Source organism: Miscanthus floridulus, chromosome 5 (genome assembly GCF_019320115.1).
Source record: "Miscanthus floridulus cultivar M001 chromosome 5, ASM1932011v1, whole genome shotgun sequence".
NCBI classification, from domain to species: domain Eukaryota; kingdom Viridiplantae; phylum Streptophyta; class Magnoliopsida; order Poales; family Poaceae; genus Miscanthus; species Miscanthus floridulus.
The window spans coordinates 118,115,319-118,187,407 of NC_089584.1; the positions used below are offsets into that span (position 1 = coordinate 118,115,319).

At 46.7% G+C, this 72,089-nt stretch overlaps 1 protein-coding gene, 1 long non-coding RNA gene, 1 other non-coding gene and 2 pseudogenes across 12 annotated transcripts; 2 read left to right on the forward strand and 3 right to left on the reverse strand.

The window, feature by feature from the left end:
• Positions 1 to 26,126: 26,126 nt before the first annotated feature.
• LOC136453251 (uncharacterized) lies at positions 26,127 to 29,169 on the reverse strand. 2 transcript variants are annotated; one of them, XR_010758982.1, is made up of 4 exons: positions 27,440 to 29,169; positions 26,702 to 27,340; positions 26,592 to 26,623; positions 26,127 to 26,446 (listed from the first exon to the last, which is right to left on the reverse strand). It is a non-coding gene; the product is annotated as an uncharacterized lncRNA (long non-coding RNA). The 2 variants fall into 2 exon arrangements; XR_010758983.1 differs by having other exon boundaries at positions 26,127 to 26,449.
• On the forward strand, positions 29,168 to 31,286 carry LOC136455213 (aspartic proteinase nepenthesin-1-like; annotated as a pseudogene).
• Positions 31,287 to 38,502: 7,216 nt separating this feature from the next.
• On the forward strand, positions 38,503 to 40,930 carry LOC136453252 (protein NUCLEAR FUSION DEFECTIVE 6, mitochondrial-like). 9 transcript variants are annotated; one of them, XR_010758986.1, is made up of 5 exons: positions 38,503 to 38,731; positions 38,850 to 38,977; positions 39,832 to 39,863; positions 40,380 to 40,452; positions 40,650 to 40,930. XR_010758986.1 is itself a non-coding variant. In XM_066453836.1 (4 exons), exons 1-3 carry the CDS (start codon positions 38,583 to 38,585, stop codon positions 39,843 to 39,845), a joined length of 291 nt encoding a protein of 96 aa, XP_066309933.1. In that variant the 5' UTR covers positions 38,503 to 38,582; the 3' UTR covers positions 39,846 to 39,863; positions 40,650 to 40,930. The 9 variants fall into 9 exon arrangements, 5 of the variants coding, with proteins under 5 accessions (XP_066309933.1, XP_066309935.1, XP_066309937.1 ...); XR_010758987.1 differs by having other exon boundaries at positions 40,837 to 40,930; XR_010758984.1 differs by lacking the exon at positions 39,832 to 39,863.
• A 2,813-nt stretch (positions 40,931 to 43,743) lies between these two features.
• LOC136450583 (callose synthase 11-like) lies at positions 43,744 to 50,037 on the reverse strand (annotated as a pseudogene).
• Positions 47,048 to 47,120, reverse strand: LOC136455729 (small nucleolar RNA J33). Its single transcript, XR_010759203.1, has one exon. It is a non-coding gene; the product is annotated as a small nucleolar RNA J33 (small nucleolar RNA).
• Positions 50,038 to 72,089: the final 22,052 nt, after the last annotated feature.

Here is a 72,089-nt window from a genome sequence, read left to right on the forward strand (position 1 = left end):
GTGAGACAGATGGCGATGGTGAAGCTCGGTGATCTACTCGAAGGGTATCATCTGTAACATCTGGATGGGGTAGTTAGAATGTGCGAAAGCGCAAAAAACACTTATGTATATGATAAATGTTATAAGGTGCATGTGTATGCAGTTAGCTTGTATTTTGGCGAAAAAATCTTCGTAGTTTTAACCATAACGTAATTATACGTAGTACAAGTAGCGTCCAAGCAGTTGGTTCACTACTGACCCCCATGGCCTTGGCTAGCCCATAGTCCATAACATCGAGCGCGGAGCCCGTGCACGTGTAGGAGGAATAGGTGTGACCAAGGAACCGTAGCCAACCACCTATAACGCAGAGCGTGGAGCCCATGGCACATGTAGGGAGAGATCGAAGACTGGGTCTTCTCCATAGAGAACAGAGCGGAACGTGTGCTGCTTGGCGGTTATCGAAATAACTTAGAGATATAGATAGTATAAGCGGCGTCCGAGCAATTAGTTTTGTGCTGAGCTCTCAGCCTTGGCTAGCCCATAGTCCATAACATCGAGCGCGGAGCCCATGGATGTGTAGGAGGAACAGGCATGACCAAGGAACCACAGCCGACCACCTATAACGCAGAGCGTGGAGCCCATGGCACATGTAGGGAGAGATCGGAGACTGGGTCTTCTCCGAAGAGAACAGAAAAGAAAGTATGTTACTCGCTGATCGGCGAAAAATCTTGAAGATTTGGAGCAAAGTGTTCGGTGATTTGGAGAAAACGTGTGATGAAATACATTGGTGATTTGGAGAAGACGTGTTCGGTGATTTGGAGAAAACCTATTTGGCGATTATTGGCAAAAATGTGCCGGCGATTTGGAGAAATCGTTCGGCAATTTGGAGAAAACCGTTCGACGATAACGTTGGAGATTTGAAGAAACATGGTCGCCGCAGTTATGGCGATTTCATATTGGAGTTCGCTATGGAGTAGCATGGAGCTCGGTGACCATAAGTGGAGATTAAACCATAATGGAGAAAAAGTGGAGACAATTTATGGAGACCAAAATTTTGTTCATCATAAAGTGGAGAGTATATATCTAGGGCATTTTAAGGATAGAAACGTATGAGGTGCTCGATATGCCACAAGTTGGGAACATCAATTCCTTCTAAGTCATATAGGTGATAAGACCCTAGTTGGGTGACCTCTTTGACGATGTAAGGCCCTTCCCAAGGGGAGGAGAGCTTGTGCATCCCTTCGGTTTTTTGTTTTCTGCGTAGAACGAGGTCACCGACAGCAAATGAACAACCTTTGACGTTGCGGTTGTAGTACCTCCACAAGCCTTCTAGATATTTGGCTATGCGGACGCAGGTGATTAGGCGTTCTTCCTTGGCCCTATCGATGTCCTCTATCCGAATAGCTATGGCCTGCTCTTCATCATAGTTTTCCACCCTAGGTGCTCGAAAAGCAATGTCCGCTGGTAGTATGGCTTCTGAACCATAGACCAAGAAGTATGGAGACACACCGGTGCTACGACTAGCTTGAGTACATAGTCCCTAGACTACAGCTGGTAGCTCCTTGATCCATCTGCCCGGGTGCTTTTCTTCTTTCTGATATAGTCTCTTTTTTAGGGCATCAAGGATCATGCCGTTCGTCTGTTCGACCTGGCCGTTGGCTCTAGGATGAGCAACGGAGACATATTTGATGGAGATGCAACGGTCTTTGCAGAAGTCTCAAAAGTGATGGCCAGTAAATGTAGTTCTGAGGTCGGTGATGATGCTGTTCAGGAGACCGAATCTATGGATGATATCTTCAAAGAGCTCGACTGCTTTCTTTGCAGTAGCTGGGACGAGCGGTTTATACTCAATCCACTTGGAGAACTTATCAATGGTGATGTATATGTACCAGAAGTCACCTGACGTTGGCTTAAAAAGGCCAATCATGTCTAGTCCCTTGCATGCAAAGGGCTAGAAAGTTGGAATGGTCTGTAGCTCTTGTGCCGGCATGTGTATTTGCTCGGCGAAAAATTGGCATCCTTCACAACGTCGGACAAGGTATTCTACATCAGATATGGCCATGGGCCAGTAAAAACTACCTTGGAAAGCTTTGCCGATCAGTGTTCTTGAGGCCGTGTGGTTGTCGCAGGAACCAGAGTGAATTTTGAGAAGTAACTTCACTCCGTCTTCATGGGTGATGTATTTTTGCAGAATCCCTTCCTTGGCACTTTTCCTCATCAAGTTGTCGTCCACCAGCATGTAATGTTTGCTTCGATGGATTAGGCATTCGGTTTTAGTCTTATCGGTGGGTACGTCGGCGCTGGTGAGGTACTTGATGAATTGTTCCCTCCAATCAGCGGTCGATGAAGGTACCGCTAGTACTAGCTGCTCGGGGGGGGGACTTCCTGAACTTCCTTTTCTTCTTTAATGGATGGCGCTAGGAGATCTTGAACGAAGACCCTGGTGGGATCACGGCACGAGAAGAGCCCAACTTGGATAAATGGTCGGCGAGCTGATTTTGGTCGCGTACCACGTGGTGGTACTCGATGCTATAGAATTTTCCTTCAAGCTTCCTGATTTCAGCGCAATATGTATCCATCTTCTCGCTGGAGCAAGACCAGTCTTTGTTAAGCTGGTTGATGACCAGCGCGGAGTCCCCGTATACCATGAGGCATTTGACGCCGAGCTCAATAGCTATAAGGAGTCCATGGAGACATGCTTCGTATTCGGCAGTATTGTTGGAGGCTAAAAAGTGTATCCGGAGAACATATCAGAGCTTATGGTCGGCGTAATAAACAGAATGCCCGCACCAGCACCGTTGATGTTAAGGGTGCCATCGAAGTACATCACCTAGTGCTCGGGGTAGGTGGTGGCGATGGGCTCTTGGATCTTGGTCCACTCAGCGATGAAATCAGCAAGCGCCTGAGACTTGATCGTAGGCCTGCTTCTAAATTCAAGGGAGTAAGTGCCGAGCTCGATAGCCCACTTGATGATATGGCCATTGGCCTCTTTGTTACAGAGGATGTCCCCCAGAGGGAACTCGGTGACCACGGCGATCTTGTAATACTCAAAGTAGTGGCAGAGCTTACGTGCTATAATCAGGATGGCGTATAGCAGCTTTTGGACCCGAGGAAGTTTTTGGCTCATTAAAGACCTCGCTGATGAAGTATACCAGACGTTGCACCTTATAGGCGTGCCTGGCCTCCTCGCGTTCGACCACAATGGCTGTGCTTAGGGTAGTGTTTGTTAAGATCAATTGTCAGGGACCTAATACCAGGGTACCCAATGAGGTGGAACTAATAACCATTGAACGTTGACGCTTTCGGTCAGATAAGAACGCTACCACGCTTCTTGCCCGAATGATGGAAGATTGGCTCTGCCTCGCCCGACCCCCAAGGGCTGGCTCCGCCTCGCCCGACTCACGAGGGCTGGCTCTGCCTCACCCAACCCCTGAGGGTAGGCTCCACCTCACCTGGCACCCAAGGGCAGGCTCTGCCTTGCCCGGCCCCTAAGGGCTAGCTTCGCCTCGCCCGACGTCCGAGGGCGGTCTCCGCCTCGCCTGACGTCTAAGGATAGGCTCTGTCCCACCCGATGGCTGAGGGCTGGCTCCGCCTCGCCCGATGACTGCACCCTGCACCTTCATGCTGACAAGCACAGGGTACGACAGGACATTCGAGTCAACCGCTATACCAAAGACCATGCCCTGCACGCCTGTAGGAAGGTACCGTTAGGATACGATGGGACAGGCGCTTTAAGCCCTTTCTGACCTAATAGTGCTCAAATAGTGTTGTAGGCGCCGACTTTTGTCCCATAGTGTTGTAGGCGCCACCATCAGCCCTTGGACGCGGATACTAACACAGGCATACGACAACCACTATGGTCCAGGAAGAGACTCATGCCATCTACAATGACAGACGTAGTGTCACCGTGCCGTCCGCTCCCCACAGGGCCATAGGTCAACACCCTTGTCCAATATGCCGCCTGGAGGGGCGGGACAGGACATGGCCACTTGCTGATTCAGTAAGGGCATGGCGTCGCCAGGTCACGGGCACCCTGCGAACGTGCCAATCCTTGACACCATCTGGCCGTGTCAGCAAGGCTAGCTCAGCGGAAAAGGAGGGCTCAACACCTTCAGAGGGGCTTCTTGGCCCCTAGTTTTTCTCCTTTCTCCCATCTATAACCCCTGCTCCCCCCTTGGTCTATAAAAGGGAGGGTAGGGCCCCCCACTAAGGGGATCAACTCTTGACACACACGACACTTCACACACAGCTGAGCAGCGACCTAAGCTCTTGGCAACCTTTTCGACCATTCCATCAGAGACTTGGGACCTATCCCTCTCTCGACCTTTTGTACCCCCTACTATAAACCTTTTTTCGATGCTAATAACATGAGCAGTAATAGACTAGACATAGGGACATTCAGCCCAAACCAGTATAAACCTTGTGTCCTTTAGTGCACCATCCGGGCCTAACGCGCATCAATTATAAATTTACTAGCCGGCGTTTGTTTGAAACACCGATAGTTGATGCGCCAGGTAGGGGCCTTTGCGCATTCCAAGTCAGGCCTCAGATGGCTAACCATGTAATCAGCTAGGTCCCAGGCGCACACATGCGTTTCGATGACCTAGACTTCATTGTCACACTAGGAGGAGAGTTGGCACTGGCCCACGCGGCCGTCCAGTCTCTCCCCTCCATCAACTTCAGCTACCGGAGGCTTGAGGGCCAGCCCGGTGTCTCCCTTGGACCCCAGGCGTCCAAGGAGGCCCCGTACCACATCACCCTCTCTCCGAAACACTCCACATGGTGCTCCTCGATGGCGTTTCCGTTCGGCCTCCGCAACACCGTGGCGACCGTAAGCCACCTTGTGGCCTAGTGTGCGATCTCATTTCCCGTGAACAATGAGTTCGTGGGAATGATCAAAAGCGTCACAGAATCCCTCCACGGCCTCCTCGTGGAAGGCTCGGGGTCAGACTCTGGTTCTGACTCTGGTAGGGGGAGCCATCATCCCTCCCGGGAATGCTTCAAGGCAGAAACCTCCGAGGGATACGTCAAAAGCACCTCCACGGAGGAGGTCACCCCGGTAGGCAACCTCAGCGACAGAGCCAAAGGGGGAGCAGTGGCCCCATGTCATGTAGGGGTGGAGCAGCTAAAAGCCCAAAAGCGGGAAATAGACGAAGCCGGACAGCAGCTTGTTCGGGAGTACAAAAAGATCGACGAGGAGATCAGGCGCCGTGGAGATGGTGGGCATGCACGCGCCATGGCCCGCGATGTGAATCGAAGGATCATCGCCGACGATGAAACCCTTCCCCGCTTTGCTCACACAACCCAGAACATCACCGCCATGACTAAGGATGAAAACGGACGGAATTGAACGGAGAACTCCTCAACCGTTTTCTACTTTTACATTTGAATACGAAAACGAAAACGAATGCGGACAAACCAAACACGAAAACGAACACGAACTTACGGAATATCGAGAATTTCGAAAACGAAACAATTCGAGCGGAATTATATCGAACACGGTTGGTATACGAAAACTCAATACGGAATACCGACCCGTAGACCAAGTGCATGACTAAGTGCATACATGATCAAGTTCAAGTGCATATAATAATTAACAAGTGCATATTATAGAAACATGAACTCGAACTGAGTCAGAATAATTTTATTAATCTTTTTAGAATAGATGTAGTATTTTATTTTAAAGATTTATTCAGATTTTTCTTTTGAGTAACAAAGATTTATTTGGCTGATGCAAAAAGTATCAAATGATTGACTTTGCAGGTGGGGGTTAAACCGATGAGCTTGATGGGCTATGGCCCAGGTGGGCTTTCGTGTAGATGCTACCGGTTTTCTGACATTTAGCACCATCTCATGAGGTGAAGAGAGACGAGGCTGAGCGCCGTCTATAAGAGAGGGCAGCTGGCCACCAGTAGAAAGAACACAGCTGCGTGGTGAACAACCTGTAATTGGCCTGTATGACCTGTGCAGTTGGCCAAATTCGGTTTAAACCGAATTTTCAATTCGGAATATTTCAAATTAAAAGTAGAAAAGTAGAAAACGGTCGGAAAAATGTCTAAATCGTTTTCTACTTTTACATTTGAAATACGAAACATCTGAAATGCGAAAGCGAAAACGGTAAAGTCGGACAAGAAAATGCGGATTCGATCGGATTAAATATAAAAAAACGATGCGGTTCGGTTCGGGATATTTCCGTTCCGTTTTCATCCTTAGCCATGACGGCCCTACTTCATGGCCTTCTAGAGGCCGCGACGCCCGAGGATCGTCGGGTCCACCACAAGATTCGCATGCTACTTAAGCGTGCGGCAGCATAGTAGGCGGAGAGCTCGATGTCTCGGTGACACGAGCCTGATGCTAGCCAGCGTACCCCCTCAGTGCGTCCCGCCAGGGATGCGTCGGTCCACCAAGCGCCATAAGGCGACGAGCAGCGCGCTGCAATCCTAGTACATCAATGTCTCGGCCACAACCATGACACGCGCAACACCATCGACGCCCGTAGGCACACCTATGGCGACCCGAGGGAAGGGGCCCACCATGGCTATCATCCTCGATGCGGTGGACGCTACGACAGTGGCGAGGACTGGAGCCTGAGCCTCGGCCTACCAGGCCCTCAGGCCTTCAGACAGCACATCCTCAATGCTGCGTTCCCACCAAGGTATCGACCGCCTACCAACATCCCTAAGTACTTTGAGGAGATAAACCCTGGACTTTGGCTTGAAGACTATTGGCTTGCCTATCAAGCCAATGGTGCAGATAATGATAGCTTCATTATCCGCAACCTTCCACTGTTCCTCGTCGATTCAGCACGAGCGTGGTTGGAGCACCTTCTGTCCGACGCCATCAAGGGTTGGGTGGACCTAAGGGAGATCTTTGTGGAGAACTTCCAGGGCACGTACAAACATCCTAGGAACCCCTAGGACCTCAAGAACTATCGCTAGAAGGCCGGCGAAACCCTTCGCGGGTACATTCGGTGCTTCTCCCGACAGTGCAACGAGCTCCCTAATGTCACCGACGCCGACGTGATAGGAGCCTTCCTGTCCGGGACAACCTATGAATCTTTGGTTCACAAGCTGGGATGCAAGGTCCCACGGACCACCAAGGAGCTCCTGGACATCGCCACTAGCCATGCCTTAGGAGAAGAGGCGGTCAAAGCAATCTTCGCCTATTCCGACGGCAAGGCAAGGCGGGACAAGGGCGCCGACGAAGGCACCTCCAACCGTTCCGCCAAGAGAAAGAATAAGAAGCAATGGCGCGACGACTCGCTCATGGTCGCTGTCGACCACAAGGGTGGTCGGAAGCCCATGGAGGGCACTCCGAACCAGTTCGAAAAAATGCTCAAGGGGCCATGCCCAAACCATGCTTTCCTGGCTAAGCATCTGTACAAGGATTATGGCCTCATGCGCAAATTCTTGTGCGGAAGCTCCAACAAAAGGGAGCAGGGGAAGGATCCGCCCCCCACTACAGACGACACCAAGGAGAAAGATGACACCTTTCCGACACTGAATGGTGCCCTTATGATCTTTGGAGGATCAATGGCCTATGACTCTAAATGCTGCTAGAAGGTTGCACGCCGTGAGGTCTATATGATTGGACCGGCCACGCATGCCTTCCTCCGGTGGTCAGAATCTGCCATCCGGATACCGTCCAGCACCCAGGAAGGTATCTGCTTGTAGTCGACCTGATCGTTGGCCCAAAGTGACTCACAAAAGTGCTGATGGATGGAGGCAGTGGCCTCAACATCATCTATGCCAAGACGCTCGATGAGATGGGCATCGACTGGACGAACCTCCACCCGATCTGAGCGCCTTTCCATGGCGTCGTGCCTGGTAAGCAGGCCGTGCCACTGGGGCAGATCGATCTGCCCATCACCTTCGGGGATCAGTTCAATTACAGGACTGAGACCCTCACCTTTGACATGGTGGGGTTCCCAGAAACCTTTCATGCCATCCTGGGACGTCCATGTTACATGAAGTTCATGGCCATCCCCAACTACACATACCTCAAGCTAAAGATGCTAGGCCCACATGGGGTCATCACCATCGACACCTCCTTCCAGCGGGCCTACGAATGCGAGGTCGAGTGCTACGGCCACACCACCGCAATCGCTGCCTCCGAGGAACTTGCCACCCTCAAGGAGGATGTCACCGAAGAAGCGCCCGACGCAAAGAAATCGACCGGGTCGTTCGAATCGGTAGAGGGCTCCAAGGAGGTCCTCGTAGACCCCAACAGCTTCAAGGGTAAAAAGGTATGCATTGGTACCATGCCCTCCTCCAAATAGGAAAGCACGCTCGTTGACTTCCTCCGCGACAACAAAGACATCTTTGTGTGGAAACCATCAGATATGCTAGGCATCCTGAGGGAGGTCACCGAGCATACCTTGAAAATACACCTAGGCTCCAAGCCGGTGAAGCAACGCATGTGCCGCCTCGACGAGGAAAAGTGTAGGGCCATTGGTGAAGAGATAGCAAAACTGTTGGCCACCAGATTCATTAGAGAAGTACACCACCCAGAGTGGTTAGCAAATCTCATTCTTGTATGAAAGAAGAGCGGGAAATGGAGGATGTGTGTCGACTACATGGGTCTCAACAAGGTGTGCCCAAAGGACCCATTTCCTTTGCCACGCATAGACCAAATAGTCGATACTATCTTAGGGTGCGAAACCCTCTGCTTCCTTGACGCATACTCTGGCTACCACCAAATCACGATGAGAGAGTCCAACTAGCTCACGACATCTTTTATCACCCCTTCGGATCGTTCTGCTACATTTCAATGTCGTTCGGTCTGAAGAATGCTAGGGCAACTTACCAGCGCTGCATGCTCAACTGCTTTGGGGACCTCATCGAGTGGATCGTTGAGGCCTACGTCGACGACATCGTAGTTAAGTCCAAATGGGTTGACCACCTTGTTGCTAATCTCGAACAAACCTTTGTGAAACTCTAGACAAATGGAATCAAACTCATTCCCGAGAAGTGTGTTTTTGGGGTCCCGAGGGGCATGCTGCTCGGCTTCATCATCTCCGAGCATGGCATCGAAGCCAACCTAAAGAAAATCTCAGCCATCATAAGGATGGGCCTGATCCAGAACATAAAGGGGGGTTCAACAGATCGCAAGGTGCCTCACCGCCCTCAGCCGATTCATCTCGCGCCTCGACGAACGAGGACTCCCCCTTTATCGACTCCTAAAGAAAGCCAACCGCTTTGAGTGGACAGTCGAGGCCCAGGAGGCGCTTGACATGGTCAAGCTACTTCTAACAAAACCCCCGGTCCTGGTTCCTCCAAGCGATGGAGAATCCCTCCTACTTTACATTGCGGCCACCACACAAGTGGTCAGCACCACCTTGGTAGTAGAACGAGAAGAAGAGGGGCACACCTTCAAGGTGCAGTGCCCTATGTATTTCATCAGCGAAGTACTGTTCGACTCCAAAACCTGCTACTCCCAAATCGAGAAACTCCTATACACCATCCTCATCACCAGGAGGAAGCTACGCCACTACTTCGAGTCACACCCTATGACAGTCGTGACATCGTTCCCCCTCAGCGAGGTCGTCCATAGCTAGGATGCCATGGAAAGAACCGCAAAATGGGCACTCGAGCTGATGGATCAAGGCATCACATATGCCCCCCGAATGGTGATCAAGTCCCAAGTGCTGGCTGACGTCATCGTGGAGTGGACCGAGGTCCAGATGCCACCAGCGGTCGTCGATCAAGAGTACTAGACAATGTACTTCGATGGGTCGCTGATGAAAAAGGGGGCCGGCGTAGGGCTGGTCTTCGTATCACCCCTTGGGTTCTGGATGAGCTACATGGTTCGGCTCCACTTCCCCTCATCAAATAATATCACCGAATACGAAGCGCTCATCAACGGCCTACGAATCGCCATCGAGTTGGGCATCCGACGCCTCGACATTAGGGGCGACTCCTAGCTGGTCGTCAATCAAGTCATGAAGGAGTCGAGCTGCCACGATGCCAAGATGGCAGCATACTGCCAAGAAGTCTGATAGTTGGAGGATAGATTCGATGGCCTCGAGCTCAATCACATCCCAAGGCGCCTCAACGAAGCGGCCGACGCGCTCGTGAAAGCAGCGTCCGGCCGAGAGCCAATGCCGACGGGTGTCTTCGCCAATGACCAACACAAGCCCTCGGTGTGCTATGAGGGGTCAGAACGGGCCAACGATGGCCATCTGATCCGGCCCCGAGGGCCGACCCGCCGACTGCTCTGTCCAACCCCGAGGTCATGGAGCTTGAAGAGGATCCAGCAGCAGAGCCTGACCCTCTAAACGACTAGAGAACGCTTTACCTCAACTACCTCCTCTGTGACACACTACCAACAAACAAGACGGAAGCTCGACGTCTCGCGCGTCGCGCCAAGTCCTTCGTTCTTGTAGAGGGCGAACTCTACAAACGGAGCCACACCGGGATCCTACAGCTTTGCATCCCTAGTGAATAGGGAAGACTTCTGCTGAGCGACATCCACGGTGGGGTCTGCGGTCACCATGCCATGCCGAGGACCTTGGTTGGAAACATATTCCGATAAGGCTTCTACTGGCCCACTGCAGTAGCCGACGCTGAGCAAATTATACGCGCCTACGAAGGGTGTCAGTACTACGCTTGGCAGACTCACCTCCTGGCCCAAGTGCTCCAGATGATCCCCATCACATGGCCCTTCACGGTTTGGGGGCTCGACCTGGTTGGACCACTTAAAAAGGCGCCTGGGGGCTTCACCCACCTGCTTGTCACCATAGACAAGTTTACGAAATGGATCGAAGCTCGACCGATCTCCACGATAAAATCCGAGCAAGCTGTGCTGTTCTTCCTCAACATCATCCACCACTTTAGAGTACCAAACTCCATCATCATAGACAATGGCACGTAGTTCACCGATAGGAAATTCATTTGATTCTGCCATGAACAATACATCCGGATCGATTGGGTGGCTGTGGCGCACCCCCAGATGAACGGGCAGGTCGAGCACGTAAACGGCATGCTCATGTAGGGCCTCAAGCCTAGGATCTTCAACCGGTTGAACAAGTTCGGTGCACGCTGGGTCGCTGAGCCCCCAGCGGTGCTCTGGAGCCTAAGGACAACTCCCAGCCGGGCCATCGGCTACACACCTTTCTTCATGGTCTACGGTTTCGAGGTTGTTCTCCCAACGAACCTTGACTATGGAGCGCCAAGAATCAGAGCATACGATGAACAGGGGACGAGGCATCCCACCAAGATGCCTTGGACTAGCTAGACGAAGCCCGCAACATCGCCCTCCTCCGTTCGACCAAGTATGAGCAGGCGTTGCAATGGTACCACAGCCGATGGGTGCGGGACCGAGCCTTCAACGTCGGGGACCTTGTCCTCCACCTCGTATAGAGCAACAAGGACTGCCACAAGCTCTCCCCACCCTGGGAGGGGCCGTACGTCATCGCAGAAGTACTCCGCCGAGGCGCCTACAAGTTGAAAACCATCAACGGCGAGGTCTTCACCAACACCTGGAACATTGAGCAGCTACGTCATTTTTACCCTTAAATAAACGCATGTTTTTTCTTATCAGTTTTTGTCTTTACAAATCCCCGATATTTAGTGACATCCGACCCCTGCAAATTTGCGAGGGGCCGGACCTCACTTGGGGGGTGATACAAATGATACAAGTACATTTATCTTGCAAATACTTCCTGTGTTATCTTTGCAAACATTCTCTAAGTTTTCCGTTCTTCTCATAACAAATCCTAAGGACTAAGATTTCAGGAACAAATTCTGAGTACAACTGGTAGGACTGCGGGAGACCCACGCCCTAGCGGCTACGACCTCTTTGCTCACCAGCGTAATCAGAACTAATTCACTCGCACTCCTAGTTTTTTACAACTTGAGCCATGGGAAGGGTTGGAGGGCATCGAAACCTCTTCTACAAAAAGAGGAAGCTAAAAAGCTGTTTGCCATAACAAAAGATGAAAATGTGTTTATTTTTGCACAAATTCACCACTTACAAAGTGATTTCATCACGAAAAGGACTAATGTACTCTTAAAATTCAAAGGACTATTTACTCGGGGGCTCCCCCACAAACTTATTCAATTACAGTCTCTACCTACCTTTGCTATGAGTACTACTGTGACTACCACGCCATGCTCTCCATCGGCAATGTTCGGGCATGTACACGGGCCAACTCGTCTACTGTGGCCGCTGCACCACGCTCTCCATTGGTGATGTCCCACCGCTCCATGGGATCCTCGAAGGCACTGTCATCTGCAACATCGAGCACCGCGCCGGTGACTGCGGTGCCCCTCCGCTAGGGCATCTAGGGACTACGCCATCATCATTAGCCACGACCCCGACAACAGCATCTGGGTAGGGGGCGCCTCCCACCGAAGGAAGGCCACAACGCATGATGGTAAAACCGATGATGTTCGGCACCATCCAGCGCTCCTCCTCCTTCAGCAATAGCAACCCCTCCTTAGCACAGGCAACCCACGCCATCTCATCTACGTATGACCTCCAGCTCGACATCACGCTCCAAATTCATGAATAGATCTATGAGTTCTTCTCTCCCTAGCATTATCCTCTCTTACTTAGGAACCACTGCATCCGGTGGAAAGGAAGGAGAAGAGGTGGCGGCTCAGAGGCTAGCGAGGAGGTGGGATGAGAACTCCTCTCCCCCCCTATTTAAAGAAGGGGCTCAGCAGCTAAGGAAAGGTGAAAGGTTGGGACAAAAAACTCTCTGCCTTCCCCTATTCAATGCAAATGCAAAATCAATGCTGATAGAAATCTAAGGGGACGCGCCGGAGCCGGAGGGACGCGCTCTGGTCGACAAGATGTCGCCTGGTCAGACAGAACGTCGCCTAGGCATGGCCCACCACTAATGCACCCTGGGCACGAGAATTGAGACACGCTCGCATGTAGGCAACTCTCTGCTTCCCCAGGCAGGACCGTTGAATGACCCAACAACGGAACCCCCCTCCAGGGGGAGCCCAACGGGCCTCCTGGGTCAATCGGGTGGCCTAGGCAAAACAACGAATGAACGACCGTTGAAAGATAAGCACCTCTGTTTACTTACTTTGAGTGTTAATTTCTTTACCGAGCCTCCGACCCCAGCAACAGCAAAGGCACGGACATTGCTCGGGGCTGCTGAGGGTGTCTATCGCCCTCTTCGCCTGACCCCTCCTTACGTTTAAAAATCGGAAGCACGGTGTGTGGGTATAAAACTTTGAATACAACTGGACGAACCGCCGGACCCTACGCCTCGACGGCTACGGTATTTTTTGTTCACCAGCGTAAATCAAACTCACAGTTCCCCACACCGTAAGCCTCGTCTCCCGCCTTCCCGCAAAGGGTATGGAGGGGTCCCCCTGCAGAATCTCCTTCAAGGAGAGACTGTTAGGCCGCCTAAAATCAATCGAGCGGCTCGGATCGCTACCAAGAGATGAAAACAAAAAATAGCGATACTTATGCAGGTTACGCCGACCTCATCGCAAACATCAGGCCCAAACCTCGCACGGACACATCTGGTTGGAGCTTCCCATCACCCATATCACCAAGGTAACATTACCAAAACTCACTTTCATTTCAATTTAGTGATACATTGAAACCATACATCCAAGCATTGCATATGCAAATCTCTGCATCTCAACGCTTCGTGTCGCGTCACGAAGTGGCAGCCGCCTCATTCAATATGAGCGGCGACCGACCGAGGTTCGAAGGCTGGCCCGCGAAGGGCTCGAGGCTGCCTTGCGTCAAACAGAGCCAGGGGAGAAAAACAAAAATGAGCCCCAGCAGCCTTGCCTGACCCCGCTCAGAAGCGGACAGGGACGTCTCGACCTTTCTCGTTCGATTCTAACCCTGAGCTAGACCCATAGAATCTCCGTCGAGGAGAGGCCAACGGGCCACCTGAGCCCAGCGAATGGCTTGGGCATCTACCGGGAGGCGGGTTAAGAAGTAGTGGAATGCCACATGAGGGCTCTACCGACCCCGTCAGCGAATGATGGATCCAAATTCAACACGAACATACCCGTTAGCGAGCTCATTGAGCGCGACACTCGAGCCATTGAGGCAAGTGTCGTCAACTCAGCCCCTCTAGTCATAGAAACCAAGGACGGGGTAACACGTGAAAACACGGCTGACTCCTAGAAGACCCTAAAGGGCTTGGGGGCTCGAGCCACTTGATCCAAGATCGAGAGACCGAGGTTCGAAGGCTGACCAGCGAAAGGTCTGGGGCCGCCTCGCGTCGAACAAGAGCCGGGGGAGAAAACATAGATGAGCCTCAACGGCCTTTGTCCAACCCACATTAAGGTAAATAGGGTCATCTTAACCTTCTTGTTCAATCCAGCCTCTAGCTGAGCCCATAGAAACCCCATTGAGGGGGAATCTATTGGAAGGCGGGCCAAGGAGCAACGGAACGCCACTCGACGGCTTTGCTGACCCTGTCGCGAAGCAAACGGGATCAGATTCTGTCCGAATATCCTTGTTAGCGAGCTCATAAAGTATGTCACTCGAGCCATCGAGGCAAGTGACGTCGCCTTAGCCCCTTCGGTTGTGAAAAACCACTGATGGGGCAACACCATGAATGAGCCAGCCCTTGACCGAATCCCCACCACGCGTGGGGGCTCGGGGAAGGCCAGACCAGCGATAAGACCAAATGCACGGTCATGCAGCGATCACCAAAGTCCTAGGTAAGGGATACGTACGAATACAAACGCAAGTTCACTACACTCGCTCTGGTCTCCAGTAACATCCGACCCCAGCGACCACAGGGGGTCGGATCTCACTCGGGGGCTGATAAAGGTACGAGTACCCCTTATTCTTTTTTTTCAAAACATTCATTACATCAGACCTTCTCCTCGCGTCGAGACTGGCCGCAAGGTTCAGGGGAACAGATAGGTAAGGCTGCAAAAAGCCCACGCCCAGACGGCTACAGTAATTTTTGCTCATAGCACAATCAAAATCTCCCCTAAACACCTCGGGCCCTACAGTCGTAAACAAACGGAAGGGTCGGATCGCGTAAATCTTTTTTCATTGCAAAAAAGGAAGAAGGTAAGATCAAACAAACAAAACAAAAGTGCAAAACAAAGTCATGAATCTGCTTTTAGACACAAAAGTACTAACACTTGTTCACATATTACAGATAAGTGTCTATCAAACTTATTCAACTAACTACTTCGTCGAAGGGAGAACCTCTTCTTTCAGCTTGTTCACCAGGTTCTGTGCAAGGGGAGCCACTGCCTTCTCAATCTCATCTAGCTCAGGGTCTTCACAGATAGGTGCGAAGCCATGGCTCATTACCTCCAAGTTGATCTCCCGATCATAATGAGAACGGGCAATAGCGAAGGCTTGGGTGATCCCGGCATGAAAGGCGGCCTCCTCAAGTTGGCCCACGCACGCCGAGATACCCGCGGCATGACCCGTGAGCGAGCTGGTTCCCTCTGGCTGTGCCACCCTTAGGGGGTCAATGACCACCCCAACAGCGGCCTACAGAAGGTCGTGCTCGTCACTCTCGGTCTGAAGGATCCCTCGCACTTCGGCGAGCTCCTTGTCTAGCCTGGCCGAGACGCTCTTGGCGTCCAACCTTCAGTTCACCGTGGCTCCAAGATCCGCCCGAAGGGAGTTGACCACCTAACGCACCTTGTCACGCTCTCGAATGGCCCGGTCGCGCTCCTCGTGGGCCGCGCCATGCTCTGAGCGAAGTCTCTCTTCGGTTTGGCGTAGCTCGTCCCGCTCCCCGCGCAACCGGGTGATCACCTCGGCGTCGTGGTCCGCCCTCTACTGCAACGCCACGGACCTCTCCTCAACCATCAGCTTGAGGTCCCGCTCCGTCTCTAGCTCTGCCAGGAGCTTGACAGCCTGCTCACTGGCCATGGCACCCTTCTATAGTAGCTCATCTCGCTCCTTTCGAAGCCTGGCGTCCGCCTCCACGTCCAGCTTCACCCTTGCCGATAAGTCCTCAAACATCCCATGGATCTCCTCCACGTCTCGACGCGCCTCGGCCTCCCGCTGCTGGGCGGTAGCCAGCTGCACGCCCACATCTCCTCGCAGTCGGGCCTCCTTGGTAAGGCGGTCCCATTCCACCTTTTGCTCATGGAGGAACCGGGACTTGTTCTGGCTATCAGCAACAATACACTAAAAAGAAGACCGGTATCAAAAATACAAAAACACAAAAATACATGGAGAAAGAAAACAAGGGACAAGATTAAGCGGATACCCCTCTAGTAGGAACGAGGATCTCGCGCATGGCACCACTGCCCTGGCTCAAGGCATCCATCATAGCCAAGAACCCGATGTCGAGATTCTCCTGCTCCAGGCTCTTGGCAACATCGTCGAGCAAAAAAAAGAACTGACGTTGGGTCCTGAGCGGCCACCCACTGGAGCGGCGGCTCACCCCATGCGGGGGAGCGGCTGCCTCCCGACAACAGGGCTAGGGGCGACTCCCTTCTGGTCCTCCCCACCACCATCACAATGCCCAAAGACCCTATGGCCATGTCCTCCTCCATCGGGCCCACCTCGGGCGCCGTAGCCTGGGCCGCCGGTGGTGCGGATTGCGCCGCTCCCTTGGGCGCCGCCAAGGCGACGTCTGGCCCCACCAAGCTTACCGTAGTCGCGGGCACCACTGCCTGGGTCTCCGGTGGCCCAGACTACGCTGCTCCCATGGACGCCATTGCGATGACATCCTGATGCGCCTGGCTCATCGGGGTTGGGGACCATCCGGCTACGTCCCTCTCTGTCCAACCCGCATCGAACACCGTCATTTGAGCCACCGGAGGCATCCTGATGCTTCTGTATATCCTTGACTCATATTGGCTATTTCATGTAGCAGTATGCACCGAAGGGCGTGATGAACAATGTCTTGATCTGGTCTTCTTCCTTGAGGGATATCTGGTGATAGCCGGAGTAACAGTCAAGGAAGGAGAGCAGTTCGCAGCCGATAGTGGAGTCTACAACCTCATCTATCTAAGGCAAACCGAAGGGGTCTTTAGGGTAGTGTTTGTTAAGATCAATTGTCAGGGACCTAATACCAGGGTACCCAATGAGGTGGAACTAATAACCATCGAACGTTGACGCTTTCGGTCAGATAAGAACGCTACCACGCTTCTTGCCCGAATGATGGAAGATTGGCTCTGCCTCGCCCGACCCCCAAGGGCTGGCTCCGCCTCGCCCGACTCCCGAGGGCTGGCTCTGCCTCACCCAACCCCTGAGGGTAGGCTCCACCTCACCTGGCACCCAAGGGCAGGCTCTGCCTTGCCCGGCCCCTAAGGGCTAGCTTTGCCTCGCCCGACGTCCGAGGGCGGTCTCCGCCTCGCCTGACGTCTGAGGATAGGCTCTATCCCACCCGATGGCTGAGGGCTGGCTCCGCCTCGCCCGATGACTGCACCCTGCACCTTCATGCTGACAAGCACAGGGTACGACAGGACATTCGAGTCAACCGCCATACCAAAGACCATGCCCTGCACGCCTGTAGGAAGGTACCGTTAGGATACGATGGGACAGGCACTTTAAGCCCTTTCCGACCTAATAGTGCTCAAATAGTGTTGTAGGCGCCGACTTTTGTCCCATAGTGTTGTAGGCGCCGCCATCAGCCCTTGGACACGGATACTAACACAGGCATACGACAACCACTATGGTCCAGGAAAAGACTCGTGCCATCTACAATGATAGACATAGTGTCATAGCACCGTCCGCTCCCCACAGGGCCACAGGTCAACACCCTTGTTTGACATGCCGCCTGGAGGGGTGGGACGGGACGTGGCCACTTGCTGATCTGGTAAGGGCATGGCATCGCCAGGACACGGGCACCCAGCGAACGTGCCAATCCCTGACACCATCTGGCCATGTCAGCAAGGCTGGCTTAGCAGAAAAGGAGGCCTCAACACCTTCGGAGGGGCTTCTTGGCCCCTAGTTTTTCTCCTTTCTCCCATCTATAACCCCTGCTCCCCCCTTGGTCTATAAAAGGGAGGGTAGGGCCCCCCACTAAGGGGATCGACTCTTGACACACACAACACTTCACACATAGCTGAGCAGCGACTTAAGCTCTCGGCAACCTTTTCGACCATTCCATCAAAGACTTGGGACCTGTCCCTCTCTCGACCATTTGTACCCCCTACTACAAACCTTTTTTCAGTGCTAATAACATGAGCAGCAACAGGCTAGACATAGGGACATTCAGCCCAAACTAGTAAAACCTTGTGTCCTTTAGCGCACCATCTGGGCCTAACGCGCATCAATTATAAATTTACTAGCCAGTGTTTGTTCGAAACATCAACATTAGTGTAATCAACATACATTCTCCATTCTTTATTCTTTTTTCAAACAAGAACAGGGTTTGCCAACCACTCAGGATGATACACTTCTTTTATAAATCTGGTAGTTAGGAGCCATTTTATTTCTACCCTAATAGCCTCCTTCTTGTCTGGCATGAATCGGCGGAGTTTCTGCTTGATCGGTTTGGTGGTCGGCGAGACATTTAAGGAGTGCTCGATCTTCTCCTATGGTACCCCCGGCATGTCTGTAGGTTTCCAAGCAAACATGTCAGTGTTGGCACGTAGGAAGAAGACGAGCGTGCTTTCCTATTTGGGGTCAAGGTGAGCCCCAATCTTCATGGTCTTAGAGGGGTCATCGAGGCTGAGGCCAACCTCCTTTATTTCCTTGGACTTGGCGGAGGCACGGGGAGGCTCCAGCTCTGGGATCTCCATGTCATCGGCGGGCAACATCTTGGCTTCGGTGACCACACTAGCCATCTGGATGGAGAGGTCGGTAGCTTCGATGAGAGCGAGACTCTCTATCTCGTAGGCGTAGGCGATGGAGAGGTTGGCCCATAGGGCCAGAACTCTTGCAGGCAAAGGCATCTTCAGCACCAGATATGCGTAGTGTGGTACAACCATTAACTTGGCTAGAGCTGGCCGACCAAGTATGGCGTGATAGGTGGTGTTGAAGTCGATGACGTAGAAGTTGATGTGTTCAACGCGGTAGTTGCTTGACATGCTGAACTGTACTGGTAGGGTGATCTCTCCAAGCGGTTTGGAGGCCCTGCCAGGTACCACACCCCAAAAGGAGGAGTTGGAGGGTGTGAGATCTGATAACTTGAGGCCCAGCTCCTTTAGGGCTCTGACAAAGAGGAGATTTAGAGTGCTCCCACCATCAATGAGCACCTTTCTAAAAAGCACCTTCTGGACGGTTGCATCAAGGACGAGGGGAAAACACCCTATGTAGGGGATGTCCGCCCACTGGTCAGCCCTACTGAAGGTGATGGATACCTCGGACCATGGACGATAACTGGGGTTGGTGGTGGCGTCTTCCATAGTGACGGAGAGCACCCGCCGTGCGGCGAGCTTCCATTCTCTTCTACTTTTGGTGGAGGTGAGGCCCCCGAAGATGGTGGCAACCACCTTGTCATGGTCCTAGAAGGCATTGTTGTTGCCCCCAGGCGGTCGGTGACCTCTGGCTCCATTGTTGGCGTCATCTTCTAGCTTTTTATCCTGAAACTCCTTAGCCAAGCCAAGGCAGTTCTTCATCTTGTGTTTGATGTTCTTGCATAGAGGACATAGGCCATCGAGGATCTTTTGGTACTGCTCATCGTAGTTGCACTTGGCGTGAGGTTGACTGACGGCGGCGATGATGTGGTCTGGCCAGCGACGGTGATTTTGGCCAGACTTGGGTCCTTCTGCTCGATCACGGCTGTTGTCATGATGGTAACTGTGGTCGTCCAAGCGGCGGTCGTTGTGGTGTCGATCGTCGGGGCGGTCATCGTAGCGGCGAGGTGGGCGATGAGTGCCCGCATCCTCGTTGAAGCGCAACTCGGCTTCCTCGGTGTTGGCGTATTGGTTGGCAGTAGTGATCATCTCGCCAATGCCTGTGGGCGGCTTGCGGTTGAACTTGGAGCAAAGCTCTCGATGGTGGAGTCCTTGGGTGAAGGCGGTGATGACCTTAGCTTCTGTGATGTTGGGGATAGAATTCCTCACCTCAGAAAAGCGTTGGATGTAGCTACAGAGGAGCTTGGACGGCTTTTGGTTGATGCGATTGAGATCATGCTTGGTGCCCAGCCGAGTACACGTAGCCATATAATTGTCGGTGAAGACTTTTTTAGCTCTTCCCAGGATCTGATAGAGTCTGGGACAAGGCTAGTAAACCAGCTCATGGCAGGTGGCGTGAGCATGACAGGGAGATAGTTCGCCATGACACTGGTGTCTCCTCCGGCGGCGTGGACAGCGGTGGCATAAGACTATAGCTACTATGTTGGATTCATCCTTCCCTCATAGGGCTCGACCCCAATGATTTTGAAACCACGGGGCCACTGAAGTTTTCGAAGCGCCCTCGTAAATGCTGGAGCCCTTTGGGGTTGTGGTCGGTGTCGGCCGTAGCGTTGCCGGTGTCGATCGGCTCGAGAGCTGAGTCTGGGTTTCCATACTCCTGCTCATACTCCTGGCGGTGGCGTACTTCATCTTCATGGCGACCGAAGCGATGTTGCTCGATACGTCGTTGTGCATCCTGGAGGTTGCTGAGGTGCACTCGAGCGTCCTATTCGACCTCCTGGTCGTGTTGGCGATGGTGTTCGGCGCAGTGGCCCTCGGCTCCCCCTAGAGAGGCAGTGACTAGTCGGCAAAACGGCTTTGACTGGGGCAGCGATTGGATCTTGGCGTAGCTAATCGACGAATCATGCTCGTACAGCACGAAGGCCTCTGATCCTCGCGGATCTCATTAACCTGATAGTGTGCCGCTTTAAGCATGGCGGTGACCCTGGCGAGCTCGGGCGTCTGTGAGAGGCGGGCGAGCTCATTGGTGGCCACTGCTAGATTGGCGCTTGGAGTCTTGAAGATGTTGTGGCCGTCAATGTGGAGAAATTCTTTGTTGAGGTCACAGTGGAGCGGGAGTGGCCTTCCTTGTGAGTCGAGCCGATTATTTCGAGCAGCCTCGGCCCTCGCAATGGCTGCCTCATTTTCTCGGCGCTGCGCACAGTTGATGTTCTGGTTCTCACGAGCGACACGTTCCTCCTCGGTTTTGTCATTCTGAGGAGGGTTGTCGATGCTGACGTTGAAGATCACGCCACCCCAGAAGGGTGGGAGAAGGAGTTGCTCGGTGAAGGTTTCAGCGAGGGTCTCCGTAGAGCCCTAAGACTTGGAGCTTGGGTTTTCCTCTGGGATGGTCTGGAGGGACGCCCTGGGGCACCAGCCTATGTGTAGCATGTTTATGGCTAGCGGAGGCTGGACGGCGAGCTGGCCGACAAGTGGATGGGCGTCTTCCACCTGGTTGGTGAATTTTCCCCTTAGGGCGTCTTGGTAAGTAGCAGCGACGTTGGTCAGCCTGAATGGCATAGCCACAGCTCCTGGAGTTTTTCGAGCAGCCTCCAATAGATTTGGATCAGAGGGTGATCAGCGCTGAACCAAAGTATCCAGGGTTGATTCGGTAATGGAGAGACAATTGACATGCTTTAGACTGACCCGATTGATGGACTCGACCAGATCATCGTTGTTGATCTGCCTCCTCTGGTAGCGAGGAAGCGGGCGGCGAGTTGCTGATGAAGGCGACCTCGGAGGTGGTTCTGAGATCAGATCTACAATCGCAGGTGCAGGGATGATCGGCACATAATCGATCAGCACCGGCTCGAGGAGCTCTCCGACTCCGTCAGCGTTGATGATCCAGGAGATCGATCCGACCATGAAGATCTGGCCGGGCTATGGGAGGGACGAAGAGCCTACGGAAAAAACCATCTTGTTCGATAGGAAAACAACACGCAATCCCCTACCTGGCGCGCCAACTGTCGATAGAATATCATCAGCAGTCCTTCGAGAGGTATCCCACGAAGGTAGATTGATCGGCAGGAGAGCGTGGGATCAAGAATAAGAAGGCAATAGAGACATAAGAGTTAGACAGGTTCAGGCCGTTAGTATAACGTAATACTCTACTCCTGTGGTCTGTTGTTTTGTATTAGCTATCGTATGATATTGCCTGTGTTTGGAGGGGGTCCCTGCTCGCCTTATATAGTCCAGGGAGCAGGGTTACAGGTCGGTTAGATCTGAGAGATAATCGGAAAGTAATAACTGATTACATAAATCTTGGGATCATACATATCCTAACAGATCTTGTAGTATCTTCAGGATATCTTCCAGATGTCTTGCGGAAGGCGCCAACCAGAGTCATGCCCCGCAAGGCTTCGTCTTGTGGGCTGGGCTGCCCCTGAGGGTGCAGCCCATGTGGTCTGTCGTGGGTATCCGGGGGTCATACCCCCCACAGAGTTGTTTCGATGTAGCCAGTCACTATCTTCATAGACATCAGTGCTTTCCATGGTCGAATCAACTCCAACTGGTACCACATGGCATGCACTATATATTAAATAAACTAAAAATGGCAACACTGAATTTAGAAAAGCAAAATCATATTTACCTGCTTTTTTCTGATGATATCGTTCACGACGCTTTCTATTTTTTCATTTCTTTCTTCCTGAGTCATTGCTGCCAATCGTGCCTTTTCCCTTTCCCTTTTTAGCTTGGTGGCATCCATGTTTTTCTTTGTCTGATGATACTTTTCCCTAAGTTTTTATTTTTTGCATCCCTTTCTTCTTGAGTCATTGATGCATGGCATGCTTTTTCTCTTTCTCTTTTACGCTGCGCACGTTCATCTATTTGCGCTTATGAATTTGATGTTGTATGGTTACCTGTTTGAAAATAAGTTGATAAATATTTGCTTAATTACCATAAATAATACAAGTGAATGCGTCTATGGATATGAGTATAAACAATTACCTCCATTGATGATGTTTGTCAAGTCTTTAAATGGTGCACGACCTTCATTATTTTGCATATGTTCTATTGTGATTTCACTGAACACAAAATTAACCAATAAATTCGTATTATCAAACTTGTCCATGAGAGAGTTGATAAAAAGTTCCATTGACGCTCGAAAGAGTGAAATACTCCCTCCGTCTAAAAATATACTTTGACTAAGTTTGTATTAGAAAATACTGATATTCATGATACAAAATAAGTACCATTAGAGACACACATGCTAAAACTATTTACTACCTGAATAGGCGCCGCCTCCTATCGTGCCCATTCAGGATCCTATTGACTACCTGAATGGTCAATTGTTTTTATGTCCTAATATCAATTGCTAATTATGTAACACCTTAATTGGTATATGCCCCTGCGCGCAATGAATCAATTCTTTAAAAAAATGTTCAGTACAAAAAAGCAGGTAGGTCGTCTGAACATATGGTAAGGGAATGTCTTTTTCGATGAATACCCATGATGGCATATACCAAGTAATAAAAGCAGGAGTAAACTCACGTTTTGTCATTCAGATTCCTGATGGAGAAGGGTTAGAGGGTGGGTTTACACAATAATAAACTTCAAGTAGGACGTTCCACAGGAGATTTACATATTTTTTGTTTTTTAATATTAGGTGACCATAAATTTTCCAGCAAAACTGACAATTAAAAAGGCTGGTTTGACAAAACAACAAAGCATGCCCACAGGCTTAGCGTTCTTGTAACCCGTAGCTAGGCATGGAAAATTGATTGTCAGGAAACTATAAATATCTTCATGACAGTCAACTTGAACAAATGCTAACCTTAGCAGATTTAACCAAGGAGCCAGTAATGAAATAAATTTTGACAATAATGAAATGGTATTATAATGTCTAGATTATTTATCAGACTCTTTCAGCAATTGTCCAATCTACATACAACTCAAAGAGCATCCCATGAGTGATGTACAAAAACACTCCATATTATGGAGAAACAATTAGCATTTTTACAGTGTAAAAATGGCAGAGAAAGAGCAGCATGAATATATTATATAAAAGCATAGTAGGTTTGATTTTGAATCCCACACCGACTTTCAGTTTCCTCATTCCCCCTTGAGTATATATTCCATGCTAAAATTCAGAGAGTAATTGTGCAATCAGATGGAACATGCAGCATGAGACTGATTAATCTCCGAAGACCCTTTATGGTACCACTTGCTAAAAATCACATGTGCTAAAAATTCTCGACGCATGTCCTTCTCCTTCTCGACGTAGGTCCATCTACGAGGACACAACCACCAAGGTTTGCTAGCATTGAGACACATTTTGTCGAACATGTTGCCCGCGTTATATTTTCCACTTAGGTGTCCGCTTTTTCGCACAGAAGGGAGAGCAGGGAAGGGGTGGGCATACCCTGGTTGACCACCTGTGCCGTCGGGATGCCGCGCACGGACGCGTGCGCCGCCTCCAGCACTGGGACGCCGTGCCACCTCATGGTGGTCGGCTTTGGTGGCGCTGACGAGCTGGAAGACGAGCCCAGTGTCCTGGCCGAGGATATAGTGGATGTTGTCGAGGAACGGCATCTAGAAGTGGCACAAGCTGAGCGCGTCCTTCTTCACCAGCACCACGGTGCCCCTGATCCGGCCCTCCAGCACCGTGGACGCCGCGCCGCCTCACAGTGGCCGAAGGCGTGCAGCACGGCCAAGCGGGGAGTCACGAAGGGGAGGGGAGCGATGCTGCGATCGCAAGGGGAGCGACGAGCAGGGAGGAGACCGAGGCAGATGGAACACGTGAGCGTGAAACCAAATGAAAGGAGGAAAAAGCTATCCCTTTTTGCAAATGCAAAGAGGGGAAGTAATTAAATATAGACAGATTTGGCAAGATTCTCAGAAATGCAAAGATGTTCCTTTTGTCTTAATTCTCTTTCCTTCTGTGTTAATTCTCTTTTCTTTTGCTCGTTGCCATGTATGCTGGTGCATGCAAACATACAATGTGTATATGGATAGCACAATAATTTTCTACTTTTTATTTTACCGTGATTTCTCTATCACATGACAGGCAATATTCAATCAAGGAGATATCGTGGGATCGTAGACGTGGACAGACAGACGAATTAAAACAAATGCCGCATAAAAAAATATACACACTTTGTTCTTTTTAGTTGTAGGAGAAGCAGTAATAACTTTAAATCGCTACAGTTGACATTTTCACAAGTCGATCGGCCTTTTGTCCTACGCTCAATAATTTCATCCCATCTAGTCTAGCCGACAAACAGTACGACATGCAGGCCATAATTTTGACGGGCTAATGTGCATGACAAAACTGTTGACTGCTGGATACTACATCCATCCATCTCGTTAGGCTTACGCACCAACCGATGCAGTGCAACAGATCGTTCGGTCCATTAAACTCGGCAGCCCCCGTCTTCAGGTTCAGCTGAAAAGTGCTTTTCAGCATGAACATATCCAGCTGGTTTTTGAGCAGCAGCAGCAGTATCGCCACCACTGCTTACTACTGGTAGTATTTTGGATGTTTTTTCATACTAATTTGGTAGCGCAGGGTTTGGATTTGGCCGCCACAGCCAACGCAAAAGGTGCTCTCATCCCCAGGCTTAACTTTGCTGTCCGGTTGTAGATGTGCATGGACCACGCGAGGTAGGTTCCGTTCCTATGCTATCTCCCCTATTCTCCCTCCGCGCCGGCCCGTCTCGGCAAGACGGCAAGATTGCCGTGCAGCTCACGTACGAAACCCGCCCGGAAATAATTAGTCTGTCGGTTTATACTAAAATTTAGCTTATGTTGATTTATTGTGAGAGAAAAGTATTGTTCGTTGACTGAAAAATAGTTGAAGCAAACAGGGCGAACTTCGCGGGATCAAATCAAATCATCGGCTCGCTGGATCAATTTGGTGGGCTCGGGCTCTTTTTTTTTAGCAATAGAGCTTCATTAATCGTACGATAAAATAACAATACTGTGAAATTAAATACCGGCGTTAAAGTGACATTATCCAAAGAGTAAAATTTATGAAATTAACACAGTCACGGAGAGCACGGCGTCGCAGGCTCATAAACTCCATTGTATAGACCTTTCCGTAATGCGGCTAAGATAATGCTTTATATTAGCAGGAAGAAATCTCCGATATTCATTTCTTTCGTGCGCAAAAAAATCCACGAATAAGTTCTGTTGTATCTCCGTACCATCCTATACACAGGTTCGAATACTCACAAAACTTTAAAACAAAGTATGTTATAATCTCCATAAAAATATGTGTGGCTTTAGGATTATTCCACGCAGATATATACTGTAGAATAAGGTATCCACTTGAGTATCTGTGGCAAGATTCACCATTAGCAATATATAGAAATAGTTAAATCATAAGTATTATTATTGCAAGTGACGGTACAACCATGGAAGCCCAAATTTTTTTAAGACAGGAAAATATAATTGTGACCCTTGTCATCCATTCTTACATAATAAGATCAAGCAACAAGGTTCCTCGTGAAGAAGTACATGAAATCACAATACTTGTGATAGATAACGATTCCGACTAAGCTATGCCATTTGACTAAACCATATTCTTCCCTTCCAACCTTTTGCCCTTCTTACCGGGATAACTTGAGCCTTGGAGGTTTGCCTTTGGAGAGAGCTTGTCCTCGCCACCTAAATTGGTAGATTGAGCCAACTCCAGAGTTTGATCTGAGCAGTTTTGAAGTAATGGGAATCTTCAGCTCCATGTACTTGAGAAGATATTGCTCACTATTCTTCTAGTTTAAGAATTAGTATCAGTAAGTATGTTGTGGATATTAAACAGAACTCTGCAGTTTTATGAAATACAAAAAAATCCATAGCAATGTTTTGCACTGGAAAATACATAACTAAAGTTCTCAATGACACAAGAGGACATACCGATTGACACACAGCGAGAGCAGCTTGAATACCTGAAAGAAAAGAAAATACAGACCCATCAAACAAATGAGTTGAGCAAAAAACAAGATGGCAGGAAAGGGCATGCTTACAAGTAGCATAAGATATATGTGAGAGACTGCAGAGCATCTGCAATGAACTTGTCATCTCGCAGCACGTCATAATGTGTAGGATGGCTTGTTCCATGCAATTTCTCAACCAGCTAGTCTTCAAATAAAGGGGGCAGACTCAGTGCTGAAGGCTCCCACATGAGTAGGGTCTGGGGAAGGGAAAAACCGAGGCAAGCCTTCCCCCGCAAAATCTGCGGAGAGGCTGATTCGAACCCACGACCTAATGACTCAGTGAGACAACTCTCACCACTGCACCAGGCCTGCCCTTCAAGCAGCTAGTCTTCAGATGTAATTACAAAATATGTCAGGAAGAAATCAAATTCTGTTGTGTGGCAGATATTCCTATCAACTACAGTCTACAGTGCCTGCAAATTCCAGAAATATTTGAGCAAAATCATTGTCAAAAAGCGCACTAAAAACAGCAGCATATACGTCTGCATTCCTAATCCGGTAGAATATTTCCACTCTTGTTCGTCCATTGGCAATCATTTGGGTTGTTTGGGAAGAGCCTTATGTGCTTCTTCTTCTGGAATACTATAAATCTTATCTTGTCATTGGCGGTAGAATGCTGCTTCCTTAGCACTTGATTATTTGGATCAAGACTGATGGCAAATTCAGCATCTATATACATAATTTGTGTACAATACATGTCAATATTCAGAAAGTGAAAAAAATTGATTATAGAAAAGACAAAGACAGAAGGATTAAAGCATGGAATACCATTCATTGCCTCCTTAACCTTCCCAAGTTCTTTTCATGCAGTAATTCAGCGTGACTATGCTTTAATATAGCGATCATCTAGATTCAGAACTTCAGTGCAATCGTCCTCTCCCTCCTTGAATCTGATGAATTCCATATCTATAATATAACACTTCACCAGAAACCAGATCTTGGAAACACATCATCAGATAGGTAAAATATATCATAAATAGCACTAATAGTAAGAACCAAGACTAGAAAATATGCCTCAGCAGCAGTCTCAGATAGCTGGTGACAACCAAAATATGCCTCTTCAGTTTGTGGCTAGTTGCCTACACCATAACAATGTGACTGATACATCGAACTTCTAAGGTCAACAATGATGTTAGATCCTGAATCAAATGTTTTTCAGGTTTTTACCAGCCATTGTGGACACCCTCCTCTTTTGGTAATTCTATTCCTTTAATCGAAAGAAGTCCTAAGTCATTCTCATGCCTAAAAACTTAAAATACTACACAACCCGTCCATCTAGCTGACTCTAAATCTCAAGTTATTTTACAGCAGATCAATATGCCATAGAAACTGTTTAACTCTTTTTTTTACTTACATAGTGTCCTACAAAGCTAATGCACTTAGTGTGAGTGGTTGACAACCTAAAATTTTAATATCAGCTAGTGTGTCATATACTGATTTTCCACATTATGCCATGCATATGGAGAGCATGGATAAGGAATTGAGGTCATCAAGGTTAACGAAGCAGTTGAACAAGCACTATGCTGCAATTGCTATTCTTAAAGGCTTTTATTCCCTTTCATTGCGTTTAACTGACGATTAATGCCACTGGCCTACTACGATAATACATGTGTCCATGGCATACATAATTTATCTTTCTGGCCAGAGAAAGACAGTCCTTACTTTGTGAAGCTTTGCTTTCTGAAACATGTGAAGCAAATATCATGGCCTAGTTATTCATCTCGACCGGAAATGTGATGAAGCAAACTTCCATAATGCAAAGCTATTCTTTCCTTTTTTTAAAAAAAATCTAAGCATTTCTAAACGGTGATAATACCACTATAGTTTAAGTTGTAGTAGGCACTTTAAATAGGTGGGCTGCAGGGATGCTCAGTGTTTTCTTCGGATATTAGGAGTCCTCATCTGACAACAGACAACAACCAAACAAATTGGCATTATTTATTAGTCTCGAATATCTATTCCTAAGTGCTCTTTGTTTTGAACATATGCACATGATGATTCAGAGAAGCATGAGACTCAAAAGCACATTCATTCCTGTTGTGGCCTATGGGAGGCATAGAGATACTACAGCACGGGCACTATCTGTGTTGTGGGAAGCAAGTATCACCTGGACTCTCTGCGTCGTAGATCAGGGACGGGCGAGGCTGCGGCATCGGTCGTGGACTCCCTGTGGCGGCGGCTCGGCCGGGTCGGGGATGGGCGACGCCGGCGTAGATCGGGGATGGGCGGGGCGATCGCACCGGTTGTGGATTCCAGCGGCTGCCCAGCCCTGTGGTGGCGGCGTGGCGTTCGTGGGCGCGGCGGTTGCAGCACGTGCGCGGCGCACGGCGGCGTCGGAGACGGGCAAGGGCAGAGCGAGGAGGTGGAGCGAGAGGGCGCGCGGTCGTGTGCTGGTGGTGGAAACAGCGCCGGTGCGTCGCGGCGGTGGCGGATTCGCAGGCTTCACCTGCGGCCAGAGAGAAAATTGCAGATTTAGGACTCCGGCTTCGCAAATACATGACTCCGTTCGTAAAAATAAGGGAAAATTGGTTCTATAACATTGAAACATAAGAAGGGAATCGGAAAATACCATCAAAAGAGCTCTATCACGTAAAATACCATTCAAAATGCAAACGTTAACTGAAAGTAGCATTCCATCACGTTCCGTCACCTTCGGAGCTAACGGCGTCTGTCTCAGCCTCGTCCCAGGCAGCTCGGAGCTCATTGCAACGACAACGTCGGATTCCAGCTCAAGTTGACCCACGTCGACGCGGGCACGTCCTACACCAAGCTTGAGCTCCTCAGCCGCGCCATTGCCCGGAGCAAGGCCCGTGTGGCCACGCTGCGTCCGCCGCCGTGTCGACGCCACCCGTGGTGGACCCGATCACGGCGGCGCGCGTCCTCGTGACGGCCAGCAGCGGCGAGTACATGGTGGACCTGGCCATCGGCACGCCGCCGCTGTACTACACGGCCATCATGGACACCGGGAGCGACCTCATCTGGACGCAGTGCGCGCCCTGCCTGCTCTGCGCCGACCAGCCCACGCCCTACTTCGACGCGAAGAAGTCCGCCACGTACCGAGCCCTCCCGTGCCGGTCGTCGCGGTGAGCCGCGCTCTCCAGCCCCTCCTGCTTCAAGAAGATGTGCGTGTACCAGTATTACTACGGCGACACCATGTCCACCGCCGGCGTCCTGGCCAACGAGACGTTCACGTTCGGCGCGGCCAGCTCGACCAAGGTTAGGGTAGCTAACGTCTCCTTCGGGTGTGGCAGTCTCAACGCGGGCAACCTCGCCAACAGCTCCGGTATGGTCGGCTTCGGCCGTGGGCCGCTGTCGCTGGTGAGCCAGCCGCCCAGGTTCTCCTACTGCCTCACGTCGTACCTCTCGCCGACGCCGAGCACGCTCTACTTCGGCGTGTTCGCGAACCTCAACAGCACCAACACCAGCTCCGGGTCGCCGGTGCAGTCCACGCCGTTCGTCATCAACCCGGCGCTGCCCAACATGTACTTCCTGTCGGTCAACGGCATCAGCCTGGGGACCAAGCGCCTACCCATCGACCCGCTGGTGTTCGCCATCAACGACAACGGCACGGGTGGGGGACGCAGATTCGGTGACTTTGCTCCTGCAAGTCAAGTCGGTGCCGGAGAAAGGAGGAGGGCCAGGACACCGTGGAGAAGACGAGGACGACCACTTTAGCAGGGACGTCGGGTTGTTGCCAGAGAAGAAGACGAGCAGCCTTCAGCAACCAAGACGCCGGGCTGCTGCTGATGGAGAGCGAGGCAGGCCGCGCGCCGTGCAGAGGAACGCGGACCGCCGCCGGGGGGCGTGCTGAGGTGCATGTCCCGGCAGATCTTGAGGCGGGTCTGCTCTCCATCAGGGACCCCTCCATCAGCCAGTCTATGTGACTGCGTCCACTGTCCGCAACGGCTTCCCCGTCCTGCGTCCTCCGGTCTTCCCTGCCGCCGCTCGCCGCGCCCACCACTGGCGCGCCCCACCGAGCGGGAGGCCAGCCATGGTCGAGCCGGAGAGCCGCGTGCCACGCGGGATGCCCCGCCATGGCCACGCGCGAGAGCCGCCATGGCCCAGGCAGCCGCGCGTCGCCCCCCGCCCCGCGCGCGGTCGGTGTAGCTTGGGGCTTGCAGACAATGGCGTGCAGCAGCTTGGCGACCTGCGACGTCGCACGGGCGGGACAGCGTCGAGCCGTCGAGGGACGTAGAGCCCAATGAGAGCGCCCAGGTAGGCGTCTAAGAAGGAGACGCCGCTTCCTGCGTTGACGAGTTGGGGCTGCGCGGTGCGCGAGGGAGAGTGCGCGTCGGCGAGCTTCACCGGCCTAGGCAGAAAATGCCAAGTCTGGGCTCTCTGCACTGTGTTTTCTCGTTGGAATCACTCAGCGCCATGAGATGTAAAATGGACGGAGGAGATGAACGTGACTTGCTCAAGCAAAGTCACTGAATCTGGATCCACGGGCGGGGTCATCATCGACTCAGGCACGTCCATCACGTGGCTGCAGCAGGACGCCTACGAGGCCATGCGGCGCGGGCTGGTGTCGGCCATCCCTCTGCCGGCGACGAACGACACGGACATAGGCCTGGACACGTGTTTCCATGGCTCCTGGTCGTTTTTGAATTTTGAGTGAAGCACTGAAGCTGAGTCCTCGGACGGACGCAACCAACGGCGTTAACAGCGAAAGTAACAGAGTGCTAGATTGCGGACGGAATGCTCACTTTCGATGGTATTTTACGGCACGACGAACTTTCGGTGGTATTTTCTGATTCTCGCATTCTTTCGGTGCTATGAAACCAATTTTCCCTAAAAATAACTGTCGAAACGTCGGCTTCTTATTTTCCTGACATTGATGTATTAAGACTCTTTTCTCATCTAAATACATATATTTATTCCTTCAAAGTGACCCTTTTACCATTCAGTCATTTAGACGGTGATTTGGAAGCCTGTTGTGCCTAGGCTGGCCGCCTGCCGCCTGCCGCCTGCCGCCGCCAAGGGCAGGCTGACTGGCCGCCGCCTTGGCTGGCTTGCCTGGATTAGCGTTCCTCACGAATATACAGCAGGTTCAAAATGCTTTGATATATGTTTCACAAGTTTCACTCCATCGGGATGCACTGGAAACAATGTCATTGGACACCATTGATGATCGAGTTCTGAACATGAAATGCAGTCGTAGGTTTCAGTTCCGACTCAGTCACCATATGCACAGGTTCATATATAATAAAAATTAACCAAAATGACCCATATGCAATAACAAATCCACGATTTTAGTATAAACTAGTTCATCTCAGCAAACCATAAATTTGTTCTAATCGAGTTCCATCGCATATCAATTAAAGCATGAGTTTACATCTCTTCACAAATAAAGTCTTTCATCTCATAAAACCATAATTTTGTTTCAAACGATCCGAGTCATATAAAATAAACCATGAGTTTACATCTCATCACAGCTAAAAAAAATTCATCCAATATGTAGCTTTCTCTTTGGAGTCAACTTTTTTTAGTGCAGCCGCAGCATGCATCCTCACAGGACTAGTGGTGTCGGTTTGTGAAGAGGTGCCCTCTCTTAACAAGAACGCAAGCTTGCTGCACATAAATACAGTACGACAATTAGATGCACGAAAAGAATCAGTATTATATGGTAAATGTGTTAGTATATTCCTTACCTTCTGGTGATCCTTTCTGGACTATCCCGTAGTATTTCTTCTCTAATTGGTCTATGTGGGGCGCTAAGTTCTGCTGGCGTAGCTTTTGTAACATTCTTACTAGGTTGCCTACACTTCCTATAAGTATAATAAATAAATTAATTATGACATTTTCATTCAAGTTCTTTGATAAAGAAAATCATTACTTACCTCTTTTTTCTGTCGCATTGAGTGGGCACTTGGCACTAGCTTGCCTGTGACCTTTTTCACCGTATCTTTTGCAAGTCATAGGTCCTCTAATCATCTTCTTTCCCTTTGCATTGGTTGGAGCAGTAGCATTGTCACATCCATTGTTGGTACCTTCACCCTTGTTGGTAAATTTACCATCTTTGGAACCTTTCTTCTTGTGGCAAGAGGTGCACCAACTAAAAATGATAGCTCAACTTGTGGCCATTGTGTTTTGTCTGTCATTGGTTCAATCTCTCTACCATAAGCAGTATTACTAGTGATGTAGTCACATTTAATTTCTGGATTGAAAGCACACATATACCGTAATAGCTTATGATTGGTCTACAACCATTTCATTGCTTCTTATGATTTAGTTACTATTTTTGCTATATTGTCATAGAATATGTCTTCTCTGTAAGCCCTTGCCGCAGGATATATCTGGTCGAACCCTTTAAACCTCTTCTGAAAATTTCTCACAAGATGATAAAAGCATTCTCTTTGCTCTGCATTTGGGAAAACATTCTTCATTGCGTTCTCTAAGCCCTTGCAAGCATCAGAATAAACAGCAAGGAGTGGAGGATTATCTATTGCTTTCTTTAATTGTTCCATGAACCAAGTTCAATTGTCTATTATTTCAGAAGCTATGAAGCCATAGGCGACTGGATACATCCAATTATGACCATCAACTGCTATAGCTGCGGCCAAGTGGCCATTCCACCTTCCATTAAGTGTTGTAACATCTATGCTCAAATGAGGCCTACAACCTTCTAAGAAACCATCAATGCATGGTTTAAGAGCACAGAAAAAATGGTGAAAATATACTTGATCATCCACCTCAAGTACCTCAATCTCCACAACACTCCCGGGGCTGCGTTTCATTACCTCGGCCTTCCACCTAAACAATAGCTCAAAACTCTCTTCTCATTTGCCATAAACCTCGGCAAGAGCTCTTTCTTTACCCCCGCCATACAGTGTCATATGCAACTGTGACCTTGTGACCTGTCTGCAACTTCTTTTACAATTCCTTAGCACCGATATTTGGATCATCTCTAAGGATACTCACAGCCTTGCTAGCTACCCACTTCTGAGATGGAGTTTTAGTTATCGTCCTCATGGTAGACGCACATGTATGGTGATCGACCAAAACTGTTACCTGCAAAACACAAAATCAATGAGATTCATATTAATTTACAGGAAAAGTAGAATTAATGAAAACAAATAAATTTATTGACCTCTACAGTGCTTTGGCCTTTATGTTTGGTGCCATTTATTCTCCAAGGGCAATCACCACCGGACCTGCAATAAGCCCTCTCGTCGTACATGACTTCTCAGTTTCTAAATCAAACTCCTTATTGATAGCAAATTATCGCACTGTCATCCTGAACTCATCCATTGTTGAGTATATTGTACCAATATCCATTGGGGGTTGTTTTTATCATATGAAATCACCATCTCACTTGGTATAGCATCACTTGTAGGAATGGCGGCATCCTCAGTATCAACACCCTGCTCATTATCAACACACTACTCATTACCAACATCCTGTTCATTCATTTGGCCTTCATCAACGTGTGTCTCCTCTTCTCTCAAGCCTAGAATTTCACACATCAGTTTTTTTCACTCACAAGTCCAATACGACCTTCGTTGTCATGTGTCTCCACTATCTGTAAGCTATCTCAATCAACACTTTGCACGTGATCTACTTCGGACCTAAACAAGTGAAATCAATTTTAATACCATGACCCTACTACTTTACAGGTAAAATAACATAAATAATTAACACCATTACCTTTGCACATCAACAATAGGAAGATTGTACTCTACTGTCGGCGGGGGAGCAGTGGGCAGGAATGTTCTCGCTAGGGCTAGGGCATTGGACATGCCGTCGATACGAGCAATCGCAGCGGTCTCCGGTGGGGCTTCATCAATCATGGTGTCGGGGTTGGGTGTGGCCAGGGCTGAGGCCATCGTGTTTAGGCGAGAGGCCGGCGTGGCCTACCCTATGGCCATCACAGACATGCCAGAGGCCGGCATGGCCAACCCTATGGCCATCATGGCCAGCCATGTGGCAGTCGCGGCCAGGCTAGACAATGCCAGCTCGGCCAGAACTGAGGGCGCCATGGCTAGGGACAAGGCCGGCAGGGCTGCGCTGCTTGGCCATCCATGGAGAGCAGGCGGCCATCCTCTTCGTCAAGCGGTGGCGTTCCATCCATGGGCATCGAGGGGACGGCGGTGTTGGGGTTGGGGGTTATGGAGGGAACGACGGCGTCGGGTTGGGGATGGAACGGCGGCGTTGGGGTTAGGGCGTCGAGAACATGAACGATAGGGCAGATGGAACGTCGAGTAGATGAAACGATCAATGATACGTAAGACCAGAAGAATAAAAGGGTCACTTTGGGGAATAAATACATGTATTTAGATGAGAAAAGAGTCTTAATACACCAAATGTCATGGAAATCAAGAAGCCAACGTTTCAAGGGTTTTTTACGAAGACGATGTTTGGAGTCCTATATTTGCGAAGCACATTGTTTGGAGTCCTAAATCTGCAATTTTCTTGTGGTCAGCAGTGCGGCGTCCAGAAACCTCTCTTCCATTTCGTTCCCTTTCCTTCCCTGACATGCGGTCGCAGGCTTGGGTAGACCCACCTGACACGCAATCGCAGGCTTGGCCTTGCGCTGCGGGATCCTAGGCTTGGTCGGACCCACCTGCCGACGCTGTGGGATCGCACGGGGGAGGCAGAGCAATGACCCGACGTCTTTTGTCGCACCATTCAATTGTCTTAGTTTTGTTTTTTTAGTTATGGGAGAAAAGCAGGATTACAATTAGCGGCAGCTAATCCCATCAACCACTCTCAGATATAGTCTAACCAGAAAAGGGCACGTTCGGTGGCTGACACCATGTGTGCACAAATATGGACCACTGAGTTAGCATCCATACACACCCACACAACTCTGAAATCAACAAAACCCCTGCCTAGCTCCGTAATATAAAAACAAATGCCCCAATTGAGGACCTCATCTCGTCGCGGTCATCAAGTAAGGACTTCAAACTGCTGCAATCTACTTCTAGGATGACTCTTTCATATAGCCATTCTCCCTAGCTAGCTCGAGGGCTCAGGCTCTTTTGGTCGAGGCAGAAGCGGTATGTGATGGAGTCCGTCTGGTTCCGACGGAGACGAGGGAGCACATTATTGTGGAGACTTATGGCTTGTTTGGCATAACTCAACTTTACTAGTTAAGCTGTTTTTTTGGAAAACAGCTTCATAAACAACTTTCTAGATGAAGCTGAGCTGTTTTGGAAAAATTATTTGGTAAAATAGCTTCACCAACAACTTCATGCATAGATGGGAGAGAGAAATGAGGGAGAGGGCTAGGATAAACTACTTTTTCAGCTTCATCCTAACTCATGTCTTTGTGAAAGGGGAAGAAAAACAACTTCATAGATAAAGCTATTTTAAAAATAAGTGTTTAGTAAATAAAACAGCTCATGAAACTGTTGTGAGCTATGCCAAACAAGCCCTTACTCATCGGTGGTGGTTTCACTTTGGCGGGGCAGAGACAAGAATCGATCAGAAGTTGGTTTCACTTTTAAGCAATGACTAGGTAGCGTGCCCGTGCGTTGCTATGGGATAACTAATAATTTATACTAAAAACACACGGATCGCACGATAAGATAACAATACTGTAAAAATTAAATACCAACGTTAAAGTGACATTTAATTCAAAAAACAAAGTTTATGAATTTAACACAGTCACGGAGTGCATGGTATCGCAGGCTCACAAACTCTACTTTATAGACATTTCCATGATGCGACTAAGATAATGTTTTATATTGGTAAGAAGAAATCTCCGATATCCATTTCTTTCATTGTAATCCATTTATCTAGACAATGTTTGAGGTGAGGACATGGTTATAGTTTTTAGTAGCTTTGCGATATTGTCCGAAGCTATGAGATGATTGATGTCTTGCAATGATCCTTTTATTAATTTAGTTTTCTATCTATGTTTAATTGTTTATTTAGTCTATTTTATAGGCATGCCGGTAGATAATAGATGACAAAATTCAAGCATCCATAATTTATCTCTTTGACTTTGAGCATGAGTTTTATTTTTATTTTTTAATTGATATATTATCCTTTTGTTTTTATCGTAGCGTTAGCACGGGCATGCATGAAAAACGAAGATGTCTTTATATTACAGAAATCTTTCAAGAAGATCATGCATAGATTATTCTTGTATTGAATAATATATATATACAATCACCTAAATATTCTAATTAAACTACAAAATTTTGAATTAGGATACGAGATAAGACATGCAAACAGATATTTCAAAACTACAGAGTTCAAAGAACTTAATAAATAAATCCTTCTGGAGGCAATGCAAATTCTCTCTAATCTTTCATTTGGTGTAGTTAGTGTTATCATAGTACTCGCATATATTCATGGAAAATAAATCGTGGACAAAACGTAGACACTTTTTTGTGCGATATTTCAACATGGGTCCATCGTTCTGTCAATATCCTTGAGGCAGATCACATAAAGAATGAGAGTCCCTCTATAAGATTGCTCACAAGAGACTCAAACTTATATCTGATCATGGTAATGTTGAATTGCTTTGCATCAAAAACATCGGCAATGATAAACGGGGACATATGTTTTAGTATGCATAGTGGAGGAAAACTCAACTTTGGCCTTCTCGGTAGCTTTTCTAAGCCTTTGCAGTGCTAACTTATCATTACTTAGATAGTCAAGAGATGTACCATAAAATTATGCACCACCAAGAAAAGTGTCACCATTGATTGCCTTGACCTGAAAAATGTGTCAAAATTAAGAATTACAACACATAATTCAACATCTTGGAGCAGACACTTAAGTGGATACCTTATTCTATAATATATATCTGTGTGGAATAGTCCTAAAGCCACACATATTTATACGATGAGTATAACATACTTTGTTTTAAAATTTTATGAGATATTTTTTAAGACACGCAATATTATTCATGTGACAGGCACTAATATTTACATATATACTCGAACCTGTGTGTATAGGATTATATGGAGATGCAACGGAACTTATTCATGGATTTATTGACGCATGAAAGAAATGGATATCGGAGAATTCTTTCTGTCGATATAAAATATTATCTTAGCGATATCACAAAAAAGTCTATACAATAGAGTTTGTGAGCCTGCGACGCCATGCTCTCCATGACTGTGTTAATTTCACGAACTTTACTTTTTGAATTAAATGTCACTTTAACGTCGGTATTTAATTTAACAGTATTGTTATCTTATCGTGCGATCTGTGTGTTTTTAGTACAAAAGATTTAGTTGTCCCCGTAGCAACGCACGGGCACGCTACCTGAAACAGCAAGCGAGGGTGATGAAACACGTGAGCGTAAAACTAAATGAAAGGAGGAAAAAAGCTGTCCCTTTTGCAAATGCAAAGAGGGGAAGTAATTAAATGCACGCAGATTTGCCAAGGTTCTCAGAAATGCAAAGAGGTTCCTTTTGTCTTAATTCTCTTTCCTTCTATGTTAATTCTCTTTCCTTTTGCTCGTTGCCATATATGCTGGTGCATGCAAACATGCAATATGTATATGGATAGCACAATAATTTTCTACTTCCTATTTTGCCGTGATCCCTCTATCACATGACATGCAATATTCAATCAAGAAGAAGTATGCATGTGGGAGATGTCGTGGGATCGCATGCATGAGTAGACGGGCGAACCAAAACAAATATCGCAAAAAAAGATATCCTTTTTAGTTGTAGTAGAAGGAGATGAAGCGAAGTTTCAAAGAAAAAAAAAAGTCAAACCATCCCTTCAGCAGAGGAGCCAGGCCCATCCGCGAATGGGCCAACTAAACCTGCCTGACGGACTCATGCGGCCGGGCCAATTTCACGCAGGATCAGTCGCAACGACGAACCCACCGGCCCAGCACAGCCGTAGGGTTTATTATTGGCATCTCTCTCCGTCCCCGCACTGCTCTCCTGTCGCGCCGGTCACCACAGCGCAGAAGAACACAGCACCCGCCTTCCTCGCCGCCGCAATGGCCGCCGCCGCCTCCGCTGCGAGATCCTTCCTCCGGTCCAGCGGCTCGTCGTCCCTCCGCAGCGCGGCGGCCAGAGCCGCCTCGCGTGCCGGACCTGCTCCGCTGCTGAGGCGGATGCCCACCTCTGCCCCCCGCGTACTCCTAAGGTGCGCACTACCTTAGGTTTTGGGCCCGTGGAGCCGTTGTATTTTTGTCCTTTTTTTTGGCTTGCTCTGTTTGAAATTGTTACTCAGATATATTATTGTCTGTTGTTTCGTTGTGTAGGTCGCCGGTGGTGATGAGCAGCGTGTGTCTGGAGTCCCTTATGCCCATGCACAGCGCCACGGCTTCGGCGCTCATGACGTCGCTTCTCGCTGCCCCGGCTTGCAAGGGATTCGGTTGGCTATCAGAAGGTGATTTGCCCTGGTCTCAGTTTCATTTCCTTGCTTCGTAATGTTGGATTATAATTTGTTATTTACCATATTTGCTTGTTGCCACATAGGAGACAGCTTAAGCACGATCACAATTCGCATGCTCACCCGTTTTCCTTCTAGATGCATATCTTTTAGTTCATCCAGAGTAGTGATAAGAATTTGATGTTTCTGGGGGTAATTTTGGTCTCAAGCAAGATTGCTGCAACAAATTTAGCAAAAGCCAAGTTAATGCTGTATGACCAAACAAACAGGCTATCACTTTTTCCTTGATTGACATTCAAGCTCCCACGATGGGACACCAACCTGATTCTTCTACTCCTGTCAACCTATTTTTTCTGCTCCTATGTCCGATTTAGTTCAATTTAAATGAATACGAGCTGACATTGCTCTGACTAGGAGTACTGAAGCTCCGCAGAAGATAATTTCCGTACCATTGTAGGATGTCCTAAAAATATGTTTATCATATATATTACATAATGTATATTTAGCTTACATCAGATCACCTTTTACATAAAACCAGCTTTACATCCTTTTGGAGTCCTTGAGTTTGATTGCTCTAGATGTTTTTCATATTTTACCTCTATAACATAGCCATTTTTCTAGTTAGACAAGCAGTTTCAAACATTTTTATATGAACAAGGGTAGGACAGTGTGTGTGACTTCCTTACGTAGTTCCTAAGGTTTGTGCCTATATGTGTTTTTAGTTTGCCTTTAGTACCCGTCTCATTAACACCATGGAAGCCATAAACATTTTCTAATTCAAAACTGAAATAGGGTAGCAAAGTTTTCATATTGAAATTAATCTTATACTTTCCACATGGCCATTGTTGTAGGTCAAGATAGATGAACTTCAGTGACCCAAAAGGTGAATAATTTTTAAAGATTCCATCAATAATAGCTGTTGATGGCTAGGTTCCATCACTAGTTCACGTGTCAGGATGATTTGTGGAAAGAAGAGCCTGCTATCTTTATCTTATGGAATTGCATCTAAATTCATCTATTGTGAACTACTGCACTTGCACATTAAGATGTACAATATGGAACAAAAGAAGTCTGCATTTTTATGAGCCATACATTGTATTGAGCCAGGTATTTTAATTGCTCCTTGTGGACTTACAAAATGCTTTATCTAGAGCTGCTGTACCACGATTGTTGTGCCGTGTCTAAGATTCCCATTGTCACTATGAGCGATCTCTTATTGATTTTGTGGACCTTTTGGCAAAACGAGAGATTTCTTTCCTGGGTGGACTTTTGCCTGTGGTTTGCTGAAGTCGAACTATTGGTGGATTTAAGAATAGCATTTATAAATTTGAATGTAACATCATCATTAATTACAAATTTGAGGAAAAAAAAGGAGACTGATTATTTTGTATTGGCCCAGCTGGTAATGATGACGTGTGACAGTCTCTAGATGGAACGTAGCAGATTATTATCCCGTCACCTCAGATCTACAGGTCCGTTCCGATTTTAAGGAACATCCATGATAAGATATGTTTATTACAAATTTCTAGCAAATTTCGATTTTTCTTACAAAATGTCCTCTGTGCTAGTTGATTCTGATAGGCATAGCGAGTAATAATGAGGTTATTTCTCCAATATAAATATTGTTTCTCTTTACTGTATGTTTCTTGACTTTATTGCATCTCTATAGGCCTGTGATTAGTGCGATGGAGGTCATCTTGGATGAAGACTAGACCGTGCTATTTGTTTTGCCATCTCTGTTGCCTTGGTTTTGCCCATTATAAATGAAACATAGAGCAAATGTAGCTTTCATCGCTGCTAACTTTTATGATGCTAGTTCAGAGCTTGAGCTCAGATTATTGTGTTTCTATTTGTAGATGGATGATTTGTCGTTATTGGAGACCTGCAGTGATGGTATCTGGTCTGGATTATGGAATACCTCGTGAATTAAGTACTTGGCATCTCAGTTAACATGTTTTGTGCTCTGGAATTCCAGTTTGTATGAAATTTGCAGAATTGTTCCTGAGATTTATTTTGGCTGATTAGCTGTCAAAAAGACTTTGGTCTTGATGACCTGCCTGATCATGTAGATCTGGAATGAATAAACTTGATTAAAGGCTTTTTACACTTTTTGCGTTTTAGTCTAAGCGTAGTATGTTCAAATGCTGATTTAGCTTCTAAGTTGTACCAAGGACCCACATGGTTTCTTGACGTGGAGCTGGTGCTCTTCAGTCTTCACCTTATCTGCATCCGGTGAATCCTTTCCACGGTAGTCCTCTTCCGGTTACAGATGATAGTTTACTTCAGCTTGATCATTAAGTCAAATTACACCAGCTTAGTTCAAATTTATAGAAAAATGCATCATCTATAACATTATATTAATTTCATCAAGTTCTTTAGGTAGTGCAATTATTGAAACCTGTAGATTCAATATTTTTCTTCTTCTAAGGAAGAAGTCTATTTTTAGCCATCAAACTATCGCAAGTCTGATTTTGGTCATCAAACTGTAAAACTAGGTATCATCAAAACCGACAACTTTGGCCCTTGATTCTTTGGCCCTTGATTGGTTTTAAAGGTGTCGTTTGCCTATCCGTGTATTTTTCTAAAAATAATAAATATATGGTTAAATCTCTAAAAAATAGCTAATTCATTTTAAATAAAAAGTAAGAAATTAGTACCATTTTTTTTTTGTAAAAATACAATCTATCTATTTGTGCTCTATTTAGAGCTCTTAGTTCTTGTTACTAGTATTTTATTGCTCATATAGTTGCGACCATTATTTATTTAAATTATTGTGGTGCTTTCATTTATTTTGATTGCAGGTTTGATGCCCCGTTTTTTTTAAACCTTTTTTTTTACTATACTCAAGCAATTCAATTAAAGTAAATCACTAGGCATGAAATGTCTAAATACGATCTATATATGGTGGAGAATGGCATCTGCGAGGTTAGGGTCGCCTTTGAGATCTTTCGTGTACTCGGAATTCATTGGACCTTTTTTTTATAAAAAAAATTACCCTTTTGGTTGAACTTCTAGTCTAATGTAGCACACAACGATAATGTAAATAAATAGTGGTCGTGACTACCAGCAACAAAACATTAGCGTTGTAAACAGGTAATAAGATCCAAATATCTCTAAATAGAGCATCATAAAATAGATTATATTTTTAGAAAATGTTTATACTGCTTTTTATTTTTTTTATTTAGATGGTTTGCAATGTTTAATCATATTTTTATTTTAAAAACATATATAGGCAAAACCACTTTGAAAAACTAGCCTTATGGATACTTCGATGCCCAGTTTTGAAAATCGATGTTCACAAACCGTCGAGACCCTACAATCGCGCAATAGCAGGTGAGGACGAGCTTACCGAGAACGCCCTGGAAGAAGTTCGGCTCCGACACCTCCATATAGTAAATCACAACAATAATACAAGGTGATGTTTATACGGCACGCAATCTACTGATGAGAACTGGATAAGCTCTCTTTTGGTGCACCTACGTGAGTGCTGCATATACCCTTGCAACAACTGATCATGCTCTCTTTGTGAAACATGTACAAGTTCATTAATTTTTTCCTTAGAAACTACTAATGAAACCATGCATTCAAAGAGTTGGATCTATAGTGCAATTACTCTAGAAACTGTGAATATATTTGGAGGAAATCATAAAGTTGCAGCAAGGTGAGAAGCAACGACAGGAGAAACCGAGGGCCCGCTGGAGCAAACCGCCGGAGGGGGTTCTGAAACTGAATTGTGATGCCTCCTACTTTGTGGAATCCAATTCAGGTAATTGGGGCTTTCTAATTCGTGAAAGTGATGGAGATGTGATCCTAACAGGAAGAGGGAAGGTTGATTACCTGTTGAGTGCTTTCCAAGCCGAGCTAATAGCCTGTCTGCAAGGCGTCCAAGCGGCGCTAGACTTGGGTATTGGAAGATTGATTCCGGAAACAGATGCTTTGATGGTACAGCAAGAACTTTTTTCAGCTGAACCCTGCGCTAGACCTGAAGGCAACATGGCTGATGACCTGAAGGCCCTTGTGCACTCTAATTTTCTACAGTTTGAGTGTGTGTTTAAGAATAGGGATTGTAATAGAGCTGCCCATGCTTTAGGTTATGAGTGTGTTGAAGGTGATGAGCTCATTACTAGCCCCACCCCGAGTAATGTACTTGTAATTGTCGCTGCTAACATTGCAGCAGCTGAGTAATGCAATTCCCAGGTTAAAAAAAAAGAACTGTGCATTGGGATTGCCCTAAGCACTGGACTGGCCCCAGCGGCCAGTGCTACTGCGTGCGCACGACCGCCGGCACGAGTCATGGCCCTCGTCCGTCTAGTCTTGGCCGATAGTGTCCGGCTCTCCGCCTCCGTCTGGTGGCTCGAGCAGTCGAGCCATCGAGGCAGCAGGCGCCTGGATGGAGTTGGAGCGCACTGCCAACCCGGGGGACGACACGATGAGTCAATAACTCAAGCAAACACCAGCAATCAAAAAAAAAAAAAAAAACTCAAACAAACACCAGCAGCTCGCTACATCAGGACGACAAATACGATGGATAAATTTGGCAGCAGTACCTTCGGTAAAATGGATCGCTCATCTGATCGGTCACATCCAGGAAAATTCCTTCCAGCAACCTTTATACCTTCAGCAGGGCAATAGCACTCACAACACAGTTGCTAGCACAAAAGATGTCCGTCCGGTTCTCTAAAGCAAGTCGTTTCGAGGTTATCTTAAGTCAAATATTTTAAACTTTGACTACAAATAACTTCTTTTAGGCTGAGTTTGAAAATATAAAAGTGATGTAAGTAGATTCATCTCGAAATGTGGTTTCATAAAAGTATATATTGACTATATTTTATAAATATTTTATAGCAAAAAGTTACAGTTAAAGTCGTTTCTTAAAGACCATATCGATGTCCAAAACGACTTGCTTTAGAGAACCGGAGGGAGTAGCTTCCAGCAGAGGTAAACAAATAAGTCACCAGAGCTCACCGGTGGTGCTGCAATAGAATCAGCTACACACAACTAGCTCTACCAACGTACAAGAATTGAAGACCCAAATTGCCAAAATCACAAATCTGGACTCCTAAACTAGATAGCTATAAAAGCTACTGGAAGAGTTCGATATGGATCTAAGCTATATCAGTAAGCACAGAGCCCTTCCACACTGAATTGCTAAGCTGTACATAGGAGATAGAGGCATAGAGCACCGCTGCTACACCACAAGTCTGCGACAATCTGGGTCAGAACCTGTTCAGGAAAACTCAAAACAGTCAGCACCCAGCAACTGCACGTCCTAAACTAAAAGTACACATAGCACTATTTCCACTTGCAAGTTTACAAAGTTTAACTGCCGCTATCAGCACGGTTATTATCCAATATGCTATATGGGGATATTCTGCTCCTATTGCAGTGACCATGAAACAAAGATTTTGTTCAAGTTTTGGATGCCATTTTAATTTTTTATAAACGAAAGCCCATCCAGCTTTAATTGGCTGTTGTGCAATCGACTTAGCTGGCTATTTTGCTACCTGAAGCTAGCAGTATTGTGATGCAGACTGTGAATAACCAATCAAAACGAAGGGACTACTGATTTGTTCACTAATCAATGCACTCGTAACATTAACTATGAGCAAAGTACATAACAGAAACAGTGAGGCCTAAAAATATTAGAGTTCCAGTCAAGCTCGACAATGAACCCCAGTCAACATGCAAATTAGTCCACAAAACCTGTGGTTACTCTGTACTACAATGTAAAGAGGCAACGCAAATAATTAAGGGCCGTTGTGAAATCTTAAGTACCTCAAACTGTATTTGTCTTTTTTCCAGTAAGAATACGGGATATCTGGAGGCCCCTGCTGAAACCTTCATTGAAAAGTACCCTTGTCTGCATTTCTTGAAATCCCGGCAACCAGGACAGCAATGCAACTGGTGCCATAATGAACGCTCCAAGCAGTATCTCATACAAGCGAGCCACAGAAATAATACTGCTCCACACCACAGTGGATTCGACGAATGGCCGAATTACTTGAGCGATCGAAATCAAGCCCCAGCCAGTAGGAATAAATGCCAAAAGACTAGTGAAGATGTCAATGATTTCAAATCTCGTGAACTTCAGAAACAATATCAGCACTAGCACTGCAATCACAACGACAGCAGTTTGGACAACCCGGTAGTAAAGGTGCTCCTTTGCGGCATACTTGTCTCAAGCATAGGACATTAGGACAAACACACCAAAAATCACAGCCACACATATCCAGGAAAGCAGATAGACAGCAATACTTCTGCTATTGTTGGCTATCTTCAGCTGGTATACAACCCCATACTGGAAAAAGAAGTACCTGAGATCTAACAGTATTTCCAAAATCTTTCCCCAAAGACCAGTGGTCCGTAGATGATCTTGCTCCTCATACCACCACACTTCCCAGCTCTGCTCAGGCTTAGAAAAGAGACCACCAGGATACCATATCCAGTTCATGAAATCATCAAAATCGTACACTGTTTTCAACCAATCAAAACCAGATGGATTAAAAGCAAATGGAGCCATAATCCATGATACCACCAGAAACCAGCTAGATATATTCATGATTATGTAAACAAGTGTATTCTTGGCAATAACACTGTGTGCAGCATAGACAATCAATATTATTCCAAGTTCTATTGCCTTTATGAAGTGGCTCCTAGCATACAGCCTGTAATTTTCAGCAAAACTCTTGTGCTGCACAACAAAACCACGACCAGTAGCACGGTATTTTGCACCACCATGAAGGATTGTCCGGCCATAGTAATGGCTCTTAGTTCCCATGGAAAATGTGTAGAACACTGATGAAAAATTCATTTGCATTGTGAAAAAATCCCAGATAGCAGGTAGGAAACCTTGTTCAAGAGAGTTTTCTATAATCATTGGCAATGCAGTGAAGAAGCCAAGCTGTATGATGAACTGCTGATTAAGCACAGTACCCAAGGCTTTGTTGTTTGTTGAATTAGCACTGCCCTGAATACCAGCCTCAAGACCACTGAGAGCTAGATACAGGCGTCCCCAAATAAATGTGTAAACTGTCAAGACCACCAGCATTGTGTTGAAGTAGAACCCGACTGTTGTATAAAACACAGAGAGCATCCGAAAGAAATCCAGTCTATGACCAAGCCTGTATACATCCCTACTAAGGGTCTGCTCACCGTTGCCACTGGAAACCTTTGCTTCAAACATTGATATCTGATTGAGGCCAACATCACGGCCCTTACCAACCTGAATATATTCATGGTGACTAACACTGCCACCACGTAAGGTACAGTTGAAACCAGCAAAGATGTCCTCGCTGATATTGATCACTCTTGATGCCTTACTTATACCACCCCGAGTCAAAAACCAAAGGCGGTCAAATACATCAGGATGCCCATAATGCATCCGAACTTTCAATGGATTAGCTAGGACACGCTGACCAAGGGTAACGAAGCTTGTCTCCTGTGCAGACATGAACCAAGCAAGTGAAGAGACTGATCCAGTGAAAACATGTTCCCGAACTCCCAGAAGTGTTGGTTTTCAGCTCCCGTGATAATACTTGTACTGCTCTAACAGGTTACGCATTTTGAGGGCCTCTTCAAAATAATTATCCTGGTTCATGTCAATTGTCTGAACTGCATCACCTCTTGTGAATATGATGGCATGGTTCTGGTTTTCAGGTTTTCCTTCCCCAAGCTTCAGTTCACCTGGTAACCTAATCCGGTATATCTCAACCTCCCTCTGTAAACCCTGGTCAAACTTTACCAAGACAGAATAGTATTGAGTATAGCCTTGGTGATGGACCTCATCAACATAAGCAACACGGAGTGCCTCATTTTTCTTCACGAGAGTTAAAATATCTTCGGCACGTTGATCTTTAGCAATTTTCTGCTTTCCATATATCTGGCAAGTGACCACGTAGGTGTACTTCATGAGAGCAGCACCATCTTCCTGACCTTTAAACAATTGGCTTACAGTACTGGTTCCTCTGTCTAACCTCCTTTGTGGTTGTCGCCGGAAACCACCATTCATGGGATACACATCATTCTCATGCCTAATTGAACCAAAGGATGCAAGATGTTTTGTCCCCTCTGTGATGTCTACCTCGGAGGCGGTATCAAGAAAAGCAAGCATCTTGAGAGCTCCTGATATTTCTCACCCCAAATTTCATTGTCATCAGTCATTCCCTCCCTCTGCATACGTTCTAAAAAGTTTCCCCAATCATCTTCATATATCTTTTGGAGATAAAACAAAATTGAGACACCATCTTCATTCTCACGGCGAAGCTGGTCCTTGTTGTACATCACATCTTCATTGTAGTATGGGGTTAAAACACTGAATGCCATCATCTTCTCAACTGTTGGAGCGCGAGGCATATTCATGAATAGAGAGTTGCTGAAGAAAGTTATACGCCGTCGAGCCTCGGGATTCTTTGGGACATTGTTCATAGAATCCCTGGAGGTGAGAATTGTATGGAGGCGCCTCACTTGTTTGTAGAAGCTAACATCATCATTGCCTGGGCATTTTATGACATCCTCAAAGAGGAGACGGGATTTCTCTAGTGTTGGTGGTGCTAGCCTCTCTTGCCTCAGCTGTTCCATATCCTTTTTGTTCTTTGGAAAATCATGAATTGCAAAGACATAAAGAGTCTGCAAGGTATTTATTATCTTGGTCTGATCCTTCTTCTCCTTCAGTAGCAGTTCCACTAAGGTGATTACAGATGAATGGATTTCCGGCAACAGTTCTAGTTTATATTCTTCACAAAATTTCCCACTCTCCATTGCAGCATCAAATGCAAAGAACAGCTGACTGAAAATGATGTGCTCAACAGTTCTATCCTCAATGATCTCCAGCAGTAAGTGATGTATACTGTCATAAGCTTCAATAACAGCACATCGCCTGTACTCATTGTTACATATCCTTGTCCAGTGTGCCCTGTCATCAGCTACTAGCTCTTTGGCCTGACTAAGAGCAAGAAGCAGCTCATTATTTAGCAGGAAGCATGGCCACCGCACCACACGAATTTTCCACACAACTGGTGGTAGCTCAAGAAGCTCAACTTCCTTGTCACTAATGATGTCCTCTTCTCTAAATGTCTGAAAAATCTCATTCCATATCAGCGCAAACCTCTTAGCTTCCACCTCGTTAGCTTCAATCTTCCTATATGGTCGACCAAAGCCATATCTCAGCTTGACGCGATTGATAGCATCATACAGCTTGCTTCGGAGGCCGCCACGCACAGCATCCAGGTGCTCCTCTGGCATCAAATTGAACTGCATTGCACTTGCAAAGAACTGGAATCTCAAGCGCAGCTGCTCAACACTGCGAATCTCCCCCAGATGTGAGAACAGCCTGATAAGTGCCCCTGTAAGTGATGAGAAGATCGCATACCATATCTGAATATCCATGAGATAAATAAGAACAACTGGAGCCCACAGAAAGATTATAGCAATCCGCTCTGTGTGAGGCATAAACTCAAACCAGTTACGCTTAATGTCATGGAGACTGAGAATAGTCTTTGTTGGCCTCACCATCGGCCTAATCTGGAGAAAGTAACTGAAGCCGAATTTAGCAGTGAGAAGGCACACCCAGAATGTTGTATACTTGATGTTATCAATGAGGCCCTCCCTCACACCACGTCCAACAAATGTACGGGTCTGGAACCACCAGGTGAGCACATATAGAATTCGCCAATTGGTTTTCTCCAGAAAATTCCGAATCCATGGGACGATGAAGAGCACAAGTGCAAGCACCTGTGGGATGAGAAACACAGCAGCTGCCTCAAGGTAGTTTAACACCCTGGAATTGGCAGAAAAAGACCACCTGCGATCGTGCCATCTCTGATCCCACATTCGAACATAGAGCACAATGAATGTGATAGTCCACCCAACAGCAACAAGCACCTTGAGCACCATCCGGACAGCGAGCAATATAGTATCCCTCCTCACGAGACTGTATTGTGTGCCTGCATCAAGCACTGCCTGCACGATGCGCAGCGCAGCCCAGGTGATGAACACAGACAGCACCCGGACCTGGATGTCATGGTAGCGAAGGCTATCCCACGGAGTGCGACCATCCCATGCAACGATCATTGCTGCTTGAAAGAACAGAATGAGCATCACCCATACCCGATCAAAGCTGTGGTACACATTCCAGAACGACCTCTGCTCAACAAAACCAGTCTTGCCAATACGGCCAGGGTTTCCTGGCTGTATAAAGAAGCTCCTGGTTGGTGACAGGGGCCACTGGAGCTGCCTGAAAACTCGGCGGCTCCAGAAGTACTCATTCACATCATCATAGTTCCTCCAGGCCGAGTGTGGCTTGGTCCCATCCCGGCTGAACTCCACCTCGGCCTTCAGCACGTCATATATCGGCTTCACAACCTTCTCAAGGAAAGCATCCTCACCGTGGACCGCAGGAATAGATAGCCGCCCTGTCTCGATATCAATCGACTGGTCGATGACATGGTTGAGGTCGAGTGCCATGTAGTGGAAGATGTAGCAGAGGCACTCCGGCATGAACCTCAGATTGGCCGCCTCGCCCCAGATGAGGAGGTACAGAGCGGTGTACAGTACCGACCCCCTGACCCTGCGCGACACGGCGTCCGCCGCTGGGCGGCACATGGACGTGCGGCCTCTTGCCGAGGTAGGAGCACCAGGCCATGTAGTTCTTGAGGAGCTTCCTCCGGATGTCCCGCGCGACGGAGTGGTGGAGTACGTCGGCGGGGTGGTCGGTGGGGAGGGTGCCGCACTTGCGGAGCTGCGCGTTGGCGAGGAGGAGCACGAGGTGCTCCCGCTGGTTGCGGACGTTGTCGAGCTGGAAGCCGAAGGTGGCGCCGAGCCAGTCGAAGAGGTCGGCGCGGAGGGCGTCCCAGGCGCGGGCGAGCGGCGGCGGCGGCAGGTCCGCCGCGTGCGCCAGCGCCGCCACGGCCGCGCGCACCTCCGGGAACCGCAGCGACGGGAGGTCCCCGTGCATCACCACGTCGTGGATCGGGATGATGTTGTACGCCGCAGGCTCCGGGTTTCCCGCTCCTCCTCCCGCCGCCGGCGGCGGCGGCGCGGCGGTTGCGGAGGAGGCTCATCCCTCACGGCAGCTGCAAAAACGGGGAAGGTGTCAGTGCCCAGCCGCAGTGACGAGTGCGGACTGCGAAATCAAAGCCATTATTGGGAGGAGGAGCAGTACATGGGAATTTGGGGGGAGAAGGACTGCGAGATTGCGGTGACGCGATGCGGCGCTGATGAGGTGGGAATCATGTGATGGGATGAGCCGTTTGCGTTTGTTTGCTTCCGCTTTTCGGGTGGAAGTTCAGAGGCAGCAGCCAGTACTCGAGTGAAGTGTGATCCAGTCGCGAGGCTGGGTGGGGTCTGGTTCGCTTTGCTTCCGGGCTTTCTTGTTAAGATGTTCTCAAGATGTCTAAGAGAAAGTGAATTGGACTAATTCTAAATTTTTTTATAATTATCAAAATCTACGATTAGCCTAATTAACTCCTTGTGCCTAGAAAAGTATTTCTATTAATCTAATGCACAACGGACTTGCAACCTATGTTCCAAACTTACTCTAGTATGACAATCCTATGAATGTAAAGACAAGTATTGAATTGCTCAAAGTAAATGCTCAAAGTAAATAGAGAGAGAGGAACGCGGCGATGTTTTGCTGAGGTATCGGAGAGTCGTCACTCTCCACTAGTCCTCGTTGGAGCACCCGCGTAAGGGTGTAGCTCTCCTTTGATCCGCGCAAGGATCAAGTGCTTTTTACGGGTTGTTTCTTCGACACTCCGTCACGGCGAATCACCCAAAGCCGCTCACAACTTGAGTTGGGTCACCCATAAGCTCCGCCGGGTGATCACCAAGCTCTCAATCACCATCAAGCCGTCTAGGTGATGGCGATCATCAAGAGTAACAAGCACGAACTCTCACTTGACCACTCGAAGCCTAATGAGAAGATGGATGCACACTTGGTTACTCTTGATTCACTAATGAGGCTACTCTCTTGGATTCTCAAATCTCAATCACCTCACTAGGACCTTGCTCTTCTTGGCACTCACAAACGTGTTTCTCAGCTGTTGGAATGAGCAAAAGTAACTCCACACATGAGTGGAGCTTCTATTTCTAAGGCAGCCTGAAAAACGAACCGTTATGAGCTTCTGCGGGGTGACCGGACGCTCCGGTCAAGTTGACCGGATGCTCCAGTCAGTTCAACCCGCATTCCAGCGATAATGTGTTGACCGAACGCTGGCAGGGTCCGATCACCACTGACCGGACGCGTTCGGTCGCATTAAACCCTTACTGGAGCCTTACTGGACTCGACCGGACGCTGAACCCCCAGGGTCCGGTCAGCACTGATCGGACGCGTCCGGTCGCAGATTCCCTTCTCTAGAACCTTACTGGAGTCGACCGGACGCTGCCTCTGAGCGTCCGGTCACTTGACCTCTACAGCGTCCGGTCGCACCGAACGCAGACTGTTGATCAAATGAACTGATTGGACCCTGCGGCCAGCGTCCGGTCACACCGGAGCCAGCGTCCGGTCAGCATTTGACCCTCCATCCACTTCTAACTCTTGAACATATGTGAATGAAGTTTGCTCCAAAAGATCTTAGGCATTCGTAGGAGCTACCTAGAGCTAGTTTTAACAAGTATGCACCACACCTAACTCACTAGACTTACCTAGGTCAAGCTACCCGTCCATACCCCCCTTTATAGTACGGCCAAAGGAAAAACAAAGTCCTAAACTACTCTAAGTGTCACTCCAACCCCAATCGACACTTAGAACTAGTCATCCTTAACCTTGTCGTCAATCCTTTGAAAACCGAAACGATTTCCATCGTAGGGGCATGACCATCTCGATTGCCCAATTGATCTTCATTACCATGACCTAACTTAATTGCTTCTGCAAAACACACGTTAGTCATAGTAATCTTGTATTGTCATTAATCACCGAAACCCAACAAAGGGCCTAGATGCTTTTAGGAGGCACTCAGCCGATTCTCCTCACTGATGGGTCCCCATTGAGCACCGCCATAAAAAGGATGGTGGAAGTTGGTGCACAAGACATGAGGTCACCGGTAGCCGTCAGCTCCACCCCGAAGTTCCTAACCCTAGATCGATCGAGAGGGACGATGTGAGCGACGAGAAGCGTCATCGTCTTCGCCGCCGCCACAGCACCGCACCTGCACTACTGCTCTGTTCGACGATCTGGACCGCACCTGCACGGCTTCCTTGACTCCGACTCTAGTGGCCACGTCGCTGCGGCGCCATGGCCGCGACTGCGCTTGGCGACCCAAGTCTTCTATCCAAGCTAAGTATTTACCCACTGATCTACGCCTAGAAGTACTTTCAGATCCTTCAATGGCATCAAGAGCCAGGTTCTAGTGCGAGATTTAGACTAGGGTAGAAAAGTGAAAAGAAATTAAAAAGAGAACCTAACCCTAACCCTAGAGAGAGAAGCAAGGACGGATAGAAGGGGTACCTACCTGGGGCTCGATCGTCCCATCGCCACTGCCAGCCGTCGTCTGGACGCCACGCGGGAAGAAAACTCGAGCTGTCCGGGGGAGCGAGGTCTCGCCGCCGGCGCGCTTTCCGCCTCGGGCCATAGGGCACCACCACGGAGCTGCTCGACGGCACCACGCGTGGCTCCGGCCGCACGCGTGCATCGACAAGGGGTACCATGGTGGCGCCATCACCTTCCATGCCGTTGCGTTTTTTCTTAGGTGCGAGCGGCTGCGGCGGCTGCAGTGGGCGGCGAAGAGAGCGAAAAAGCTAGGGTTTAGGGCGAGCAAGGGCATCGTCACCCAGACCGCTCGACGACGGCGCACTCTGCCTAAGGTGAGCGCGCACGACGGCAAGGGGACCGATGGCGGCACTGTTGCGCTGCTCCTCTCTTTTGACTACGACGTTGAGGAGGAGAGAGAAAGGGAATAGGGAAATGAAACTAGGGTTTCAGGTGAGACGATCGTGGCGGCGTTTTGATCTCGCGCAAAAGATGGCTGACCGTCCGATCACGAAGAACGGCCAGCGTAGATCGGGCTTCTTTCAGCCTAGGCGGGGTTGGATATTCCCGGCCTAGGCCCAAGTTGCGACCTGGGCGCGGGGGAGTGGGTGCGCGCGCCGTGTTGAGCTGCCGATGGGCCGCGCGCTAGCTGGGTCTTCGGGCTGAAATGCAACATAACAGTCTGCCTTTTAGTTTTATTAATTTCATAAGCACATTTTGATAATTTTTGTCAAGTTTTGATGTTAAATCTCTATCAAAATTTGAATCAACGGGATAATTTTTTCAGAGAGTAGATGGGTACAGTAAAATGCTTCTAAAATATAGATAAATTAGTTTATCATGTTTCCGTTGCAAAGTTTAATGTTGATTATCTTCTAATTAAATTTGAATCAATGAAAGAATTTAATTTAAAGAGCAGTTACATTTAGTAAATGATGATTATGTTTATCCTCTAATTAAATTGGAACTAACAGGAAAATTTAAATTAGAGGAGTAGTCCATTTTGTTTAAGTCAGATTATGGTATTGTCATTTTTTGATCAATGTTGATTGAAAGCATCTAGGCCCCTAGTTGGGTTTCAGTGATTAATGACAATACGAGATTACTATGATGAACGTGTGTTTTGCAGAGGCAATTAAGTTAGGTCATGGTAATGGCAATTGATTGGACAATCATGGTTGTCATGCCCCTACGATGAAAATCATTTCAGTTTTCAAAGGATGGACGACAATGTTAATGATGGACTAGTTCTAAGTGTCGTTTGGTGTTGAAGAGACACTTAGAGTAGTTTAAGACTTTATTTTTCTTTTGGCTGTACTATTAAGGGGGTATGGACTAGTAGCTTGACCTAGATGAGTCTAGTGGGTTAGGTGTGGTGCACACTTATCAAATCTAGCACGAGGTAGCTCAGGAGTAGCCATAAGATCAATTGGAGCAAACTTCATTCACATATGATTTTGAGTTGGAAGTGAATAGAGGGTCAAATGACTGACCGAACGCTGAAGGGAGAGTCCGGTCAGTTCATTTGATCAACTGGAGCCATCTGATTATGATCACACGCTGAGTGAAAATTGATCGGACGCTAGATGCCAGTGTCCGGTCAACTCCAGAGAGGTTCTAGAGAGGGAGTTTCCTGATCGGACGCGTCCGGACAGTGGTCAGGATCCGGTTACTGACCAGACATTGAACAGCGATGTGACCAGACTTTGGATGCCAGCATCCGGTCAACATCAGTAAGGTTATAGAGAGCAGTTTTCATGACCGGACATGTCCGGTCAATGCTGATCGGACATAGGTCAGAGTCCGGTCACAACTTAATGGCTCTGTGGCGAGGATAACTGACCGGAGCGTCCGGTCACCTTGACCGGAGCCTCCGGTCACCCTACAGAGTGCTGACTCAACCTGCTAATGGTTCATTTTGAATGTGGTATAAATACTTCCTCTATTCATCCAAGGGAGGTCTCTTGCCTATTTGTTCAGCTGAGAAACACCCTTGAGAGTGCTAAGGAGAGCAAGAGCCTAGCGAGGTGATTAAGATTTAAGAATCCAAGATTAAGGCCTCATTAGTGCAAGGAGAGTAGTAAGTGTGCATCCACCCTTCTTATTAGGTTTATTGTGGTCAAGTGAGAGTTCGTGCTTGTTACTCTTGGTGATCGCCATCACCTAGACGGCTTGGTGGTGATCGAGAGTTTGGTGATCATCTGGCAGAGCTTGTGGATGACCCGACTCAAGTTATGAGTGGTTGTGGGTGATTCACCGTGACGGAGTGTCAAAGAATCAGCCCGTAGAGAGCACTTGATCCTTGCGCAAATCAAGGAGGGGCTACACCCTTGCGTGGGTGCTCCAACCAGAACTAGTGGGGAGTGGCAAATCTCTGATACCTCGGCAAAACATCGCTACATTCCTTCTCCTCTCTTTACTTTAAGCATTTACATTTGAGCAATTCATTTCTTGTCTTTACATTCTTAGAATTACCATGCTAGAGTAGGATTGGAACCTTGGGTGCAAAACTTTTGTACGGTAGATCAATAGGAACATATTCTAGGCACAAGGGGTGAAGTGGGCTAAGTGTAGGGTTTAATTATTGCAAAGAATTTTAGAACTAGCCCAATTCACCCCTCCTCTTGGGCATCTTGATCCTTTCAATTGGTATTAGAGCCTCATGCTCATGAATTTAGGCTTAACCGCCTAGAGAAAAATATCCTACGGGGATGAACCTTCTCCTATCTTTGAGGGAGATGATTTTTCTTATTGAAAAATCCGCATGGAGGTTTACTTAGAAGTTCTAGATGTTGGAATTCTTAGAGCCGCCTCTCAAGGTTTCCCAAAACCTAAGGATCCCACACACCTTCAAAGCGATGAGATCAATTATGAGAAATGGAATGCTAAGGCTAGAAATACCATCTTTAAAGGCCTTTGTAAAGATGTGTTTAACCATGTACGGAACCACAAGGACGCCCATACACTATGGTCGGACATTTGTGCACTCCATGAGGAAACAAAGAGTGAGCATGAGGAACACTATCATCTTATCATGAAAAAGCTTAATTCATTTGAGATGCTTCTAAAAGAAAGTGCTAATAAAATGTACTTATGCTTAAATATTCTTGTAGAGGAAGTCAATGGACTTGGACTCACACAAATGCAACCGTCCGATGTTGTAAGAAAAATCTTGAGTGTCCTCCCCATTGACAAATATGGGCATATTGTGACCGTGCTTCATCAAGGTGATCTTTCCACCGCTACACCAACTCAAATATTGGGAAAGATCAACGCACATGAGATGTATATGCACATCACACCACAAGATGGCTCTTCTTCCACCAAGAAGAAAGACTTGGCATTCAAGGCTAGTCAAGAGAAGGGCAAAGCAAGAATTGAATATGAGAGCTCAAGTGACGATGAAATTGATGATGCAAGCATTGATCTCATGGTGAGAAAAACCGCCAAGATGCTTAAGAAGCTCAACATGAACGGTGTCAAGTTTGACGGCAAAAAGAAAAAGTTCTTCACTAGCAATAGAAGAAAGCTAATCTCGGAGATGGATTGCTATAATTGTGGAGAACTTGGTCATCTCGCACATCAATGCCTCAAGCTAAAGAAAGACAAATACAAGAAGAAGTACAAGGGCAAGAAAGATGACTCAAGCAATGAAGATAATGATGAGAAAAAAAACAAGCCATACAAGAAGAAGGATGGCAAGAAGAAGGATTTACACAGGAAAAAGAAAAATGGCAAGGCATACATCGTCGGTGATTGACTCATAGATATTGATTCATCAAGTTGCTCATTCGATGATGATAGTGAGAACGAGAAGGTGGCCGCTATTGTGATTGACTCTTTACTATCTTCACCGACATCACCATCATCATCCTCTACACACCTATGCCTTATGGCTAAGGGTGAACAAAAGGTACAAAGTGATGATGAACATGCTAGCAATGATGATAGTAATAGTGATGATGAATTTGAATCACCTTCATATGATGATCTTATCAAATTGCTAAATCAATACACTAAGATCATTAGAAAGACTAGAGCTAAGAATGAAAAGCTAGAACTTAAGAATGACTCTCTTTTAGCTAAATATGACATAGCAGAAAAAACTAGTATTGAGCTTAGAAAAGCAAATGATGCTATGTCATCTAAACTCAAGGAGCTCAAATCTTCTAAGAAGGAGCTTAAAGAAAAATATGATAAACTTGAGGGGATACATAATAAGCTCATCACTAGCTACAATATGCTAAAAGAAGAGTATACCAACCTCAAGGTTAATCATCATAATCTTGTTGTCTCTCATGAGTTTTTATCCAATGAGCCACATGATGCTACTAACCATATTGTTAAGATTGATATAGCTACATCATGTGATGATTTGATTATTGAGAGCATTGAGTAAGGTTCTAGTAGCAAAGGCAAGCAAGTGGTTGAGTCCGATAACTATGATGAGTATGTCAAGATCAAGGATGAGAATGAGAAGAACAAGAAAGATCTTGAAAAGTTATCAACCACCAACATCATTGTGATAGAGAACCTTGACCATGATAGTGATCTAGCTCTTGAGAATGAGAAGCTTAGGGAAGAGAACAAGTGACTCAAAAAGGAGAAAAATCATGATGAGCTCATAGAAGAGAACAAGAAGCTCAAGTTAGAAAAAGAACATCTCAAGACCGGGTTGAGCAAATTCACAAGTGGTCAACATCTTCAAAGTGAGCTACTCATGAACACCGTCATGAAGATGGATAGAAGTGGCATTGGGTACTTGGCACATCAAGAGAAGAAGGCTCAAGCTCAACACCAACAACAATACAAGTCAAAACCAAAGCCAAAGAGGTGTTTTGAGTGTGGATAAGAAGGTCACTTTGCCCATGAGTGTCAAACTTCACCACCCCAACCCTTGCCCAAGCATGCTAGACCTTTTGCTTTTAATGCTCATTACATGCTTAAAAAGGATTCTAGTGGTAAAATGAAAGTCATGTTCTTAGGACCTAATGTAGACGGGGATCCCGATCTTCCATCAGGTGATGGTAACTATCGTTGTGGCGGAGAATGACACACCGATCCGGCTTAAGATTGAAAGATCAAACCCTGCAATCTTAGCACCACAGCTCCTCTGGTTATCAACCGAGTCATAGACCAGGTTGACCTCACCAAGAAGGCTAATCCCTACCTGCGCAATGAAGAACACAAGCAAGAACAAGAAAGAACGCAACCCAATTGCAGATGAATGATTAAACTCACGAAGTTGGGGTCTCACAAACCGATGAACGGCGAAACTGTTCTTGACAGATTACTCTAAGCAAAATGTGAACCCTAATGGAGGGGCGGCAACTGTTTATGAAGACTCTAGGGTCATGCAAGACCCTTGGACATGCCCCTAATGGGCCCAAACTCGATACATGGTCCAACGGACCAAAAGACGGTGTCGCAGCACCCTGGCAGATTTTGGATGCTGACTTGTTTTGACGATTCCCATTGATTCCTAATAGCTTTTGATGTGAAACCACTTGTATTGGATTCCTTATCAAATTAGCTTTCCATCCATATGTGGATCATTGAAAACGGAGTCTAGATGCGTCCTGGGTGACCAGTTTAAGGCAGACTAGTCCTAGAGGCCGAGGCAGACTCGAATTCTTGTTGGACTGGGCCTCCGGCTTGTGTTGGACGTCCTTGCTGGTCATCATCACCTCCACCACTTCCACTAAGTCCTTCATGACCCTGTCCAATGTTCCTAAGCAAGATAACATCATTAGGTAGTAGTCTATTCTCAAAAGTATGAAAAGTATCGCTTAAGAACGAGGTCACCTCTAAATTGAGTTGTCGCTTTCGAGCCCGGGTCATTGGACCTTGCATGACGGTTGGAGGATCAGCAGGTACCTCTGAAGAAGTGATGTCGTCATCATCATCCCCCTCTTGAATTGGAGTCATCTTCAACTCAAGCTCATCTTCTTCTCCCAAATAAGGTTTCAAATCTGCAATGTTAAAAGTGGGACTAACCCCGAACTCAGGTGGCAATTCAAGTTTGTAGGCATTATCATTTATTTTCTCATTGATCTTATAAGGACCATCTGCTCTTGGCATTAATTTAGACTTACATAGCTTAGGAAATCTATCTTTTCTTAAATGTAACCAAACCAAATCACCCGGTTTAAGTTTAATCTCTTTTCTACCTTTACTACCAGCAATTCTATACTTTTCATTCATGCTTTCAATATTTGCTTTAGTTATTTCATGCAACTTATGAATAAAATCAGCACGCTCTCTAGCATCACTATGTATTCTCTCAGTGGTAGGTAAAGGCAAAAGATCAATAGGAGCACGGGGGTTAAAACCATACACTACCTGAAAAGGACTTACCTTGGTGGTGGAATGTTCCACCCTATTATATGCAAACTCCACATGCGGCAAACACTCTTCCCACATCTTCAAATTGCGTTTCAAAATGGCTCTCAACATGGTGGACAATGTTTGATTCACAACCTCAGTTTGCCCATCAGTTTGGGGATGACATGTTGTAGAAAACAACAGCTTGGTCCCCAATTTATTTCATAATGTGCGCCAAAAATGACTCAAGAATTTTGCATCGCGGTCTGAAATAATAGTAGAAGGCATACCATGTAAGCGAACGATTTCTTGAAAGAAAAGGTCAGCAATATGAACAACATCGTCGCTCTTTGACAAGGAATAAAATGTGCCATCTTAGAAAAATGATCAACCACCACAAAAATACTATCCCTCCCCCTCTTAGTCCTTGGCAATCCCAACACAAAATCCATAGATATATCTGCCCAAGGAGTAGAAGGAATAGGAAGAGGCATATACAAACCATGTGGGTTCAACCGCGACTTAGCTTTTTGACATGTGGCACACCGAGCCACATACCGCTCTACATCTCGCCTCATCCTTGGCCAAAAGAAGTATGTGGACAGCACCTCCTCCGTCTTCTTGGCACCAAAATGTCTCATCAATCTGCCTCCATGTGCCTCCTGCAATAACAAAAGATGAACAGAACCAACTAGATGCATAGGCGGTTAGCTCTAAACAAAAACCCATCGCTGATCATAAACTTATTCCATGTGCGTCCCTCTCTACAATTAAGCAACACATCCTTAAAATCAGGATCAAGCGCATATTATTCTTTAATGGATTGAAGACCAAAAATTCAGCAATCAAGTTGGGACAGCAATGTATATCTTCTAGACAAAGCATCAACAATCACATTATCCTTCCCTTTCTTGTGTTTGATAATATAAGGAAAAGATTCAATAAATTCAACCCATTTAGCATGCCTACGATTTAGATTATTTTGAGAGCGAAGATACTTAAGCGATTCATGATTAGAATGAATAATAAATTCTTTAGGCCACAAATAATGACACCACGTCTCCAAAGAACAAATAAGTGCATACAATTCTTTATCATATGTGGAATAATTAAGAACAGGACCATACAATTTTTCGCTAAAGTAAGCAACTGGTTTACCATCTTGCATCAAAATACCACCAATGCCAACTCCACTAGCATCACATTCTAGCTCAAAAGTCTTACCAAAATTTGGAAGTTGCAGCAATGGTGCGTGTGTAAGCTGTCCTTCAAAGTGTCAAAGGACTCCTCTTGTGCCTCTCCCCAATGAAACACCACTCCTTTCTTCGTCAACTCATGCAATGGGGCAGCAATGGTGCTGAAATCTTTGACGAAGCGGCGGTAGAATCCTGCAAGACCAAGAAAACTCCTCACCTGTGTGACAGTTTGGGGAACCGGCCAGCTCTTTATGGCTTCAATTTTCATCTCGTCCACCTCAATTCCCTGTGGAGTTACAATATAGCTAAGAAAAGAAACTTGATCCATGCAAAAGATGCACTTCTCAAGGTTACCAAATAAACGTGCATCACGTAAAGCATTAAAAACAACATGTAAGTGATCCATATGTTCATCAAAAGACTTGCTGTAAATCAATATATCATCAAAGTAAACTACCACAAAATGTCCAATAAAAGCTCTTAAAACCTCATTCATTAAGCGCATGAAAGTGCTAGGTGCATTTGTCAAACCAAAAGGCATTACTAACCACTCATACAACCCGAATTGGGTTTTAAACGCAGTTTTCCATTCATCTCTAAGTTTCATTCTAATTTGGTGGTAGCCACTTTGCAAGTCAATTTTAGTGAAAATTATAGAACCACACAACTCATCTAACATGTCGTCTAGCCTAGGAATAGGATGACGATACCGAATGGTAATATTATTGATGGCTCTACAATCAACACACATACGCCAAGTTCCATCTTTCTTAGGAACCAAAAGTACAGGAACGGCACAAGGACTAAGGCTTTCACGTACATACCCGTGGTCCAAAAGATCTTGGACTTGCCGCTGAATTTCCTTAGTCTCCTCAGGATTGGTTCGATAGGCAGCTTGGTTGGGCAAGGTTGCTCCTAGAATCAAATCGATTTGATGCTCTATCCCTCTCATAGGTGGCAGTTTCGGGGGTATCTCAGCTAAAAAAATGTCCTCATACTCCTACAAAAGGTTAGTGACAACAGGAGGTACCGAGCTAACAATATCATCAAGCGAAAACATAGCTCGTTTGCATACCAAAGCATAGCAAATATCATCATCAGAAATTTTAGCAAAGTCACATTTTGTTGCAAGCATAACACCACCCTTCAATTTAATCCCCTCAGCCTTAGAAATAGATGTAGACTTATCCTTTTTAGGTGGGAAAATAGAATTAGCAACTTGCTGATTTTCAGATTGAACATCATTAAAACTAGCAGCGCGTTCTCTATCAGCTTATACAATTTGAGCAGGGGTCAAAGGTACCAAAGTAATTTTCTTTCCTTTATGCACAAAAGTGTATTTATTACTTCTACCATGGTGTGTAGCATCATTATCATGTTCCCAAGGATGACCCAATAAGAGTGAACAAGCTTGCATAGGTACCACATCACAATCAACAGAATCAGCATAAGAACCAATGGAAAATGAAACTCTGCAAGTTTGTGTTACCTTTGCTTTACCAGAATCATTTAGCCACTAAATATGGTATGGACGTGGGTGTGGGCGTGTGGTCAAGCCAAGCTTCTTGACCAAATCAGAACTCACCAAATTGTTGCAGCTACCTCCATCAATAATGACACGTGCTCGATGGTCGCTGATGACGAAGAAAATCTGGAACAAGTTATGGCGTTGTAGCTTCTCAGGTTGCTGGACTTGTGAGCTGAGCACCCGTTGTACAGTAATGCTCCTATAGGACACCGTGGCCTCGTCACCAAGGACTTCGCCATCCTCCTCATCTGCATCTTGGTCTTCTTCATCCTCAATGTCAGAGGTGCTGATGTAACCATCTTTTGTAGCAATATATGCCCGCTGACTTGGGTAGTCCTTCACATGGCCAATACCATGGCAGGGGTGGCACTGAATACCCGAAGTGCATCCCGTCGATGCAACGGATGAGGAACTCTTGGTAGGCACCTGCAAAGAATTTTTACCTGAATCTGAAGGTCATGCGGGAGGTGCCTTAGGTGTAGCGGAAACTCCAGAGGCTGTTGGTCGCTTGCTCGCTGGTGGAGGCGTCCGAAAAGTGGTTGGCTTGGTCAGCCCCAAAGATGGTGCTGAGCGTGGCGTGTATGTGCTGGTGTTGACCTTGCTCTTGCCCTGCTGTTCATGCCCCTACAATTCCTTTTCTGCAAGCATAGCAAACTGAAACAACTGGTTGACAGTGTTAAATTCTTTATAATCAACAATGTCCTGAATCTCACACCTCAAACTCGAATAAAAATGACAAATGGCATCTTCATTTCCCTCTACAACACTATAACGCATCAATCCCTTTTGGAGCTCACTATAGTAATCATGTACATATTTATCTCCTTGTTCTAAGCGCATCAATTTCTTACACAAGTCTCTATGATAAGAAGGAGGAACAAAACAATCACGCATAGCTACCTTAAGTTCTTCCCATGTACCAGGTAAAGCATCCTGTGCAGCTAGCCCATTCCACCAAATAATGGCAAAATCCTTAAACTCACTAGTAGCTTGTCTAACTCTATGCTGCTCAGGTACAAGGTGGGCACTAAACTTTTGTTCTACCGTCATCTCCCAATCAAGATATCCCTCAGCATCATAATGACCCAAAAAAGATGGTATTGTGAACTTAATTTTAGCATAAGGATCATCGGGCACACGGTGATTATTACCTTGACGGTGGAGGTGGACACCACCCATACCTGTCGTGTTGCGGCGAAGACATTGTCGTAATCTCTCTTGTCGGAAAGCTGCTCAACCTATGTTCCCGTTGGCATCATACACCGTGTCTTGACCATTAGTGTTGCTGCCAGAGACGTCTTTGTTGCCCGCCACAAAGGTTTCCAACTCAGTAATCTTGTCGGTTAGCGTGGAAATTTGCTTGTCCAATCTCTCCATGCTATTGCCAATGTTGAGTTCAATGAGTGCGTTAGTGACGGCCTTCCTGACGGCCTCATTCATCCTTTTTTGGGCATCCTCTACAACAACTTGTAGTTGCTCTTGACTGACACACTCGTTGAAACCCTTAGGATTATTATCTCTAGTTTGTTCATCTCCTGCCATTGAAAACACAAAAACAGGAACAAATAGGTGAAAGTTATCCCTACCAAATAACTATGTGGTTGTAGTGGTGTCACTTTTCACAGCAAGTGGAAGCGTCTTACCAAGCTCTTACAAAGTTCTTACCAACACAAACAGTGGACGGTACAACCGGCGGCTGGTTCGTGATACCTGTGAGGCAGTGGTACCGAGATTGTAAGGCCCTTTGTCTGTACTGATTTGAAGAGTTTGTGGAGCTTGGAAGGCAAACAAAGAGTAATATGTATATCTGGCACATAAGTCAGTAACAGAAAGTAATGCTGAATTATAGTCCAGAGTACTTGTTCTCGTTGCTGGTCTAAAGTGTTGCAAGTACCAGGTGTGTGACAAAAGTATGGTGGATAGCAAGGTGATAGGTGTGAGAAAAACAAGTATGGTGGATGGAGACAGCAACACAAACAAGGAACCAGACAACACACGCTAACACAGCTCACTTTGGTCTTCTCTATGTGCTCCTCTAGATATTGTTCCTCTTTTGCCCCTCTCTTTTTTTTTATTTTTTTGGCTGTCGTTGTTTTTTTGGGAAATTTCAACTTTTTTATTTTATTTTTTTGATATTTTTCCTTTACTTAGGAGCACAAAAGAAGTAACCACAGAAAATATGAGCTCAAAAAAGTGAAAGACGTGGCCTGTGGAATTTTCAGAAAATTGGATCAAAATCGACAAAAGCCTTGTGACCACGAAAAGTGGATCTTGTGACCACTTTTTGACCAATCTAAAAATTTCAAACCCTAATAATGCGGGGGATGGACGGATCCAAAATTTTTTTCTGATCGATTTGCATATATGGAACGTCGAAAACGGAGTTCGTATGCGAAAACTAGACCAGTTTTAAGAATTGGTTCTGAATTAGAGGGCAAAACGGGAACAATGTGTGCAAAATTGGTCACAACAGCCAAGATTTGATGGAAACGATGGGGAAAAACATACGAACTGGACTCTAACATGACCTAACCAGCAATAAGACCTCGACCAAGACACAAACTCAACACGACGGACTCTGAAACTGAAATATGCAAAGGCTATGGCGCGGAAGGTTCTAGGATAGAAAAAACGAGTATGGCACTGGACTATGGGACAAATGCGAAACACTCAAAACTAGGAAATAAAAGTGAACCTGATGGTATACCTTAGCTCTGATTACCACTTAATGTAGACAGGGATCCTGATCTTCCGTTAGGTGATGGTAACTATCGTTGTGGCGGAGAATGACACGCCGATCCGACTTCAGATCGAAAGATCAAACCCTACAATCTTAGCACCACAGCTCCTCTGGTTATCAACCAAGTCATGGACCAGGTTGACCTCACCAAGAAGGCTAATCCCTGCCTGCACAATGAAGAACACAAGCAAGAACAAGAAAGAACGCAACCAAATTACAGATGAATGATTAATCTCACGAAGTTGGGGTCTCACAAACTGATGAACGGCGAAACTGTTCTTGACAGATTAATCTAAGCAAAACCCAAACCCTAATGGAGGGGAGGCAGCTATTTATGAAGACTCTAGGGTCGTGCAAGACCCCTGGACGCGCCCCTAATGGGCCCAAACTCGATACATGGTCCAACGGACCAAAAGACGGTGTCGCAGCACCCTGATAGATTCTAGATGCTGACTTGTTTCGACGATTCCTGTTGATTCCGAATAGCTTTTGACATGAACTTGTTGGATTGGCTTCCTTATCAAATTAGCTTTCCATCCATATGTGGATCATCAAAAACGGAGTCCGGATGCGTCCTGGGTGACCAGTTTAAGGCAGACTGGTCCTGGAGGCCGAGGCAGACTCGAATTCTTGTTGGACTGGGCCTCCGGCTTGTGTTGGACGTCCTTGCTGGTCATCATCACCTCCACCACTTCCTCTAAGTCCTTCATGACCCTCTCCAATGTTCCTAAGCAAGATAACATCATTAGGTAGTAGTCTATTCTCAAAAGTATGAAAAGTATCACTTAAGAACGAGCTCACCTCTAAATTGAGTTGTCGCTTTCGAGCCCGGGTCATTGGACCTTGCATGATGGTTGGAGGATCAGCGGATACCTCTAAAGAAGTGATGTCCTCATCAGGACCTCCCAACAAGAATAGACCTAAGAAAATTTGGGTTGCAAAGTCACTTGTTGAGAAAGTCAAGGGCCCTCAACAAGTTTGGGTCCCTAAACAAGCTTGATCTCTTGTGTGTAGGTGAACTACAAGACCGATGGAAGTCATTGGGTAATTGATAGTGGTTGCACTCAATGTATGACCGGTGATCCTTGTATGTTCACCTCACTAGATGAAGAAGTTGATGGTCAAGAAAGAATTACATTTGGTGATAATTCAAAGGGCAAAGTCAAAGGATTGGGCAAAGTGGCAATATTGAATGATCATTCAATCTCAAATGTGCTATATGTTGCTTCTTTGAGCTTCAACTTGCTATCCATTGGTCAATTGTGTGATCTTGGCTTTCAATGCTTGTTCACCGAGAAGGAAGTGGTTGTATCCAAGAAAGATGATGATCAAGTTATATTCAAAGGATTTAGATACAACAACCTATATCTAGTGGATTTCACCTCCGAAGATGCTAACTTGAAGGCATGCCTATTCACTAAAATATCACTTGGGTGGCTATGGCAGAGAAGACTTGCTCATGTTGGGATAAGCTCACTCAAGAAGCTTATGAAGAATGAATTATTGAGAGGGTTGAAGGATGTAAAATTTGAGAAGGACAAGCTTTGTAGTGCATGTCAAGCCGGCAAGCAAGTTGCAAACACTCATCCTACAAAAGCTTTCATGTCAACAAGAGTGCTAGAGCTCCTTCATATGGACTTATTTGGACCAACAACTTACAAGAGTTTGGGAGGAAATCTTTATTGTCTTATGATTGTTGATGACTACTCTAGATATACATGGGTGTTCTTCCTTCATAACAAGACCGAAGTTGCATCATGTTTTAAGAAGTTTGCCAATAGAGCACAAAATGAGTTTGAAGTGAAGCTCAAGAAGATAAGAAGTGATAATGGAAAAGGGTTTGACAACACAAATATTGAAGCTTATTGTGATGAAGTTGGAATCAAGCATGAGGTCTCCGCAACATATACTCCTCAATAAAATGGTATAATAGAGAGAAAGAACCGGACACTTATCACTCTTGCAAGAACAATGCTTGATGAGCACAACACACCCGAAGCTCTATGGGCGGAAGCTATCAACACCGCATGTTATGCATCCAACCGCCTATTCCTTTAAAAGTTTCTTGGCAAGACACCTTATGAGTTACTCAATGGGAAGAAGCCAGATGTCTCATTCTTCTGGGTGTTTGGTTGCAAATGCTATATCTATAAGAAGCGACAACACCCAGAGAAGTTTCAAAGACGTTGTGATATTGGCTTTCTTGTTGGTTACTCATCAAAGTCCAAAGCATATAGAGTATTTAATCATACCACCGACTTGGTTGAAGAAACATATGATGCGAAATTTGATGAATCTAATGGCTCCCAAGGAGCACATGAGAATCTTGATGATGTAGGTGATGAACCATTGAGGGAGGCTATGAAGAACATTCCGGTTGGAGACATCAAACCTAAAGATGATGTACAAGTGATTGATCCACCTTCTTCATCAAATGTGCCACAAGATGGTGATAAAGATGGGAGAGTAGAAAATAAAGATACTTATGTCTCTCATGATCAAATGGTGGCACAAGCTCAAGATGTTGATGCTCCACAACCTCCCCCTCAAGTGGTTGATAGAAGAAATTCACCTCTACTACAAGCTCATCCACAAGATCTCATCATAGGGAGTCCTTCAAAGAGTGTAACGACTCGCTCTCAAAAACTTGCTTCATTTATTGAACATCACTCTTTTGTCTCTTGTGTTGAACCTAAGAATGTAGAAGAAGCTCTTTAAGATTTGGACTGGATAAATGCCATGCATGAAGAGTTGAACAACTTCACTCGCAATGAAGTTTAGACTCTTGAAGAGCGACCACAAGGTGCAAGAGTCGTTGGAACAAAGTGGGTGTTCTGCAACAAGCAAGACGATCAAGGCATTGTAGTGAGGAACAAGGCAAGACTAGTTGCAAAGGGGTTCTCTCAAGTTGAAGGGTTGGATTTTGGAGAGACCTTTGCACCGGTTGCAAGACTTGAAGCCACTCGTATCCTCCTTGCATATGCATCACATCATAAAATGAAATTATATCAAATGGATGTTAAAAGTGCATTTTTAAATGGCTTCATAAATGAACTCGTCTATATTGATCAACCTCCTGGGTTTGAAGACCCTAGATATCCTAATCATATTTATAGGTTGTCCAAGGAGCTATATGGGCATAAGCATGCCCCAAGAGCTTGGTATGAACGCCTTCGGGATTTCCTCATTGAGAAGGGCTTCACCATTGGGAAGGTCGACACCACACTATTCACCAAGAAGCTTGATGGAGAAATCTTCATTTGTCAAGTATATGTTGATGATATCATCTTTGGATCATCAAATGAAGATTATTGCAAAGAGTTTGGTGAATTGACATCAAAGGAGTTTGAGATGTCTATGATTGGAGAGCTTACATTCTTTCTTGGTTTTCAAGTCAAGCAAATGAGAGAAGGGATTTTCATCTCTCAAGAAAAGTATACCAAGGATCTTCTCAAGAGGTTCAATATGGATGAATGTAAGCTAATCAAGACACTAATGCCATCTAATAGACATCTCGACCTAGATGAGGGAGGTAAAACGGTTGATCAAACTCTCTACCGCTCTATGATTGGTAGCTTGTTATATTTAACCACATCTAGGCCCAATATCATGTTTAGTGTATGTATGTGTGCTAGATTTTAAGCTAATCCTAAGGAAGCTCATTTGGTTGCCGTTAAAAGAATCTTTAGGTACTTTAAGCACACACCAAGCTTTGGTCTTTGGTATTCCAAAGGAGCTAGATTTCAATTAGTTGGCTATTCCGATTTGGATTATGTCGATTGCAAAGTTAATAGGAAAAGCACATCTAGAGGGTGCCATTTGCTTGGTAGATCACTTGTGTCTTGGTCCTCCAAGAAGCAAAATAGTGTGGCTTTGTCCACCGCCGAAGCGGAATACATTGCCGCGGGTGCTTGTTGTGCATAAATACTTTACATGAAGCAAACTTTACTAGACTATAGTGTAGTTCTAGAAAAGGTATCTCTTTTGTGTGACAATAAGAGTGCGGTAAAGCTTACTAATAATCTAGTTCAACACTCTCGCACCAAGCACATAGATATCCGCCATCACTTTCTTAGAGATCATGTTGCTAAAAATGATATATCACTAGAAGGTGTAAGGTCCGAGGATCAATTAGCGGATATCTTCACTAAACCGCTTGATGAGGCTACATTTTATCGGTTGAGGAATGAGCTCAATGTGTTTGATTTTAGTAACTTCGCTAAAAAATGAGCTTGTGTTGTCCCTTGCATTGCATTGTAATATACAACATGTTTAATTTTTGGTAATGCATTTAGGGCTTGTCTAACATGGTTAAGATAACCGCCGAAAAGCGTGTGAAGAAGCTTAACCTTGGATCAAACTTGACATGCATTTAGAATTACTTTCAAGTATTGCATTGCATATGCATGTGTGTTGTTTTGTCATTTCCTTTCGATTACCCTTTTATTGCCTATTTTCTTAAAAAGAAGTATAGCCTAAGGCAAAATACTTTGAAAATTTTGAGGGTTTGAGAGAGGTCACTCACATTAGTCCTAATTAGTATTTATTTGGGTCTTATTGAAGTTGGGACTTAATTGAGAATAGGCAGCATGAAGGAACATTGAAGATTTGCTAAAAAGGGGCTACTAGACACTGCACTGGACTCTGCATTCCAGCATCCAGTCAGTTCATAGGAGGTGAACAGAAGCACAAAGGAGTGACCGAAAGCTAAAACAGTGATATTCTTGCATCCGGTCTGATGGAGGTCCTACGTCCGATCAAGCGAAGAAGGTGTAGATAGGATCGATTGGACTCTGGCTATGTCTGGTCAAGGGTAACCAAACGTGTCTGGTCGTGACTTGAGGGGATTTGGACCTCTCTGTAGTCAATCGGACTCTGGGTGGCATCGTTCGATCGTTGCCACCAGAGCATCCGGTCAGTAGAAATCATGCGGATCTAGAACTCTTTCTCCTTTCCTTATCTGTCATGTGGGGGCCACCATATAACCGCGCCACTGTTTGACCTAAGCCCGCATCCGCTGTGATTCCACCGACATCGCCTATGCCCTAGCCGCCACATCCATGCCCACGCTTGTGCCGACCTTGCCCGCGCCACCGCTACCTCCTCCATAGCCAGCCGCCACATCATACTGCACCACCACGCTCACGCCATCCATGCTCGTGCCACTGCTCTGCATGCTCGGGTCGCTCCCACACTGCCGTGCCCTAGCATCACCGTGCACTGCTCATGCCATGCCAGCCGCTGCCTACGTCTCCCTTGCCGCAACACCGCCACCATCGTGCTCCTTGCTGTTCCCTAGCCACGCCTATGACCACCTCTCCACCACATTGCTTGGCCACCACATCACAACCCTAACCCTAGACGTCAAATTGCCAATTCCGATGGTGCCCGTGATCTGTTCCTTTGCTCTTCGATCGCCGATTCATCAGGTAGCAAGCCATCGCCTCTAATTTCATATCCATTGCTTGCTTCTTAGGGTTTCGTATCTCTAGATGTATATTGTAATTATTCATATATCTAATCTATTCTATCATGCAGTGAGTTGGTGCTTTTGTGGTACTCTTTGCAGTTGTCAGTGAACTCAGGGCCAAGCCCACGAGTGTGGATCAAGGCCAAGCCTCAGAAGTGATAGTTGGCAGTTGTTTCTTATCCATGGCAGTAGTTCTTTTCAGCTCCAGCACTGGCACATGTCAAGAATGCCAGAGGTGGTCCAGGTGATGAGGATCTAAAGCCTCCGCCTCGCTTGACTGCTCAGGAGAAAGGCAAGGCCAAGAAGACTACGATGAAGAAGTGGAAGCTCATCGATGTAGAGGCTGAGAGAGCAGGAGCAGTAGCAGCAACAGCTGAGCATGCAGAGAGAGGAGGGGCTCAGAGTGGTGTTCATATTGTAGATCAGCTATCACCAGCTCAGAGGGACGCCATCGAGAGGGTTGAGAGTCTTCATGATAGTCCAGCTAGGACTATCATGCTTGGAGGATGGTGTGTCGCCTTAGAGGAGAGTCAGCCTCAGAAGGAGCCACAACAGTAGACACAACCACTGATGTAGTCAGAGGATACTCAGTAGGTTGAGTAGGCAGAACAAACTGAGGAGACTAAGCAGGCACCTCAGCCATAGTTACAACGCTCTAGTCATACTCATGCTCAGGTGACACCAAGGCCTGAGACATAGAGGAGGAGTTCTCATCTGCCTCCTAGACCATAGGGTCCGCCCTAGTGACTCATCTTGACTTAAGGGTAGCCACAGCCAAGCAGGTGCAGTAGCTCCATTTTGTGTAGTTTGAGGACTGGTTTCCACCGAGGCGGGATGGGCGTGCTTTAGAGCACTTATATAGACCACTGCAGGAGGATTTCTATCAAGCATATCTTAACAGTGGAGTTGCTTTCAGATCACAGAGAGTGTGTTCTATTGAGACACTTGTAGCAGCAGTAGGCGAGCAGATCCACCCACACCTCTCTTATCTACTAGGGTTGATAGACCTACTTGAACGTATTGGCCGATATGTTCCATCATGGGTCCATGAGTTCTACTCTTCACTTTGGATTGACCTAGGACATAGATTTATACACTTCACATTTAGAGGTCGTGACTACAGGTTGTAGAGCTCAAGGGTCAAAGAGATTCTTAGGATACCAGAGTCACCCATCCACCTTCATGAGGTTTGCTATGGTCAGACAGAGCCTCCTAGACACCCTCACAGCGGTCTTGTGCCTCCTATAGATCTGGTCTGACCTTGCTTCATAGAGCCTTTTGGTGAGGAGTCGAGCATGACACCTAGAGACCTTACTCCTATAGCTAGGCTACTTGATGCTATCATGAGGAGGACTTTGCTCCTGAGGATGGGTTATCATGAGGGATTGACTCGCATCAAGTTGTGGCTAGTGAACTCTCTAATAGAGCAGACAATATTTGATATTTAGGTTGTCATTCTTTCAAAGATAGAGGACACTCTTGCAGAGGGGTTCAGAGGCCATCGTCAGTTGCCTTATGCTCACTAGATCATGTTCTTGATTTGCAAGACAGTTACAGTGAAGTCCCTAGAGACGATGGCTATGTACAGTGGAGCTACTACAAAGTTCCCTCCATATAACAAGACTTAGATGCTCCATCACAGTAGTGCAAGGACACCTAGCCAGTCGTGCCACCGCCCAGAGGTGCCAGAGACTATAGCCTAGCAGGATGAGATCATTAGGGGCGTTGCAGCGACAGAGGAGGAGGAGCTAGATGCTCAGTAGGAGGGTATGGTCGAGAGCGATCCTAGTGACAACTTAGATGATGATTACCAGGCTATTCCTCATATGCCTCCATGACCACAAGATAAAGAGGCTAGTGGCTCCAGCTCAGCTCCATAGGCACCACAGACAGACCCCGCTCTTCTAGCTATTCTTGAGCAGATGAGATAGGATCAGGCACACCAGGCCCAGGAGACAGCAGCTACACTAGCATAGGTTTAGGCTAGACAGGACGAGTTTTAGAGACAGCAACAGGCCATACAACAGCAGTAGCCCCTGATGCAGCAGCAATTACTTGTATTTATGCAGCATGCTGTCACTGCTATTGGAGTTGCTCCGCCACCTTCTACACCTCAGCTCGGCTAGCCTGCCACCACTTTAGTGACTCCAACTATATAGCCTAATGGGCTTTAGAGTCAGGGACAACCAGCTACACAGTTTGCTTCACCGATAGAGCAGGTGTCCTAGTGGTTTGCTTCACCAGTGACAACCCATGGTCCGCACTTCACACCTATTGTTACGGGCTTCACACTGGCTCAGAGTTCCTCGGTGCTTGTGACTGACACCCCAGTTCCAAGAGCCTTGGTGCCACTTTGAGCGAGCTTACAGGATAGCCTACACCGCTAGAG

What these genes read in the sequence shown, in the direction of transcription:
- LOC136453252 (XM_066453836.1), top strand. Translation starts at nt 38,583, where the DNA reads ATGGCCGCCGCCGCCTCCGCTGCGAGATCCTTCCTCCGGTCCAGCGGC. An exon ending in GCCCCCCGCGTACTCCTAAG is followed by an intron (nt 38,732 to 38,849) that starts GTGCGCACTACC and finishes TTCGTTGTGTAG; the next exon opens with GTCGCCGGTGGTGATGAGCA.